Here is a 72,089-nt window from a genome sequence, read left to right on the forward strand (position 1 = left end):
GAAAGATGAATGGATAAAGAAGATGTGGTTTATGTATACAATGGAATATTACTCAGGTATTAGAAATGACAAATACCCACCATTTGCTTCAACGTGGATGGAACTGGAGGGTATTATGCTGAGTGAAGTAAGTCAGTCGGTGAAGGACAAACATTATATGTTTTCATTCATTTGGGGAATATAAATAATAGTGAAAGGGAATATAAGGGAAGGGAGAAGAAATGTGTGGGAAATATCAGAAAGGGAGACAGAAAGTAAAGACTGCTAACTCTGGGAAATGAACTAGGGGTGGTAGAAGGGGAGAAGGGCGGGGGGTGGGAGTGAATGGGTGATGGGCACTGGCGGTTATTTTGTATGTTAGTAAATTGAACACCAATAAAAAATAAATTAAAAAAATAAATAAATAAAAACTTATTATGAGAAGCTATATGACAATAAATTAGGCAATCTAGAAGAAATGGAAGCATTTCTGGAAAACCACAAACTACCAAAACTGGAACAGGAAGAAATAGAAAACCTGAACAGGCCATTAATCAGGGAGGAAATTGAAGCAATCAGCAAAAACCTCCCAAGACACAAAAGTCCATGGCCAGATGGCTTCTCAGGGGAATTCTATCAAACGTTTAAAGAAGACACAATACTTATTCTATTAAGGCTGCATGGGAAGATAGAAAGGTTTGGAACACTTTCAAACTCATTCTATGAGGCCAGTATCACCTTAATTCCAAAACAAGATGAAGACCCAGCAAAAGGTAGAATTATAAACCAATCTCCCTTATGAACACAGATGGAAAAATTCTCCACAGTATACTAGCCAATAGGATGCAACAGTACATTTAGAATATTATTCACCATGACCAAGTGGGATTTATCCCTGGGATGCAAGGCTGGTTCAACAGTTTTAAAACAATCAACCTGATAGACCTTATTAACAAGTGAAAAAACAAGAACCATGTGATCCTCTCAATAGATGTAGAGAAAGCATTTGGCAAAATACAGCATCCATTCCTGATCAAAACTCTTCATAGTGAAGGGATAGAGGGAACATTCCTCTGCATCTTAAAAGCCATCTATGAAAAGCTCACAGAAAATATCTTTCTCAATAGGGACACACTGGGAGCCTTTCCCCTAAGATTCAGGAACAGGACAGGGATGTCCACTCTCACCACTGCTATTCAGTGTACTACTAGAAGTCCTAGCCTCAGCAATCAGGCACCAAAAAGAATAAAATGCATTCGAATGGTCAAAGAGGTAGTGAAACTCTCAATATTTGAAGATGACATGAAATTGTACGTAGAAAAACAAAAAGGTTCCACCCCAAGTTTCCAAGAACTCATACAGCAATTAGGCAGTGTGGCAGGATACAAAATCAATGCCCAGAAGTCAGTGGCATTTCTGTACACTTACAATGAAACTGAAGAAAGAGAAATTAAGGAGTCAATCTTATTTACAATTGCACCCAAAAGACTAAGATACCTAGGACTAAACCTAACCAAAGAGGTACTATACCCTAAAACCTACAGAACACTTCTGATGAAATTGAGGAAGACAGAAAGTGATGGAAAAATATTCCATGCTCATGGATTGGAAGAATTAATATTGTGAATATGTCAATCCTACCCAGGGAAACTTTCACATTGAATGCAATCCCTATTAAAATACCATGGACTTTCTTCAGAGAGTTGGAACAAATCATCTTAAGATTTGTGTGGAATCAGAAAAGACCCTGAATAGCCAGGGGAATATTAAAAAAAAATCCACAGCTGGGGGCATCACAATGCCAGATTTCAGGTTGTACTACTAAGCTGTGATCCTCAAGACAATGTGGTACTGGCACAAAAACAGACACATAGGGCTGCCCGGGTGGCTCAGTGGTTTAGCGCCAACTTCAGCCCAGGGCGTGATCCTGGGGTCCCAGGATTGAGTCCCACACTGGGCTCCCTGCTTGGAGCCTGCTTCACCCTCTGCCTGTGTCTCTGCCTCTCTCTCTCTCTCTCTGTTTCTCTCAGGTTTGAATATATAAAATCTTAAAAAAAAAAACAGACACATAGATCAATGGAACAGAATAGAGAATCCAAAAATGGGCCTTCAACTCTATGGTCAACTAATATTCGACAAAGCAGGAAAGACTATCCCCTGGAAAAAGGACAGTGTCTTCAAGTAATGGTGCTGGGAAAATTGGACATCCACCTGAAGAAAAATGAAACTAGACCATTCTCTTGCACCATACACAACGATATACTCAAAATGGATGAAAGATCTAAAAGTGAGACAAGAATCCATCAAAATCCTAAAGAGGAACACAGGCAACACCCTTTTTGAACTTGGCCACAGCAACTTCTTGCAAGATGCATCCATGAAGGCAAGGGAAACAAAAGCAAAACTGAATTATTGGGACTTACTCAAGATAAAAGCCTCTGGACAGCAAAAGAAAGAGTCGACAAAACTAAAACACAACCTACAGAATGGGAAAAGATATTTGCAAATGACATTTCAGAAAAAGGGCTTGTATCTAAGATCTATAAAGAACTTATTAAACTCAATGCAAGGAAACAATCCAATTGTGAAATGGGCAAAAGATATGAACATAAATTTCACCAAAGAATACATAGACATAGCCAACAAGCACATGAGAAAATGCTCCACATCATTTGTATTTCCCATCAGGGAAATTTTGAAATACAAATCAAAATTACAATGAGATATGACCTCACACCAGTGAGAATGGTGAAAATTAACAAGACAGGAAACAACAAATGTTGAAGAAGATGTGTAGAAAGGGGAACTCTCTCGCACTATTGATGGGAATGTGAACTGGTACAGCCACTCAGGAAAACTGTGTGGAGTTTCCTCAAAGGTTAAAAATAGAGCTACCCTATGACCCAGCAATGCACTGCTGGGGATTTACCCCAAAGATACAGATGCAGTGAAATGGCAGGACACTGCACCTTAATTTTTATAGCAACAATGTTCACAATAGCCAAACTGTGGAAGGAGCCTCGGTGTCCATCGAAAGATGAATGGATAAAGAAGATGTGGTTTATGTATACAATGGAATATTACTCAGCCATTAGAAATGACAAATACCCACCATTTGCTTCAACGTGGATGGAACTGGAGGGTATTATGCTGAGTGAAATAAGTCAATCAGAGAAGGACAAACATTATATGGTCTCATTCATTTGGGGAATATAAATTATAGTGAAAGGGAATAGAGGGGAAATGAGAGAAAGTGAATGGGAATTATCAGTGAGGGTGACAGAACATGAGAGACACCTAACTCTGGGAAACGAACAAGGGGTGGTTTAAGGGTAGGTGGGCGGTGGGTTTGGGTGACTGGGTGGTGGGCACTGGGGGGCACTTGGTGGGATGATCACTGGCTGTTGTACTATATGTTGGCATATCAAACTCCAATTAAAAATATACAAAAAAAATAAAAATTTTAACATTCAAAAAAATAAAAATAAAATCAAATAGACCATAAAAAGAAGGGGACTATATCATAATAAAATGGACAAACAAAAAAGAAGATCTAACAACGAAATATTTATACACCCAACAGGAGAGCATCCTAATGCATAAAACTGTTAATAATCAATGTAACAGAAATAATCAATAGTAATACAATAATAGCAGGAGAATTTATTACCACACTTATATCAATACGCAGACATTCAATCAGAAAATCAACAAGGAATCTGTGGCTTCTGATGACACACTGGACTAAATGGACTTTACAGATTTATTCAGGACATTTTATCCTGCAACAGCAGAGTTAATATTCTTTTCAAGTGCATGTGGAACACTATCCAGAATATATCAAACATTAGACCACAAAACAAGTCTCAACAAACTAAAAAGGATCAAATTCATATTGTACTTATTTTCTGAACACAGTGCCATGTAACTAGAAATCAAACACTAGAAAAGAATAAAACAGAAATTAAATGAATTGAAGTGAAAATAATTTTTAAAAGATTTTATTTATTTATTTGAGAAAGTGAGAGATCACAAGCAGGACTGAGGAAGGAGAAGCAGACTCCCCACTGAGCAGAGAGCCCAATGTATGGCTCAATCCCAGGACCCCGGGATCATGCCCTGAGCTGAAGGCAGATACACAACAACTCAGCCACCCACGTGTCCCACATAATTGTATTCTTAATTCCATTCATCTAGTTCTTGCATCCCTCCACATACCTCAATTCTGGAAACTAACAGTTCGCTATAATTAAAAGTCTGTTTTTTGGTTTGTCTATTTAATTTTGTTTATTTCTTTTGTTTCTTAAATTTCACATATTAATGAAATCTCATGCTATTTGTCTTTCTCTTATTTCACTAAACCTTACATTTCTAGATCTATTCATTTGTTGCAAATAGCAAGAATTCTTTCCTTTTTATGGCTGAGTATTAGTCCATTCTGTATACATACAACATCTTCATTATCCACCCATCTAAAATTGTACACTTGGGCTTTTTTCAAAATTTGGATATTGCAAATAATGCTGCAAAAAAAATAGGGGTGAATATATGTTTTGAGTTGGCGTTCTTGAATTATTTTTTTTAGGATTTTATTTAATTATTCATGAGAGACAGAGAGAGAGGCAGAGACATAGACAGAGGGAGAGGCAGGCTCCTTGCAGCGAGCCTGATGCTGGACTCGATACCCAAACCTGGGATCACAACCTGACCCAAAGGCAGACACTCAACCACTAAGCTTCCCAGGCATCCCCATTATTTTTTCTTCTGTGTTGTTTGTGTGTATGTGTGTGTGCATTCTTTTTGGTAAATACACAGTAGTGGAATTACTGGATCCCATGATGATTCTATTTGTAACTTTTTGAGTAAGCTGCAAGTGTTTTCCAAAGCATGTATACTAGTTTCCCTTTCCACTAAAAGTGTACAAGAGTTCCTTTCTCTCCACATTATCACCAATGTTTATTGTTTCCTCCATTTTGTTTTGTTTTCCCAATTCTGACAGGTGTCAGGTTGTATTTCAGTGTAGTTTTGATTTGCATTCCACTGGTAATGATTGATGTTGAGTATCTTTTCATGTATCTGTTGGTCATCAGGACGTTTTCCTTGAGAAATGTCTTTTCATGTCTTCTACCAATTGTTAATTAGATTATCTATTTCTTTAGTGTTGAGCTGTACAGGTTCATTATATATGTTGATACTAACCCTTTATCAAATATACCATTCATAATTATCTTCTCCCGTTCAGTAGGTGGTCTTTTAGTATTGTTGGTTATTTCCTTTGCAGTGCAGAGGCTTTTATTTTGAAGCAGTTCCAGTAGTTTAATTTTTTCCTTCATCTTTGTATTTTTTTACATTTGTTTTTATTTAAGTTTGATTTACCAACATATAGTACAACATCCAGTGCTCATCCATTCAATTGCCCTCCTCAGTGATGGTCACCCAGTTATCCCATCCCACTGACCACCTCCCCTTCTGCAACCCTTTGTTTTTTTTCAGAGTTAGGAGTCTCTCATGGCTTGTCTTCCTCTTTAATTTTCCCACGTAGGTCCCCTCCTTTTCCTTATGATCCCTTTTACTATTTCTCATATTCCACATCTGGGTGAAACTATTTGATGATTGCCTTCTCCAATTGACTTATTTCACTCAGCATAATACCATCCAGTACCATCCATGTTGAAGCAAATGGTGGGTATTTGTCCTATCTGATGGCTAATATTCCATTGTATATATATACACCACATATTCATTATGCATTCATCTGTAGAAGGACATCATGGCTCCTTCCACAGTTTGGCTTTTGTGGACATTGCTGCTATGAAAATGAGATGCAGGTGTCCCAGCATTTCACTACATCTGTATCTTTGAGATAAACACCCAGTAGTGCAATTGCTGGGTTGTAGGGTAGCTCTATTTTTAACTTCTTGAAGAGCCTCCACAGTGTTTTCCAGAGTAACTAACAGTTTGCATTCCCACCAACAGTGCAAGAGGGTTCCACCTTCTCCACATCCTCTCTAACATTTGTTGTTTTCTGTATTGTTAATTTTCGCCATTCTCACTGGTGTGAGGAGGTATCTCATTGTGGTTTTGACTGTATTTCCCTGATGGCAAGTAATACGGAACATTTTCTCATGAACTTGTTGGCCATGTGTATATCTTCCTTGGATACATTTCTGCTCATGTCTTTTGCCCATTTCTTTGGATTTTTTGTTTCTTGGGGTGTTGAGTTTGATATTTTCTTTATAGATCTCGGATATTAGCCCTTTATCTGATAGGTCATTTGCAAATATCTTCTCCCTTTCAGTGGGTCGTGTTTTAGTTTTGTTGACTATTTCTTTTGCAGTGAAGCTTTTTATCTTGATTAAGTCCAAGTAATACATTTTGCTTTTGTTTCCCTTGACTTCATAAATGTATCTTGCAAGAAGTTGTGTGACCAAGCTCAAAAAGGGTGTTGCCTGTGTTCTCCACTAGGATTGTGATGCATTCTTGTCTCACATTTAGATCTTTCAATCATTTTGAGTTTATATTTGTGTATGGTATTAGATAATGGTCTAGATTGATTCTTCTGCACGTGGCTGACCAATTATTCCAGCACCATTTATTGAAGAGACTGTCCTTTTTCAGGGGATACTCTTTCCTGTTGTCGAAGATTAGTTGAACATAGCATTGAGTGCCTATTTCTGGGTTCTCTATTCTGTCCCATTGATCTATGTGTCTGTTACTATGCCAGTACCATACTGTTTTGATGATCACAGATTTGTAATACAGCTTAAATTCTGGCATTGTGATGACCCGGCATTGGTTCTCTTTTTCAATATTCCTCTGGCTATTCAGGGACTTTTCAGACTCCAAACAAATCGTAAGATTATTTTTTCCAACTCTGTGAAAAAGTCCAAGGTACTTTTTAAAAAACATATGGAGAAGCTTTTTTTAAAAAAGATTTTAGTTATCCACTCATGAGAGACAAAAAGAGAAAGGCAAACACATAGGCAGAGAGAAAAGCAGTCTCCCTTCAGGGAGCTTCGTGCAGGACTTGATCCCATGACCCTGGCACCACCACCTGAGCAGAAAGCAGACACTCAACCACTGAGGCACCCAGATGCCCACTAAAGTCCATGGTATTTGGATATTGAACGTTTACGTTGCCCTGGGTAGTATAGACATCTTCACAATATTAATTCTTCCAATCCATGAGCATGGAATGTTTTTCCATCTATTTGTATCTTCCCCAGTATCTTTCATAAGTGTTATGCAATTGTCAGGGTATAGATCCTTTACCTCTTTGGTTAGGTTTATTCCTAGGTATCTTATGCTTTAGGGTGCAATTGTCAATGGGATTGATTCCTTAATTTCTCTTTCTTCAGTCTCCTTGTTATTGTATAGAAATACCACTGATTTATGGGCATTGATTTTGTATCCTGCCACATTGCTGAATTGCTGTATGGGTTCTATCAATATTGAGATGGAGAGTTTTGGGTTTTCTATGTACAGTACCATGTCATCTGCAAAGAGGGAGAGTTTGACTACTTCTTTGCCAATTTGAATGTCTTTTACTTCTTTTTGTTATCTGATTGCTGAGGCTAGAACTTCTAGTACTATGTTGAATAGCAGTGGTGAGAGTGGACATCCCTGTCTTGTTCCTGATCTTAGAGGAAAGGCTCCCAGTGTTTTCCCATTGAGAATGATATTTGCTGTGGGCTTTTCATAAATGCCTCTTAAGATCTTTCGGAATGTTCCCTCTATCCCTTCACTCTGAAGACTTTTGATCAGGAACAGATGTTTTATTTTGTCAAATGCTTTCTCTGCATATATTGAGAGGATCATATGGTTCTTGTTTTTTCTCTTGTTGATGTGATCTAACTCATTGATTGTTTTACAAGGGCTAAACCAACTTTGCATCCCAAGGATAAATCCTACTTGATCATGGTGAAAAATCCTCTTCATGCACTGTTGGATCTTATTGGCTAGTATCTTGGTGAGAATTTTTGCATCTGTGTTCATCAGGGATATTGGTCTATAATTCTCCTTTTTGGTGCCATCTTTATCTGGTTTGTGAATCAAGGTAATGCTGGCCTCATAAAATGAGTTTGGAAGTATGCCTTCCATTTCTATCCTTCTAAACTGCTTTAGTAGAATGAGTACTATTTCCTTTTTAAAAGTGTGATAGAATTCTCCTGGGAAGCCATCTGGCCCTGGGGTTTTGTGTCTTGGCAGCTTTTTTATAACTGTGTCAATTTCCTCACTGGTTATTGGCCTGTTCAGGTATTCTATTTCTTCCTGTTCCAGGTTTGGTAATTTGTGGTTTTCCAGAAATATATCCATTTCTTTTATATTGCCTAATTTGTTGGCATATAGCTGCTCCTAATATGTTTTTTTTAATCGTTTGTATTTCCTTTGTATTGGTTATGTTCTCTTTTTCATTCGTGATTTTATTAATTTGAGTCTTTTCTCTTTTCCTTTTAATAAGGCTGGCTAATGGTTTATCTATCTTATTAATTCTTTCAAAGATCTAGCTACTGGTTTTGTTGATCTGTTCTACAGTTCATCTGGTCTCCATTTCATTGGGTTCTACTAAAATCTTTATTATCTCTTTTCTTCTGCTTGGTGTAGGTTTTGCTTGCTGTTCTTTCTCCTATTCCTTTAGGTGCAAGGTTAGCTGGTGTATTTGGGGTTTTCCAATTTTCTAAAAGATTTTGTTTATTTATTTATTCACAAGACAAAAAGAGAGAGACAGACAGACAGACATAGGCAGAGGGAGAAGCAGGCTCCATGCAGAAAGCCCAATGTGAGACTCAATCCTAGGACCTTGGGACCATGCCCAGAGCCAAAGGCAGATGCCCAAATGCTGAGCCACACAGGTGTCCCAAGTTTTTTCCAATTTCTTGAGGGATGATGTCTTGTGATGTATTTCCCTCTCGTGCCATGTCCCAAATATTTTAAACAGTTGTATCTTCATTTTCATTAGTTTCCATGAATCTCTTTAATTCTTCTCTAGTTCCTGGTTGACCATTCATCTTTTAGTAGGATGCTCTTTAACTTCCATGTGTCTGAGTTTCTTCCAAATTTCTTCTTGTGATTGAGTTCTAGTTTCAAAGCATTGTGGTCTCAAAATATGCAGGGGACAATCCTAATTTTTTGGAATCGGTTGAGTCTTGATTTGTGACCCAGTATGTGGTCTATTCTGGAGAAAGTTCCATGTGCACTTGAGAAGAATGTGTATTCAGTTGCTTTCAGATGCAAAGTTCTGTAAATATCTGTGAAATCCATCTGGTCCAGTGTATCATTTAAAGCTCTTGTTTCTTTGGAGATGTTGTGCTTAGAAGACCTGCCATTTACAGAAAATGCCATGTTGAAGTCTCCCAGTATAAGTGTATTGTTATCTAAGTATGTCTTTACTTTGGTTATTAATTGATTGATATCCTTGGCAGCTCCCACATTCGGGGCATAAATATTGATGATTGTTAGGTCCTCTTGTCAGATAGATCCTTTAAGTATGATATAGTGTCCCTCTCCATGTCTTACGACAATCTTTGGGATAAACTTTAATTTATCTGATATGAGGATTGCTACCCCTGCTTTCTTTTGAGGGCCATTTGGATGATAAATGCTTCTCCAACCTTTCATTTTCAGCCTGGAGGTGTCCTTAGGTCTATAATGGGTCTCTTGTAGACAGCAAATAGATGGGTCTTGCTTTTTTATCCAGTCTGAAGCCCTGCGTCTTTTGATAGGATTATTTAGCACATTCACATTCAGAGTTATTATTGAAGGATATGAATTTAATGCCATCATATTACCTATCCAGTCCCTGTTTATGTTGATTATTTCTTTGGGCTTCCTCTTTCTTTTACAGTGTCCCCCTTAATATTTTTCACAGAGCTGGTTTGGTGGTCACATATTCTTTCAGTTTCTGCCTATCCTGGAAGATCTTTTTTCTTCTATTCTGAATGACAGACTTTCTGGATAAAGAATTATTGGATGCATATTCTTCTTATTAAGTACCCTCTATATGTCATGCCAGCCCTTTTTGGCCTGCCAGGTCTCTATGGAGAGGTCTGCTGTTAATCTGACATTTCTTCCCATATAAGTTACGTATTTCTTGTCCTGCACTTTAAGAATTTTCTCTTTATCTTTGAAATTTTCACTATTATATGTCATGGTGTTGAATGGTTTTTCTTGATTTTTTTGGGGGGCGGGGGCTCTCTATCTCTTGGATCTGAATGCTTGTTCCTTCTCCCAGCTTTGGGAATTTCTCTAATATACTTTTTGGTCCTCTCTCTTTCTTAGCCTTTCCTCAATGGCTCTTAATTGCTTTCCCTTTTTCTTCCTCAACTTCCTTCCTTACCATCAACTTGTCTTCTATATCACTCATTCTCTCTTCCACCTCATTAATCCCAGGAATTAGAGCATCCAGTTTGTATTGTATCTCATTTAGCCAATTTTTAATTTCGTCCTGATTAGATCTAAATTCTGTATTAACGAAGTCTCTAGATTCCGTTACACTTTTTTTCCAGAGCCACCAGTAGCTTCATAATTGTACTTCTGAATTGAGTTTCTGGCATTATATTGAAATCCAAGTTCTGTAACCCTGTGGCAGAGAGTATTCTTTCCAGTTCTTTCTTTTGGGGTGATTTATTCCTTCTAGTCGTTTTGTCCAGTGCACAGTGGCTGGTTATGAGTGGGCTGAGTCAAAAATATCAACCCTGACCTATGTAAAATATACCCTAGATGATTCTGAAGATGTCAGAGACCAGAAAAATCAAAGAAAAAGAAGAACAGTATAAAATGAAACGCAAGGAGTACTAAAGTGAAAATAAAATTTAAAACAAAGTAGTAAAAATAAAAAGCCACAAACCAAAAACAAAGAAAAGAAAGAAAAAGTAAAGAAAAGGAAAGAAAAAGAAACCTGGGTGATGGTGGTGGTGAGAATGTGGTAGTGGAGAGAGAACGTAGTCTACCTGAAGGGTCCTAGAGAGTGATCTTGTTTCTGAGTGTATTTTGTTCTGCATGTTAGAAGATGCTCAATCCCAAATTTATATAAACCAATAATACTTATATAAAGCCCCCAAACTGACCACCAAAACATAAGTAAAAGAGGGAGGCAGAATGGGAAGGATGAGAGAATATAATCTCACGAATGAACCAATACTTTGTTCCACTTTGTTCTAGGTGTCTTTTCATCGTGTGCTAGAAGATAGTCACTTCCAACTTGTAAACCAAATGAGGCAGAGAAAATTTAAAAAATAAAAGAAAACAAAAAATCATATCTCATATATCTACCAAAATGAAATTGAAAGCATTGAAGGGAATCCAGAAGTGGCAAAATATATCTAAGACATGTAATTATAGAAATATGAAAGTCAAAAAAGGATAAAACTTAAAAATTTAGAGTTGGTAAAATATTGTAGTTAAGGTGGGAAAAGAGAAAATTATTGGAAATTTTTAGTCTATTATAAAAATGAGTTGTAACGGAAAAAGAAAAGAGATAAAAAGGACCCTCTAGTTCCATATATTATTTTCCTAAGTCTTGTAGCTTTCCAGTGCTGCTTGTTCAGTAAACTTGCTTTTCCATTGTACTTCCAGCAGTTCTTCTGGGGGAGAAGTCTGTTGTGCTGATTCTCATGTGCTTGTGCCTGGTCAGTGATGCCTTCCCCCTTTCCAGGTGCTGGATTCAGTATGAGCCATTTATCCTGTGAGGCCTTTGTTCCATAGAGGCCCCACTTTTCCCAGGCACAAAGTGAAGCAAAGAGAAAACAAAATGACAGCGGCCAGATTTCCAGCTCTGGGAGTGGAGCTCCCTGCAAGTAACTAGAGTAACCACAGTCCTCCAGTACACTCTAGCCTAGATGCTACTGGAGGCAGGTGCAGGTGTACTGATCTTCACAGCTTGTAGGGTGCCCATTGGTGGAAAAGTTCTCACTTTCCTGAACCCTAACCACTTCCACCTGTCTCAAGGGGAACAGAGTGTCACAGGCTTTGTCTGTTTCGGCACCCTGGGATCCAGGGCTCTTTGCTGCTAGACCCGTGCTCCCAGGGACCACCTCTACTGAAGGGAATGGATTACAGCCACCTACTTCCATTGCCAGGTTCTAGTGTAAAGGCCACTCCAGAGCTGCTTGCCTAACCAAATGCTTTCCCAAATGCCCCAGAGGGCAGCAGCGTTCCAGCCCTTTATTGATATAGGACCTCACTTTGTGATCAGCTTTCCCCCGGGTGCCCCTCCTCTTATAGTGACTCCAGGAATCTTGAGGCTTCACTGCCCCTACTGTGATTCTGCCCAATTTCCCTGCTAAGCACTTTTCCATCAGGGAAAACTCCTGCATGGATTTCTAAATGTCCCATTTCTCCAGGGCTGGGCTTTCCTGCCCTGGAGGCTTTTACCACTTTCGCTTTAGCTCTGCTATTCTCAGTTCCCCTCCCCCACTTTATTCTTTTTATTTTTTTTACCTTCCAACCTTGTTAGAAGTGAAAACTTTTCTCTCTGTAGCATTCTAGCTGTTTTCCTGCTTTCCTTCCTTTTCCCTTTTTTGGAATAGTTTTAGAAGAAAAGGTATTAACTCTTCCTTAAATATTTGGTAGAATTCACCTGAAAGACATCTGACCCTGGACTTTTGTTTCTTGGGATATTTTATATTTCTGATTTGAGATCTTTGCCAGTTCTTTGTCTGTTACAGTTTTCTATTTTCCCTGTTTCAGTTTTGGTAATTTATATGTCTGTAGGAATTTATCCATTTCTCACAGTTTGTCCAATTTGTTGGCATATAGTTTTTCATAGTATTTTTTAAAGATTTTTATTTATCAGAGAGAGAGAGAGAGAGAGAACAAGCAAGGGGAGCAGCAGGCAGAGGGAGAGGGAGGAGACTCCACGCTGAGCAGGAAGCCTGACATGAGGCTTAATACTAGGACCCTGGGATCATGACCTGAGCCAAAGGCAAGTATTTAACCAACTGAGTCACTCAGGCGCCCCTATAGTATTCTCTTATATTTGTATTTCTGTAGTGTTGGTTATTATTTCTCCTCTCATTTGTGATTTTATTTATATGGATCCTTGCTCTTTTCTTTTTGATGCATCTGCCTACAGGTTGATTAATTTAATTAACTTTTTTCAGGGAACCAGCTCTGGCTTTCATTCATTATTTCTTCTTCCTCCTCCTCCTCCTCCTCCTCCTCCTCCTCCTCCTCCTCCTCCTCCTCCTCCTTCTTCTTCTTCTTCTTCTTCTTCATCTTCTTCTTCTTCTATTATTATTAATTATTATTATTATTATTATTATTATTATTATTATTTCTATACCATTTATTTCTGTTCTAATCTTTATTATTTCCTTGTTTTGCTGGGTTTAGGCTTTATTTTTTCTTCTTTTTTCTTGCTGCTTTAGGTGTAAATTTAGGTTTTATATTCAACATTTGTGTGTGTGTGTGTGTGTGTGTGTGTGTGTGTGTGTGTGTGTGCTTTTTGAGGTAAGCCTATAATGCTGTATAGCCTTCCCTCTTAGCAGTACTTTTGCTACATCCCAAAGTTTTGGACCATTGTGTTTTTATTTTCATTTGTTTCCATGTATGTTTTTAATTTCTTCTCTGATTTCCTGGTTGACCCATTCAATGCTTAGTAGCATGTTATTTAACATAAATATAGTTGTGATCTTTCCATTTTTTTCCCTGTGGATGATTTTTGTTTTTTTTTAGGATTCTTGTCAGAAAAGATACATGGTATGATCTCAAATTTTTATTTATTGAAGCCTGTTTTGTGAAATATGTGAACTGTTATAGAGAAAGCCCCATGCACACTTGAAAAGAATATATATTCTGATGTTTTAGGATGGAATGTTCTGAATTTATCTGTTAAGTCAATCTGGTCCACTGTGTCATTCAAAGCCATTGTTTCCATGTTGGTTTTCTGTTTAGATGATCTATCCACCGGTGCAAGTGGAGTGTTAACATACCCTACTATTATTGAATTATTATCAATTAGTTCCTTTATGTTTGTTATTATATCACATATTTGAGTCCACCCATGTTGAGGGCATAAATATTTGTAATTGTTAATCATCTCATTTGCCCTCTTTTATTATGATATAGTGTCCTTTTTCATCTCTTTGAATTAGCTTGGTTTAAAGTCTAGTTTGTCTGATACAAGTATCACTACTCCAGCCTTATTTTGATATCCATTTGCATGGTAGATGCTTCTCCATTCTCTCATTTTCAATCTGCAGGTGTGTTTTTAGGTCTAAAATGATTCCCTTGGACACCTGAGTGACTCAGCGGTTGAGCATCTGTCTTTGGCTCAAGATGTGATCCCACAGTCCCAGGATCGAGTCCCATATCAGGCTCCCTGCATGAAGCCTGCTTTTCCCTCTGCCTCTGTCTCTACCTCTCTGTGTGTCTGTCATGAATAAACAAGTAAATACAAATCTTTCAAAAAAATTTTAAAAATTAAAAAATATAAAATGATTTCCTTGTAAGCAACATAAATATGGGTCTTGTTTCCTGATTCATTCTGACATCTTGTCTTTTAACTGGAGTGTTTAGTCACTTTATCTTCAAAGTAATTATTAGTAGTTGTGTATTTAGTGCCATTTATTACCTGACTTGTTCTTTCTGAATATTGTTCTGTGTTACTTTCTTGTCTTTGTTAATTTTGGTATTTCCTTTCCATTCAAATAGTCTACTTTCATATTGTTTTCAGTGCTGTTTTAGTGGTCATAATGTTCCTTAGTTTTTGTCTGGGAAATTCTTATTTCTCCTTTAATTCTGAATGATAGCCTTAATGGATAGAGTATTCTTGGCTGCATATTTTGCCCATTCATCACATTGAGTATTGCACGCCACTTTCTTCTGGCTTTCCAACTTTCTGCTGAGAAATCTCTAATTAAGCTTATGGGTCTTCCCTTGTAAGTTAGGGGCTTCTTTTGTCCTATTGCTTTTAAGATTTTTTAAATCATTATAATCTTCAAATTTAATTACAATATATTTTGGTGTTGGCCTAGGTTTTGTTTAAATTTTTTAAAAAGATTTTATTTATTTATTCATGAGAGACACAGAGAGAGGCAGAGACACAGGCAGAAGGAGAAGCAGACTCCATAAAGGGAGCCTAATGTGGGACTCGATCCCAGGACTCTGGGATCATGCCCTGAGCCAAAGGCAGACACTCAACTGCTGAGCCACCCAGGCTTCCCATTTTTTTTTTTTAATTTTGAATGGGAGTTCTCTGTGCCTCCTGGATACAGATGTCTCCTTTTTTTTTTTTTTTCATTTTTTTCTCAATCCCAATGAGTATCCTTATGATTGTTGTTTTAAATTCTCCATTAGTCATGTTACTTGTATCTTTACACTTACATCTCTGGTTGTGGTCTTCTCTTGGTACTTTATTTAGGAGTAATTCTTCTGTCTTGACATTTTTTTACTAGATCTGTGCCTTCTGTTTGTTAGATAAGCCAGTTATGTTTCCTGCTCCGGAAAGTAATGATTTATGAAAAAGAGTTCATGAAGTGTCTAGGGCCTGGTGCTTCATGGAGTATCTCAAGTGTATAATGTGTATGCTCTACACATTGGCTGCTCTTTCCTTCAGTACAGTCCTCTGCAGAGCCCTTCTTTGCCTGCAGTAGGCAGCGTTTGGTCCTTGGCCAGAATGTGGCAAGTTTCAACTAGGTGTGATATTGTCTGTTTGTTAAATTGGACCTGATACCACTTCCACTGGAAATAAAGCCCTGCTGACTCTGTGGTTGGGAGTCATCGTGTGAGCAGGGGTTTGTACTTGTTCTCTGGGAGAAGAGCTCACTTGGTTGGGACTGAGGCAAGCTTGACTGAGAAGGGAAATCCTATCAGAACACAGTAGTGTGGGACTAGGTGTACATAACTTAAGTAGCCAGTGTCTGTACTAATCTGCTTTCTGCAGCTTGTTTTTTTGTTTAGACTGAAGGGAAATAGAGGGAAATTTTGCTGGTTAGCTGCTTTGTCCTCAGAGAGGTGTCTCTATGGATGTTGTGTTTTAGGAATATGCTCCAAGAAGATGGAATAATCCCACTGTGTGCCTCAGGTAGTCTTCAAATCACTGTGTCAATGCAGTCTTCCCCCAGGTTATTTGCCTACCTTCTCTCAAGGAACAAGGCTTTATCCCAGCCAAGCCCACTGACCTTTAAAACTCCAAGTTTTAAGCTCTGCTATTTGTATGAACTCATGGAAATCAGCCCCTCTTGTTTTCCAAGTTAATGGCTTGGGAAAATATTTTATTTGTGCATTCTCCTATGCGCTGTACTCTCTTGCATCCTTCTCTGTAACCAAGACTATCCCCTTTGCAGTGCTCGCAGTTTGTTTCTCCTCTAAAACTTATCTCTGCACTTAACTTCTTCAATGTGACCTCTTCTTTCCCCTTAGTTGTGGAATCTGTCACTTGATTTATTCTACTTTGTATTTTCTATCTCTTTGTTGTACTTCTCACTGAGCTCATCCACTCTCCTCTCAAGTCTGGTGACTGTCTTTATGACCATTACTTTTCAACTATTAATCAAATACATTGCTTATCTCCATTTTTTTTAGTTATACTTCTGATGTTTTGTCTTTGTCATTTGTTTGGAACGAATTCCTCTATTTCCTCATTTTGGTTGATTTTCTGTGTTTGTTTCTATGAATTTGGCCAAAGAGCTACTTCTCCTAGCCTTGAAGAAATGGCCTTGTCCTAGAATGTCCTCTGTGTAGTTTTCATATGCCTGGTAGTTTTGACTGATTGTATCCTTAGTGGGTGTGAGCTGGATGTACCAGAGCAGTCTTCATCAGGGCTTCCCTTGTGGGATATTTGAAGTTAAAGCAGGCATAGACCAGGAGTTCCTGGGTTGCTTTACACAAGAGTCACTCTTGTGAAATGGCTGAAATCAAAACAGCCTTCAGCCAGTGATTCTGGGACCCCATTTGCAGGTCCCACGCTAGTAGGATAGCCTGAACTGAAGTGGCATGGTCCAATTGTACCCAGGGAACTTTGTGCAAGGACATCACTGTAGGATTGCTGGAGCAGAAGTGAGCATGAGCCAGAGCCTCTTTATGCACTCTGTATAAGGGCATCACTGGTGGGTTGGCAGGAGTTGAAGCAGGCATAGGCCAGGCTATCCCAATGTGATCTGTACAGGAAACACCCTAGCATGCATGATGCCTGCATTTGAAGAGGGTGTAAGCCAGGAACCTCAGGGCTCTACACAGGGGAGGCCTTGGCATCATAGCTGCAGTGGGTGTGAGTGGGTGTGATTTGGGATATCCTGGAGTGTTCCACACATTGGGTGCCCTTGGAGATCATCTAGAGCTACAGTGTGTGCAATTATTTTTCTTCCTGGTTTGCTTGAAGCTTGGCCACCATCATAAACAACACAGTAACTATCTGGACCATGAAATTCATGATCAACTGACAACTTCAGTGGAAACAAATAGTCATTGATTTTCTTCACCCCCGAAAGATAACAATACAGAATACAGAATATGGGGGAAACTAGCCAAAATGTACAAGACTACACCAGATGTCATTGATGTATTTGGATTTGAAACCCATTTTGGTGGTGGCAATATGACTGTCTTTGGCATGATTCATAATTACTTAGATTATGCAAAGAAAATGAATGCAAACATAGACTTGCAAGACATGGCCTCTATGAGAAGAAAAAGACCTCAAGAAAACAGTGAAAGGAATGCAAGAATGAAAAAATTCAGGGAGACTGCAAAAAAAAAAAAAAACAATGTTGATACTGGCAAATAGTGACCTGGAGTTGGGCAACAGAAGAAGTAAAGATTCTGAAGTGATTTTATCTGCTGTGATTTGTGCAGATTTTTCCAGAGAGAATTAATAAATGAAAAAAATTTATATGAAAAAGGTAAAAGAAAAAAATAAAATACTTGCATGTGGAGAGTGTTTTAAAGTTTTTCATGCTGTGTCAATTTGGTAAGATGGCTGGAGTTGTAATGAGTTTGTCTGGCTGTTTTCTGGTATGCACCACAATGGGGTAGCCTCAGTTGGATGGGTAAAGCTTAGACAAGTGCAGGTGGGGAGTGGGTCTCCTTGAGGGGATTGTTGAGGCTGACATGAGCTATGGGCCTAAGACTCACTATGGCAGCTACATGGCTCAGACACCCATACCCTGCTCCTACCTGTGCCATCAAGGTGGAAGGGAATATAAATAATGGTGATTACCATCTTCTCTGATCTGGACAAAATGCCAGCAGTTCCCCTGATTTTTGGAAGATGCTGCCGTGCTTTTTCCTTTATAATTTAGTTGTTCCTTTAAACCATTTCTTTTTCTTCTGTGCCCCAGGTTTGCTAGGGCTTGTATGGCTTAGGGGTCCTGGGTTCACTGAAACAGTAGGCTGGATAAGGATGTAAACAATGTTTTTTTTTTTTTTTTTTTTTTCAGCCATTCCAATCACCATGAGCATTCCCACAGGATTCCTGCCATTTTGTAGAGGAGTTAGTTCCTTTAAATTATAGTCCCTCTTTTGAAACATGCCTTTTTTTCTGTGCTTCAGGGTGAAGGAATTTGTTCTCAGTCTCTCAATACTCTGCCTTCTCATTACAGTTTGCAGCCTTGGGGTGTGGTTCCCATGATAATCATATCTCTGTCTCTCCTGCCATTTTCTAAGTGTCCCCTTTATTCTTTGTTGTGCACAAACTGTTCTGTCAGCCATTGGTTCTTCTTCTGAAGGAGTTCTTCTATATGTAGGAGTAGATTTTGTGTTTCTCTTGATGAGGTGAGTTCAAAGTCTTCCTACATCTTCCTTTTGAGAACTTCTCTCCTCTCAGATTCACATTTTTTTAACCAATTAATTCTTAGATGGATACTTAAGTTTCTTTCATATCTTGGTTATTGTAATAATGCTGCAATTAACATGAGGATGAAAGTATCCTTCTGAGTTAGTAATTTCTTATACTTTGCAATTGGTGTACTATTTGGTAGTTTTATTTTCAGGAAATTTCATACCATTGTCCAAAGTGGCTGCACTAATTAGCATTCCCACCAACAGTGTATAAGTGTTGTCTTTTCTCCATATCTTTGCCTACCATTGTCATCCCTTGTCTTTAATAATAGCCATTGTTAATAGGTGTGAGGATATCTCATTGTGTTTCTGATTTACATTTTCAGGATAAATAGTAGTTTTGAGCATCATTTTTAATGTATCTGCGGGCTATCTGCATTTCTTCTTTGGAAAAACACCTATTCAGTTCCTCCATCTATTATTTAATTGGATTGTTTGAGTTTTTGCTGTTGAGTTTTTTTTTTTATTTTTTTATTTTTTTGCTGTTGAGTTTTAATATAAGAATTGCAAGTACTTTCTACCATTTGGTAAGTTGACTTTTCCCTTGGTTGATTGTTTCCTTTGCTGTATAAAACTTTTTAGTTTGATGTAGTCCCAGTTGTTGATTTTTGCTTTCATGGCCTTCACTTTTGGTATAAAATCCAAAATATCATCACCAAGACTGATGTCAAAGGGCTTACCACATATGTTTTCTTCTAGAAAGTTTGTGGTTTCAGGCCTTATATTTAAGCCTTTTATCCATTTTAAGTAAATATCTGTGTATGTTGTAAGATAGTTACCCTGTTTTATTCTTTTCCATGTGGCTATTCAGTTTATTAAAATACTGTTCTTTCCCCATTGTGTTTTCTTTGCTCCTTTGCTCCTTTATTTTAAATTGACTGGTCATATATGTGTGGGTTTATTTCTGGGCCATCTATTATTTTCCATTAAATCTATATGTCTTTTTTTTTTTAGGCCAGTGCCACACTGTTTTTATTACTATAGATTTGTAATATTGTTTATTATCAGGGAGCTTGTTTTGTTCTTTCTGTATATTTATTTTATTATTTGAGGTCTTTTGTGGTTCCACACAAATTTTGGGATTGTCCATTCTATTTCTGTGAACAAATCCATTGGATTTTCTTAGCAAATATATTGAATCTGTAGATGGCTTTGTGTGTAGCATGGGCACAATAAGGATAGTATCTATTTTAGTCCATGACCATGAAGTTCATTCCATTTATTTGTATCTTCTTCATTTTTTTCATCAGTGTCTTATAGTTTTCTGTATAAAGATCTTTCACCTCCTTGGTTAAATTTATTTCTAGATATGCTGTCATTTTTAATATAAATTATAAATGAGATTATTTTCTTAATCTCTCTTTGTGATATTTGTTGTTAATATACATAAGCACAACTGAATTTTTGTAAATTAATTATGCACCCTTCAACTTTATTGAATTTATTCGATCTAACAGATTTTGGTGGAGTATTTAGGGTTTTCTATATATAATACATTTTTTGCAAATGCTGATAATTTTATTTCTTCAGTTCCAATTTGTAAGCCTTTTATATCTGTCTTGCATAATTGCTCCGGCTAGGACTTCCAATATTAAGTTGAATAAAAGTGGGGAGAGTGGGCATCCTTGTCTTGTTCCTGATCTTAGAGGAAGATTTTTCAGAGATTCATCATTGAGTATGATGTTGGTACAAAATTGTCATATATAGTCTTTATTACATTGAAATACATTTTATCTATACAAATTTTTTTGTGTTTTAATCATAAATGGATGTTGAATTTTATCAAGTACTTTTACTACATTTATTGAGATAATTATATGATTTTTACTTAGTTCATGTGGTACATCACACTGATTGATATGCTGTTGCTGAGCCATCCTTAAACCCCTGAATATACCCACTTGATCATGATATATGATCTTTTTAGTGTATAATTGAGTTTGATTTGCTAATATTTGATTACTGATTTTTGCTTCTGTGTTCATCAGACATATGGCTTATAATTTTTTTTTCTTCTGATATCCTTCTCTTGTTTTGATATCATGTTAGAGCTGGAGTTTATAGTTTAGAAGTGATCTCTCTCTTGATTTTTTTTCAAAGATTTTGAGGATTAGTATTAATTCTTCTTTAAATGTGTGGCAGAGGGGCATCTGGTTGGTGTAGTCAGTTAAGCATCCAACTCTGAGTTTAGGCTCATGTGATTATCTCACAGGGTCATGAGATCAAGCCCTGCATTCAAGCTCCAAGCTCAGTGTGAAGTCTACTTAAACGATTCTCTCCATGGATTCCTGGGTGGCTCAGCTGTCTAGCACTGGCCTTCAGCCTGGAGTCCCAGGATTGAGTCCCACATCCGACTCCCTGCATGGAGCCTGCTTCTCCCTCTGCCTGTGTCTCTGCCTCTCTCCCTCTGTGTGTCTCTCATAAATAAATAAATAACATCTTTTAAAAAAAGAGAGATTCTCTCCTCCTCTCTCTCTACCCCTCTTGCTCATGAGTGCACTCTCTCTCTCTCTCTTTTTCAAATAATCTTTAAATAAGTAAGTAAGTAAATAAATAAATAAATAAATAAGTGATAGAATTCACCAGTGAAAGCCATCTTGTCTTTAAATATATTTTGTTGTTGTTGGGAGCCTTTTGGTTATTAATTCCATCTTTTTACTAGTAATTGGTCTGTCCAAATTTTCTATTTATTCATGATTTAGTCATTAGATTATAGGTATCTAGGAATGTATCCATTTCTTCTGGCATGTAATTGTTCATAGCAGTCTCATATGATCTTTTGTATTTCTATGGTATCAGTTACAATGTCTCCCCTTTCATTATTTTATTTGTTTAAATTTTTTTCCAACTTGGTTATATTTTCAAAAAACAATTTTTTTCATTTTATTGATCTTTTTTCTTATCTTTTAAGCTGTGATTTCTTTCTTTGTCTTTCTTTCTTTCTTTCTTTCTTTCTTCTTTCTTCTTTCTTCTTTCTTTCTTTTTTGAAAGAGAGAGAAAACATGAGTAGGGGGAGGGGAAGAGGGAGAGAGAGAATCTTAAGCAGCCTCCATGCTCAGCATAAAGCCTTATGCAGGGCTAGATCTCACAACCCTGAGATCATGACCTGAGGTGAAATCAAGAGATGGACACCCTACTGACTGAGCCACCCAGGTGCCCCTGATTCATTTATTTCAGATCTTTGTTATTCCCTTCTTTCTACTAATTCTGGGCTTAGTTTGTTCTTTTTCTAGTTCCTTGAGGCATAACACTATTTTTTTATAGAAATATTTCTTTTTTCTTAACGTAGGCATTTATCAGTATGAACTTTTGTCTTAGAACGTCCTTTGCTATATTCCACAACTTTTGGCATGGTGTGTTTCCATTTTCATTTATCTCAAGGTATATTTTTAATTTCTCTTTTGACTTTTTGTTTGAATTATTGGTAATTCAATAGCATGTTGCTTAATCTACAAAATTTTTTTTAATTTTTCAATTTTCTTCTCATAATTGATTTCTAGATCAACACTGCTATGATCAGAAGAGATATTTGTATGATTTTAGTGTTCTTAAATGTATTGATATGTGGCTTTATGTATGATATCTCTTGGAGAATGTTCCATGTTCACTTGAGAAGAATGTGGGTTTTTTTGTTTTTGTTTTTTGTTTTTTGTTTTTTGCTTTAGTATGGAATGTTGTGTGTATGTCTATTAAGTTATCTGGTCTAAATGTTGTTTAGAGCCAATGTTTTTATTGATTTTCTGTCTGAATGATCTATGTGTTGATAAAAGTGGGATATTCACATTCCCTATTATTATTGTATTGCCATATTTCTTTTCTCTTTTTAGGTCTGTTAATATTTGATTTCTATATTTAGGTGCTCCTACTGGGTGTGTAAATATTTGAAAATGTTATAGCCTCTTGATAGATTGATTCCATGCTCAGTATGTACTGATATTTTTTTGTCTAGTATTACATTCTTTGTTTTAAAGTTTATTTTGTCTGACAGAATTATAAGCTACCTCAGCTTACATTTAAATTCTTTTTTTAAAGTTATTTTGGTTTTATCTACTACTAAATTTTCTCTTATTTTTTCACTATGTTTTGGTATTTTATGATCAAGACTTAAAACAAACTACAAGAGCCCACAGTTCTTTTTAAGATGTGTATTTATTAATTCTATTATGTGGGAGATTATGGTACTTTGCAAGAAGAATGAGATATAGATGCTCCCAAAAAATGTTTGTAGCAGGTGGATCTTATGAATGGAGGATTTTGCATTTTTTTTCACTTTTGCAAGTCTTTAATATATAATTTTTAAAATAACATTTTATTTACTTATTAATGACAGACACAGAGAGAGAGACAGAGAGACAGAGAGAGACAGAGACAGAGAGGCAGAGACACAGACAGAGGGAGAAGCAGGCTCTATGCACGGAGCCCAACGTGGGACTCGATCCTGGGTCTCCAGGATCAGGCCCTGGTCTGAAGGCAGCACTAAACCGTTGAGCCACCTGGGCTGCCCTATATATAAACTTTAATCTATTTATATTTAGACATAGTTTATTAATTCGATTTGTTTAATACAAATTGGGCCTTCAATGCCTTTTACTGAAATCTACTTACTGAACCTTTTTATCTCCAAAAAATGTTGAGCACTCCAGGCAATCCTACAGTTTAAAAATTCAAATTCTTGGTTTTCAATAACGATAGCATTGCCCCTTTGTGACCTCATCCCCTGCCTTCTTTTTTTTTTCTGCCTGCTTCTTCTGATGCTTCCATTCACCCTCCCAGTCACAAGGAGTACTTGAGCATTTGCACCTAAATGCTTCTTTACTATATATGCAATCAGAACTAAATAGAACTGAAAGGAAAATAACAAATGGACAGCTGTGAGAACATTTTGGTGTGAAATATATATGTTAAGATGTGTCTATTCATGGGGACATACAAGACCTATTTTCTGTAAATTAGGAGATTCTTTCTTTTCTCCAAAAAGAGAAAATAACTCTTTATTGCTATTCTTACACTCTTGGAGTATCTCATGTCACAACAACCTTACAGGTTAAGTTTAGTTTGGAGAAGTATTTGGTATAAAGGGTTAGAAATACAGACAAACTATCATTGGCATGAAAGCAAAATATTTTTATTCTTTAAAACCCTTTCCCCTTAATAACTAATATCACAAATGCTTTAAATTATTGTGTATTTAATTGTATTGTACAATTATAATATATTAAATGCTTTACAAGACATATATTAGGGATACCTGAGTGGCTCAGTGTTTGAGCGTCTGCCTTCTGCTCAGAGAGTGATCATGAGGTCCGGGGATCTGGTCCCGCATTGGGCTGTCTGTGGGGAGCCAGCTTCTGTGTTTCTCTACCAATCTCTCTTTGTCTCTCATGAATAAAAAAATAAATAAATAAATAAAATAAATTATTTCATTCAATCCTAACTAAAGGTTACTAGCATCTCAGGAAAACTCTGGAAGATAGGAAAATGAAAGACCCATAACTCTCTCCTGAATATAGACACAAAACACCTAAACAAATGGTTAGCAAATGAAATTAAACGGGGCAGAAAAAAGCAAGCTTCAGTGGTTGCTGGGTTTATTGCTGGAAGGCAAGACTGTTTTCCTCCTGGAACATACATTAGCATTGTGGAGGCCGAGAAAATTAAGGCCATTCCACCTTAAGTTCAGAGTTAGCACAAATACAGCCATCTCAGGCCCCTGTGAATAAGAGCTGAAATTTACCTTGCTTCAGTTACAGGACAAAACAGCTTACAGTTTAACACCCTAGAAAGCCCCTTATTAGAATGAGAACAGAGCTCAAGCCAGTGGCAGGAAGCCCCATATTAGATGAGATCAGGCGCGTTCACGGTGGTATAGCCGTAGACAAGCCCCATATTAGAATGAGAACAGAGCTTAATGCCCTTGAGAGCCCCATATCAGAATGTAAACAGAACTTGAGAAATTCCTCCACCCCTTCTGGTGGTCCCCTAGACCAGCCCATAAAACTAAGCTGGAACCCACCTCGGGGTCCAAGTCCCTGCTCCACTGTGTTGGGTATACTTGGATCCAAGCTCAAGCTTGTAAATAAACCCTCGTGTGTTTGCATCCGCATCGGCTCCTTGGTGGTTTATCGAATACGTAGTCTTGGGTACAAAAAGCACAATGTAATACACGAACAGCAAAAACCAGGGTAAGTCACAGGGCCATTGTAATAATTGGGTTGAAGTTGGTAACTATTCATGGTAAACCATATCAGCAAATTCAGTTAAGAGGAACCTTCTGTAACTTCATAAAGGGTATCTGCCAAAAACAAAAACAACCAAACAAAACAAAAATGAACACAGTGTTGTATTTATGATGATGTAAACAGCCCTTTATTTTCAACAGTTTAAATTAAGACAAGGGTCTCCACTCTGTATTCAAGAACATACTGGAGGGCCTGAAAAATGACAGTAAATATAATAAATATAAATTTTGCTTAGACAAAAGTGACATTGTCATTGTTCATAGTTGACATGATTTCTGACAGAATATCCATAATGATGTAAAATATTGAGAACTCATAAGTGTATAATAGTCAAGTTACTGGACATTAGAGAAGAATCAAATCACCTATAGTTAGGTGTAATAACAAATCAATTAGAAAAAGTGATTTTTAAAAAAGAAAAATATATTTAAAATACCATAAGAATAGTGTCAAGAGTATCAAGGGTGCCTGGCTGGCTCAGTTGGTGGATGACTGTTGATCTTGTGGTTGTGAGTTCAAGTCTCAAGTTGGATGTAGAGATTATTTAAACATAAAAAATCTTTAGAAAAAAAAAGAACATGAAAACCCATTGAGTAAACCTAACAATAGGTATGCTATTGATTTTATTTTATTTTATTTTAGGTACTACACATAAAACTTAAACCTTACTGTTGGAAGTCAAAGGATGCACTATTTGGAGAGAAATACATTTCTTTTGGATTGGAAGACTCATTATTAAGACATTATTGTAAGTTGCCAGAATAATTATTGCATCACTTAAATCTAAGTAATTTTTTTATTTAATTAAAAAAAAACCTGTTACTTTTGGGGGAAATTCAGACACTGATAATAAATAGCACGGGATACCAAAAATAAATAAATACATAAATAACAATTTAATAAAAATGAAATTGTACTATTACATAGACTCAGTAAAAAAATATTTTAAAAGTTGGTTCCAATATTTCTCCCAAAGATAGAACTGTGTTTACTTAGGAAAATTCCTTGACAGGTTTAGTGGTAGAAAGCTAAACCCTAAAAATAAGTAGAAAAAACAAGCATTTTTTTCTTAAAAAATTACCAGTATTTTGAGGACAGGGCACAAGAGAGGAAAAGAGTTAGTGAAGAGAGACTTGAGATTAGGCAATAAAATCAGAGTCTGACGCTGGGTGACAAGTAAAATGTCCAATGAGGAAATTTTGTGACAGGAATAATAACAAATTTGGTAGAGAATGAAAATATTTTCAATTCACTTTTAAGTTGTTTGCTACACTTCAGTAAATATTCTCCTCTTTTACGTTAAAAAGCATAGGAATTTCAGTACAGACTAGCAGGGGGCCACATTGTGGAGAGAAGTGACAACATATTTCAAAAAGTGAGATGATCTGAAAATTGAACAAATCCAGTTGAAGGAATGCAGAAGAAGGACTAAGACAAATGTAAGAAACATGAGAGTACCTGGAATATGTAGAAAAAATGACTGAGGGACGCCTGGGTGGCTCAGCGGTTGAGTGTCTGCCTAGGCTCAGGGTGTGATCCCAGAGTCCCAGGATCGAGTCCCACATCCGGCTTCCTGCAAGGAGCCTGCTTCTCCCTCTTCCTGTCTCTGCCTCTGTGTGTATGTGTGTATCTCTCATGGATAAATAAATAAAATCTTTTTAAAAAGGAATAAAAGATGGAATCCCTGAATGAAGATTTGAATCAATGTCATTTAAATTCAGTGGAAATATTGACCACAGCTGTTACAAATACATATGAGAAAATTTACACTTAGTTTAATCTAATGCCCTTGAACCAATCCACTATATCTTTGTGTTTTCAGTCATATTTTTGTGGCTTTAATCTCCGTGCTTCTCTTTTTCTTGTCCTCTGACAGTTTGCTTTTATTCCTCTTCAATTTTCTGATAATCCTTTAGGTCTCTTTTGGGAGCTAATTTTAGGGTGACTATGATATCTATAATTTCTTTCAGCTTTTGATGAATTGTTTGTTAAGATTATCACACTTTTTGAGTGATTTCTCTTACAGTGCATGGTCTCCTTTGCTTTTATTTTCTTATGCTTCTTTCCTCCAGTGCCTTTGCAGTTTAATATCACTGACCCTTGGCTTCCTCATCTGTTCAATAATAATATCTACCTCTCAGTTTCACTATGAATGAGATAATTTATAAGAAAATATTTAAGGGATATTTAAAAGATTTTAGCCACAGGTACACAATGTTAGTTTCCTTCTTCTGGGAAGCTTGTTCTAGCTTTTTTTTATTACTTTTTTAAACTTAATTACAAATCATTTTGTTGTGTCAAAATATATATAACATAACATTTATCACTTGAACCATTTGTAAGTGTATAATTCAGTCAGTAGCACTCAATATATTTCACAGTGTTGTACAACAATCTCTACCATCTATATTCAAAAGTTTTCATCACTTTAATAAAAATATTATATTCATAAAAAATAATTCCCTCTTCCCTGATCCTCCCAGGCTCCTGAATCCTCTATTTGACTTTATCATTCTATGAATTTTCCATTTTAGAAACCTCAATTAAGTGGAATTACACAATATAATTTTTTTCTGTGTCTGGAATATTTAACAAAGCACAATGTTTTCAAGGATTATCCATGTTATAGCATGTATCAAAATGTTATTCCTTTATAAAACTGAATATTATTCCATTATATATATATGTAATATATATATATTATATATATATAATATTTTGTTCATCCATTTATTTATCTGTTAATGGGTACTTGGGTTGTTTCGATCTTTTGGTTATTGTGAATAATGCTGCTATTATTAACATAGGTGTGCACATGTCTGTTTGAGTTCTTGTTTTATACCCCTTTGAATTTACATACCTAGGACTATAATTGCCTGGCCATATGGTTGTTTTATGTTTAATCTTTTGTCAAACTGCCTTCCACAGTGGCAGCATAATTTTACATTTTACACTTTACATTTCCAAAGCAATGCACAAGTTTTCCAATTTCTCCACATCTTAAATACTTTATTATTATCATTATTATTTTTATAGATGTACTATTAGATATGAAGTGGTACTGCTCTATGGTTTTGGCTTGCTTTTTCTGATGACTAATGGTGTTGGGCAACCTTTCCTATGTTTGCTGGTCATTGTATCTTTCCTGTCGATAAATGTTTATTCAGATATTTTGCCTATTTTTAATAGGACTAATTTCTGTTGAGTTTTAGTAGGATTCTGTTTTTTTTAAGATTTTATTTATTCATGAGAGACACAGAGAGAGAGAGAGAGAGAAGCAGAGGCACAGACAGAGGGAGAAGCAGGCTGTATGCAGGGAGCCTGATGTGGGACTTGATCCCGGGTCTCCAGGATCAGACCCTGGGCTGAAGGTGGTGCTAAACTGCTGAACCACCTGGGCTCCCTGAGTTTTAGTAGTTTTAAAATATTTAGGATATTAATCCCTTATTAAATGTATATTTGCCAATACATTCTTAAACTGTGTAAGTTGGCTTTATGCTTTCCTTTTTATGGATTAACTTTATTTATTTACATTTTTATTTCAATACCAGTTAATTAACATGCAGTGTAATATTAGTTTAAGGTGTACAATATAGTGATTCAACACTTCCATACATCAGCCAATGTTCATCACAAAAAGTACGCTCCTTAATCCCTGTATCTTATTTAACCCATCCCCACATCTATCTCTCCTCTGGTAACCATCAATTTCTTCTTTTCAAGAGACTATCTTGATTTGCCTCACTCTCTCTTTTTTCTCCTTTGCTCATTTGTTTTGTTTCTTAATTTCCACATATGAGTGAAATTGTATGTTATTTGTCTTTCTCTGACTAACATATTTCACTTAGCTTTTGTTTTTAGATTTTATTTATTTATTCATGAGAGACATACACAGAGGGGCGGGGGCAGATACAAAGGCAGAGGGAAAAGCAGGCTCCACACAGGGAGCCCAATGTGGGACTTGATCCCAGGACTCCAGGATCATGCCTTGGGTCCAAAGCAGGCACTAAACCACTGAGCCACCCAGGGGTCCACTTCACTTAGCTTTATACTAACTAGCTGTATCCAAGTCATTACGAATGGAAAGATTTCATTCATTTTTTGGCTGAATAATATTCTATTATATGTGTACATTAAATCTTCTTGTAAAGATTTTATTTATTTATGAGAGAGAGAGAGAGAGAGAGGCAGAGACATTGGCAGAGGGAGAAGCAGGCTCCATGCAGGAAGCCTGATGTAGGAATGTAGGATTCGATCCTTTGGACTCTGAGGTCACACCCTGAGCCAAAGGCAGATGCTCAACCGCTGAGCCACCCAGGAGTCTCTGTACATCAAATCTTTATGCACTCAACTGTTGATGGACACTTGGGCTGCTTAAATATCTTGGCTGTAGTAAATAATGCTGGAATAAACATAGGGGATCATGGATCCCTTTGAATTAATATTTTTGTATTCTTTGGGTAAATATCCAAGTAGGACAACTGCTAGATCATAGGGTAGTTTTATTTTTAACTTTTTGAGGAATCTCCAAATTGTTGTCCAGAGTGGCTGCACCAGTTTTCATTCCCACCAAAAGTGCATGAAGGTTCCTTTTCCACCACATCTTCACTAACAATTCTTAGTTTTTGTATTGTTGACTGTAGCCATTCTGACAGGTATGAGGTGATATCTCATTGTAGTTCTGATTTGCATTTCCCTAATAGTAAGTGATGTTTAGCATCACTTCCTGTGTTTTTTGGCCATCTGTATGACTTTGGAGAAATGTCTGTTCATGTGTTCTGCTGATTTTTAAATATTGGATATTGAGTTTTATAAGTTCTTTTTTGAGTTTTATAAGTTCATTATATACACTATATTTATTAACACTATATCACATATATCATTTGAAAATATCTTCTCCCATCTTGTAAGATGCCTTTTAGTTTTCTTGTTGGTTTCCTTAGCTATACAGAAATTTTTATTTTTATATACTCCCAATAATATATATTTTGCTTTTCTTTCCCTACCTCAGAGGAGCTATCTAGAAAAAAAGTTGCTATGGCCAGTGTCAAAGAGGTTACTGCCAAAAAATAAATAAATATAAATATAAATAAATAAATAAAGAGGTTACTGCCTTGTGTGCTTAAGAGTTTTAATGGATTGATGTCTCATTTTAGATTTTTAAAACATTTTGAATTTGTTTTGGTGTATGGTATAAGAAAATGGTCCAGTATCATTCTCCTGCATGTTACTGTCCAGTTTTCCCAACACCATATGTTGAAGAGACTGTCCTTTTCCCACTGGACATTGTTTCTTCTTTGTCAAAGATTAATTGACCATATATTTGTGGATTCATTTCTGGTTGTTTATTCTTTTCTATTGATCCATGTGTCTATTTTTTGTGACAGTACCATATTTGCCTTTCCAGCGGTGATGACCTCCCTACAAGAACATGCCCCTTGCGAAGGATCTCCTGCGCCTGCCCCTGGAAGAGGAGAAGAGGAAGCACAAGAAGAAACACCTGGTGCAGAGCCCCAACTCCTACTTCATCAACGTGAAATGCCCAGGATGCTACAAAATCACCACCGTCTTCAGCCATGCACAGATAGTAGTTCTGTGTGTCAGCTGCTCTACCATCCTCTGCCAGCCCACGGGAGGAAAAGCAAGGCTTACAGAAGGATGCTCTTCAGGTGGAAGCAGCACTAAAAGCTCCCTGAATCAAGATGAGTGGGACACTATCCCAATAAACAGATTTTGGATAAAAAAAATAAAAATAATGAAAAAATAAATTCCAGATTTGTGATACCTCCGGCTTTGCTTTTCTTTTTCAAGACTGCTTTGGCAATTCAGGGTCTCCTGTGATTCCATATAAATTTGAGTATTGTTTGATTTAGCTCTGTGAAAAATGCTGGGGGTGATTTGAAAGGGATTGCATTAAATGTGTAGATTGCTCTGGGTAGTATAGACATTTTAAAAATATTTGTTCTTCTAATCCATAAGCATGGATTGTATTTCCATTTCTTTGTGTCCAGTTCAATATCATGCATCACTCTTACATATTTTCAGACTATAGGTCTTTTACCTTTTTGGTAAGGTTCATTCCTAGGTATCTTATTATTTTTGCTACAATTATAAGTGAGATTGTATTCTTAATTTCTCTTTCTGTTGCTTCATTATGGGTTTATAGAAATGTAACAGATTTCTGTACATTGATTTTGTATCCTGTGCATTTACTGAATTCATTTATCAGCTCTAGCAGTTTTTAGGTGGATCTTTCAGGCTTTCTATATAGAGTATCATGTAATCCGCAAATATGGAAAGTTTTACTTCTTCCTTACTGATTTTAATGTTTTGTTAAAATTTCTTTTTATTGTTTGATTGCTGTAGCTAGGACTTCCAGTACTAATTGAATAAAAGTAGTTAGAGTGGACGTTCTTGTCTTGTTCCTGACCTTAGGGGAAATCTCTGTTTTTGCTCACTGAGGATGATGTTAGCTGTGGGTTTTTCATATATGACCTTTATTAAGTTGAGTCATGTTTTCTCTGTCCTTACTTTATTGAGCGTTTTTCAATGAATGGATATTGTATTTTGTCAAATGCAAAATACATTGACATTTGGCAATGTATTTGAACAGACACAAACTCTTTGTTGAAATGATCATATGGTTCTTATCCTTAAATATACTGATGTAATATATTACATCAGATGATTTGTGAGTACTGAACCACACTTGCAATCCAGAAGTAAATATCACTTGATCATGGTGAATGAATTTTCAATGTATTGTTGAATTAAGTTTGCTATTATTTTGCTGAAAAATTTTGCATCCATGTTCATCGGGGTTATTAGCCTTTAAGTCTTTTTTTTAGTTTTGTCTTTATCTGGTTTTGATATCAGAGTAATCCTGGACTTTTAGAATGAATTTTGGAAGTTTTTCTTCCTTTTATATTTTATAGACTAGTATGAGAAGATTAGGCTTTAATTTTTCTTTAAATGTTAAAGAAATATAGAATTCACCTGTGAATCTATCAGGCCCTGGACTTTTGTTTGTCGGGAGCTTTTTGACTGCTGATTCAGTTTCTTGAAGGCTATGTGCCCATTAAAATAATCCTTTGGAGGGCAGGCCGGGTGGTTCAGTAGTTTAGCGCCTGCCTTTGGCCCAGGGTGTGATCCTGGGGTCCCGGGATCGAGTCCCACATTGAGCTTCCTGCATGGAGCCTGCTCCTCCCTCTGCCTGTGTCTCTGCCTCTGTCTCTCTCTCTCTGTCTCTCAAGAATAAATAAATAAAATCTTTAAAAAATAAATAATCCATTGGATTAACTGAAAAAATTGCTTCACATAGTTTGACATCATAGTAGCAGATCCTCCCTACATTTCTAAGGAGTGTCTCAGAAAAACATCAGAAACCATCAAGTATCTGACTCAGGGAAAGATTCTGCTGTGCATAGGTGCTGTCATGGAAGAAAAGACAGCAAAACTTCTTGGCGTGAAGATGTGCAAGTTTATTCCAAAACACACCTGGGATACTTGGGAAATAAGTTTTTCTGTTATATGAATTATGATTCTGGGCTAGACTGGGAAATCTAAATGCAGTAATACAAACGGCATTTCCAGAGCTCTGGGTGCTTTTGCCAACTTGAACCCATGGAATTAGAGTGAGAAGTCTTTGAACCCACTAAAATCTGCTCTCCTCACCTAAGAATAGGTAGAAAAAACTGAAGTACAAACAGTTTAGTGCTTGGCCAAGACTTGAATTAGGACCTAGGAAAATGCCTCAGGCCATTTGTCCCCTTGAACCTGGCCTGAATTTACCCAGTGGACTGCTGATTCTTCACAGGAAGACTTGTAAGAGGCCCTCATCTGCTCCAGCCCCTCAAGGAGAAACGACTTGCCAACATGGAAGTTGCTAGTCCTTGGAACCGTATCTGAAAGCATCCTGGATTTTTCCTCCTCACCCTGGTTCTTGGAGGAATGACAGGAACGCAGTCCAGGTACCCTCTTTGTGGGCACAGCCCCTCCCCCCTAAGCCAAAGCCTCCTTAAATGCTCCAAGCTGCCAGAGAAACTGACTGTGCCATCTGCAAACCAAACACTATAGCAAAAAAAAAAAAAAAAAAAGAGGTGAGAAGCACACTAGACAAAGTTCCTCATTACTCAGCCACATCACAGAACACTTCCTCCTTAGCTGTCCCAAGTAATTACTGAGAGCTGCAACTTGGATGGATTTCAAGGGCCTAGTGCTGAGTGAAAAAAGCCTGTCCCCAAAGGTTACATACTATGTTCCCATTTATGTAACATTCTTGAATGGAGAGCAGATTGGTGGTTGGCAGAGGTTAAGATGGGGATGGAGGGACCAAAAAAGGGAGATCTTGGTGGAACTGGAACTATTCTGTATCTTGATTGTGCAGCGGTGCCACAAAACTCCAAAATGGCATTAGGTGGCACATGTGCAAGCATGTAATGCTGTGAGCTTTGAGTGGGGCCTATGGCACCAGTGTCCATTTCCTGGGTGTGATTCTTTGATTAAGACCGCTCCATAGTATTTTTGCAATTTCTGGTGAATCTAGAATCATTTCAAAATAAAAACTTTAAAAACAGGAAGGAGGAGGTATAACACTTCCCCACCCAATAGGACTTGCTTTGCTAATAAAACCTGATCAGAAGTGATGCATGTCACTACCAAGCAGAGCTTTCTTTTTTCTCAAACTGGGCTAGCAACTCTGTTCACATCCTTAAGAAGTACACCAGAGCTGGTGGGCATAGAGGCAGGAACCTGGACCATTGAAAATCAGGGACTGTGCAGTTGCTCCTCAAGGCAGCGGAAGCCCAGCCTGAGCTGCAGAGCCTGCTGCCCTGGCACAGTGCTCAGGAGGTGTGGAGGATCTCATCTGTTGTTTCTCAGTACCTGATTGTCCTACTTTGGATAATTTTTAATATACTTTAAAAATCACTTGGTATTTTGATGAGATATTTAGATTTTTATCAGTATATCAGCACCTGGTACATGTGAAGTATTCAATAAATGTTCTTTAAAAAATTAAAAAATATATATTTCTTCCTTTTTCAGTTTTGGTAGTTTATGTTTCTAAGAGTTTGTCTATTTCTTTTAGGTTTATCAATTTGTTGGCATATAGTTTTTCATAATAATCTCATACTTATTTGTATTTCTGTCGTGTTGGTTATTTCTATTTAATCATGCTAATGATTAAAACATCATTTTAAAAAATCACTAGTTTTTTTATTATTTAGTTCCTTTCTTTTTTTTCTTGATAAGCCTGGTGAATAGTTCATCAATTTTATTGAATTTATTCAAAAAAGCAGCTCCTGGTTGTATTGACCTGCTCTATTGGTTTGTAGTTTCAATATTGTTTAACTCTACTCTAAATTTTATTATTCCCTTCCATTTACTGGTTTTAGGTTTTATTTGTTGCTCCTTTTCTAACTGCTTTTTCTTTATGCTTTCTGATATTATTATTTGATGTCTATAAGTTCTTAATTAAAGAAGTTTAATTTAAAATCAATTTTGTACTTTTTAAAAATTGTATTTAATTTCAATTAAATAGGGCAGCCCGTGTGGCTCAGCAGTTTAGCGCCGCCTTCAGCCCAGGGCATGATCCTGGAGATCCAGGATTGGGTCCCTGCCTGCTTCTCCCTCTGTCTGTGTCTCTGCCTCTCTCTCTCCTCTCTGTGTATTCTCATGCATAAATAAATAAAATCTTTTAAAAATAATTTCAATTAAATAACATATAATTTATTATTGTTTTCAAAGGTATAGATTGGTGAAACATCAGTTTTGTATAAGACCCAGTGCTTATTATATCACATGGCCTTCTTAATTTCCATCTTCCAGTTACCCAACCCTCACTTGCCTCTCCTCCAGTGATCTTCAGTTTGTTTCCTATGATTAAGAGTCTCTTACGGTTTATCTCTCTGATTTCATCTTGTTTTATTTTTTCCTCTCTTCCTCCATGATCCTCTGTTTTGTTTCTTAAATTCCACATGTGAGATTATATGATAATCATCTTTCTCTGATAGGCTTGTTTTGCTTAGCATTATATCCTATAGTTCCATTCTCACCATTGCAAATGGCAAGAGTTCATTTTTTTGATGCCTGTGTGTGTGTGTGTGTGTGTGTGTGTATAATTTTCTTTATCCATTGATCTATTGGTGGACATAAAGTCTCTTTCCATAGTTTGGCGATTGTGGATATTGTTGCTATAAATATTGGGGTGCAGGTGCCCCTTCATATCACTACATTTGTATCTTTCAGGTAAATATACAGTAGGACAATTGCTGGGTAGCTCTATTTTCAACTTTTTGAGTAACTTCCAAACTGTTTTCCACACAATGGTTGTACCAGCTTGCATTCCCACCAAGAGTGTCAGAGAGGTCCCCTTTCTCCACATCCTTGCCAACATCTGTTATTTTCTGACTGATTAATTTTAGCCATATGACTGGTATAAGGTGGTATCTCATTGTGTTTTTTATTTGTATTTCCCTGATGCCGAGTGATGTTGGACATTTTTTCATGTATCATTGGCTATTTGTATGTCTTCTTTGGAGAAATATCTGTTCATCTTTTCTGCCCATTACTTATTTTTAAAGATTTTTTTACTTATTTATTCATGAGAGACACAGAGAGAGAGAGGCAGAGACACAGGCAGAGGGAGAAGCAGGCTCCATGCAGGGAGCCCGACGTGGGACTCAATCCTGGGTCTCCAGGATCAGGCCCTGGGCTGAAGGTGGCGCTAAACCTCTGAGCCGCCCGGGCTGCCCCTTTGCCCATTTCTTGATTGGATTATTTGTTCTTTAGGTATTGAGTTTGAAAAAATTCTTTATAGATTTTGGAGACTAGCCCTTTATCTGCTAAGACATTTGCAGATATCCTCTCCATTCTGTTGGCTGTGTTTTGGTTTTGATGACTGTTTCTTAAGCTTTGCAAAAGCTTTTTCTTAAAAAAAAAAAGTAAAATATTTTATTTAAATTCAATTTGCCAACATATAGTATAACACCCAGTGCTCATTCCATCAAATGCCCTCCTTAGTGTCTGTCACCCAGGTAACTCATTCTCCTCCCCTTCTACCACCCTTTGTTTCCCAAAGTTAGGAGTCTCTCATGGTTTGTCTTCCTTTCTAATTTTTCCCCACACGGTTTTTATCTTGAGGAAGTCCCAATAGTTAATTTTTGCCTTTTTTCTCTTGCTTTTTGGAGATGTGTCCAATAAGCAGTTGCTGCAGCCAAGGTCACAATAGTTGCTGCCTGTGTTCTCCTCTCAGATTTTGATAGATTCCTGTCTCACATTGAGGTCTTTCATCCAATTTAGGTCTATATTTTTAGTATGGAATGAAGAAATGGTCTAGTTTCATTCTTCTGCATGTGGCTGTCCAATTTTTCCAACATCATTTGTTGAAGAGACTGTCTTTTTTCCATTGGACGTTCTTTCTTGCTTTGTTGAAGATTAGTTGACCATAAAGTTGAGGGTCCATTTCTGGGTTCTCTATTCTGTTCCACTGATCTGTTTTTGTGCCAGTACCATACTGTCTTGATGATTACAGCTTTGTAATAGACCTCTAAGTCAGAAATTGTGATGCGACCAGTTTTGGTTTTCTTTTTTCAACATTTCTTTGGCTATTCAGGGTCTTTTCTCATTCCATACAAATTTTAGGATTATCTTTTTTTCAACTCTCTTAAATAAGTTGATGGGATTTTAACAGGGATTGTGCATTGATGTGTAGATTGCTCTAGGTAGTATGGCCATTTCAACAATATTTGTTATTCCAATCCATGAGCATGGAATGTTTTTCCATTTCTGTGTGTCTTCCTCAATTTCTTTCATGAGTATTTTATAGTCTTCTCAGTACATATCCTTTGCCTCTTTGATTTGGATATCTTATAGTTTTGGGTGCAATTGTAAATGAGATTGACCCCTTAATTTCTCTTTCTTCAGTCTCATTATTAGTGTATAGAAATGTAATTTTTGTGCATTGATTTTATTTTTGTGCATTGATTTTATATCCTGCCACTTTGCTGAGTATGAGTTCTAGCAATTTTGGGTGGTGTCTGTTGGATTTCCCATATAGAATATCATGTCATTTGCAAGGAATGAGAGTTTGAATTCTTCCTTGCCAATTCAGGCACCTTGAATTTCTTTTTGTTGTCTAATTATTGAGATTAGGACTTCTAGTACTATATTGAACTGTAGTGGTGATAGTAGACATCCCTATCATGTTTCTGTCCTTAGGGGAAAATTTTTCAGTTTTTCCCCATTGAGAATGATATTCGCTTTGGACTTTTTGTATATGGCTTTTATGTGTTTGAGGTATCCTCCCTCAATCCCTACTCTGTGAGGAGTTTTAATCAAGAAAGGATACTGTACTTTGTCAAAAGCATTTTCTCCACCTATTGAGAGGTTGGTATGTTTCTTGTCCTTTCTTTTATTAATGTAATATATCACATTGATTGGTTTGCAGATATTGAACCACCCTTGCAGCCCAAGAAAAAATCCCACTTGCTCATGGTAAATAATCCTATTGGCTAGTATTTTGGTGAGAATTTTTGCATTCATGTTCATTAAGGATATTGATGTCTAATTTTCCTTTGTATTTCTTTAATTTTGTTATCAATTGGCTTATATAATTGGTTGTTCCAAAGTTAGGGGCATACATATTTATACATTTTAGCTGTTTTGTTGGATAAACACTTTAATTATTATGTACTATTGTCCTTCCTCATCTCTTATTTACAGTCTTCCGTTTAAAATCTAATCTGTCTGATATAATTTTTGCCCACTGAGATTTCTTTTGAAGTCCACTAGCATAATAAATAGTTTTTAATCCTCTCACTTTAAATCCGGAAGTGTCTATGGGTCTAAAATGAGTCTCTTGCAGACAGAATATTGATGGGTCTTGCTTTTTAATCAGTCTGATAACCTGTGTCTTTTGATTGGGTCATTTATCCCTTTTACATTCAGAGTAACTATTGAAAGATCTGAATTTAGTGCCATTCTATTACCTGTAAAGTCACTATTTCTGTAGATTGTCTCTGATCCTGTCTGGTCTATGGTATTTGGGGGCTCTCTCTTCAGTTAAAGGATCTTTTTTTTAAAATTTTTATTTATTTATGATAGTCACACAGAGAGAGAGAGAGAGAAAGAGGCAGAGACATAGGCAGAGGGAGAAGCAGGCTCCATGCACCGGGAGCCCGATGTGGGATTCGATCCCAGGTCTCCAGGATCGCGCCCTGGGCTAAAGGCAGGCACTAAACTGCTGTGCCACCCGGGGTTCCCTAAAGGATCCTTTTTAATATTCTTGTAGGGCTGATTTGATGGTCACAAATTCTTTTAGTTTCTCTTTGTCCTGGAAGGTTTTTATTTCCTCTTCTGTTTTTAGTGACATCCAAGCTGGATAAAGTATACTTGGCTGCATATTTTTCTCATTTAGCACCATGAACATATCCTGCCAACTGTTTATAGCCTTTTATTTCTGCGATTTCTCTGTGAATAGGTCTGCTGCCAGTCTAACGTTTCTACCTTGAGGTTAAGCACATCTTGACACAAGCTGCCCTCAGGATTTTCTCTTTGTCTCTGAGATTTGCAAGTTTCAGTATTATATGTCAGTCTGTTGACTTATTTTTATTGATTTTGAGAGTGGTTCACTGTGTGTCCTGGACTTAGATGTCTGTGTTCTTCCTCATATTAGGGAAGTTCTCTGCTATAATTTGTTCCAATATACCTTCGGCCCCTCTCTCTCTTTCCTCTTTTTCTGGGGTCTCAATAATTCTAATAATGTTTTGCTGTATGGTATAGCATATCTCTCATAGTCTCTCATCTTGATCCAGTAACTATTTATCTCTCTTTTTCTCATCTTCTTTATTCTCCATAATTTTGCCTTCTATATTACCAATTCTCTCTTCTGCCTCATTTATTCTAGCAGTTAGAGCCTCCATTTGTGCTGCATCTCATTAATAGCCTTTGTGATTTTGGCTTAATGAGATTTTAGTTCTCTTATTTCTCCAGAAAAGGATAATGTAGTGTCTTCATATGCTTTTTTCAAGCCCAGCTAGAATCATTATAATAATTATTATGAACTCTAGTTTCAAAATCATACTTATGTCCATAGTAATTAGGTCCCTGGCAAATAGTACCACCTCTTGTTCTCTTTTTGAGGTAAGTTTTTGTATCTCTTCATTCTGTCCAGAGAAGAATAGACACATAAGAGAACAAAATACTAAAATGGCAACAACAACCCCAGAGAAATATACACTATACAAATCAGAAGAGACCCAAAACCAGAAGAAAAAAATAAAGTAAAAAAGAATATAATAAGAGGTGGGGCAAGATGTAATAAGAGTAGGTAGGATTCCCCAAGTCACCTGTCCCCACCAACTTACCTAGATAACTTTCAAATCATCAAAAAAACCTAAGAATTCAGCCAGAGATCTAAAAAGAGAACAGCTGGAATGCAACAGTGAGAAGAGCTCCCGATTCTATCAAGGTAGGAAGACTGAAAAAAATAAAGCAATAAAAAAGCATCCAAGGGGGAGGGACCCCCGCAAGGAGCCGAGCTAAGGCCAGATGGCAAGTGCCTCCAGGGCAGGAAGGACCAGTCCCAAAGAAGCACAAACTTTACCTATCTTCCTGGACAGAAAGGTGCTCGCAGGGAACTCGGGCAGGAACCCAGGAGGGGCAGTGGAGCCCCCAAGTCCCTGGGGTCACTAACAGAGGAAGTGCACCCCAGAGGAGAGCTTCCCACACACTGTGGGCCGAGCTCCCAAAAGGGCTGGAGCATGCGCCAGGCAGAGCCTCAGGAGCAGCCCAGGTGGCAACCCAGGCAGCAGCTCCACCTGAAGGGGGCTGCGTGGCCTCGGGAGAGCGATTCCAGCCGCGCAGGCCCGGGAGCACAAGGCGCGAGGGGACACAGCCCAGGATCCAGCACTCCCCTTGGGACAGGTGGAGGCTGGGAGGACGCAGGACAGCGAGGACTCTCCTGCCACCAGGCAGCCCAGTGGTGCGCAGATCAGCGCCCCCTGCCCTCGGAGCATCCAGGTCCCTGCTCACCCGGAGATTGCAGGAGTTGCTGCTGGAGCTGACTCCAAGGCTGTAGAGCTGGTTGCCACCAGGGTTGTTCCTTCTGGTGTCACCTTGTGCCTGGGACTGAGTGGGGCCACCAGGGAACAGGGGCCACACAGGATAAACAGCTGCCACTGAGCCGTGCACCTTGCAGGGGGCAAGGCACCTCCCACAGGTGTACACACCTGACAATCAGCACAGCAGGTCCCTCCCCCAGAAGACCAGTTGGAAGGACAGGGGAAAAGCAAGTTCTTTTTTTTTTAATTAATTTATTTTTTAAATAATAAATTTATTTTTATTGGTGTTCAATTTGCCAACATACAGAATAACACTCAGTGCTCATCACCTCAAGTGCCCCCTCAGTGCCCGCCACCCAGTCACCACCCCCCCCCGCCCTCCTCCCACCCCTAGTTTGTTTCCCAGAGGGAAGAGCAACTTCTTAACCAAGCAGCGCTGGAAAGTTCCAGAGGAAGTAAAAGGACTTATACGATATAGAATTAGAAGATACCCTTCTTTGTTTTTTGTTTTTGCTTGTTTGTTCCCTCCCTTTTTTCTTCCTTTTTCCTTCCTTTTTCCAGTACAACTTGTTTTTAGCCACTCTGAACTGAGCAAAATGACTAGAAGAAAGAACTTGTCACAAAAGAAAGAATCAGACAATACTTTCTCCCACAGAATTACAGAATTGGGATTACAAGTAAATGTCAGAAAGCCAATGCAGAAGTACAATTATAAAGCTACTGGTGACTCTATAAAAAAGCATAAGGGCCTCAAGAGACTTCATGATTCCAGAATTTAGATCTAATCAAGCCAAAATTAAAAATCAATTAAATGAGATGCAATCCAAACTGGAGGTCCTAACGATGAGGGTTAACGAGGGAGAACAAGTGACTGACATAGAGGACAAGTTGATTCTAGGGAAGAAAGCTGAGGAAAAAAGAGGAAAACAATTAGAAGATAGTGAGAAAAGGTTAAGGGAAATAAATGACAGCTTCAGAAGGAAAAATCTACGTTTAATTGGGGGTCCTGAGGGTGCCGAAAGGGACAGAGGTCCAGAAAGTGTATTTGAACAAATCTTAGCCGAGAGCTTCCCAAATTTGGGGAAGGAAACAGGCATTCAGATCCAGGAGATAGACAGATTCCCCCCCCCCCAAATCAATAAACACCATTCAACACCTCCACATTTAATAGTGAAACTTGCAAACTCCAAAGATAAAGAGAAGATACTTAAAGCAGCAAGAGACAAGAAATCCCTAAACTTTATAGGGAGAAGTCTTAGGTTAACAGCAGAACTCTCCAAAGAGACATGGCAGGCCAGAAAGGACTGGCAGGTAATATTCAGAGTCCTAAATGAGAAGAAGATGCAGCAAAGAATATCCAGTAAGGCTGTCATTCAGAATAGAAAGAGAGATAAAGAGCTTCCAAGATAGGCAGAAACTGAAAGAATATGTGACCACCAAATGAGCTCTGCAAGAAATATTAAGGGGGACTATGTAAAAGAAAGAGGAAGTCCAAGGGAACATTTCACAAAAAAACAAGGAGTGACTAGGTATTATAATGACACTAAATTCATCTTTCAATAGTAACTCTGAATGTGAATGGGTTTAACAATGCCATCAAAAGGTGTGGGGTTTCAGACAGGATAAAAAAGCGATACCCATCTAGCTGTGGTCTATAAGAGAGTCATTTTAGACCTAAGGAGAATTCCAGCCTGAAAATAAAAGGTTAAAGAACCATTTACCATTCAAATGGTCCTCAAAAGAAAGCAGGGGTAGCCATCCTCATATCAAATAATTTAAAGTTTATCCCAAAGACTGTAATAAGAGATGAAGAGGGACACTATATCATACTTAAAGGATCTATCCAACAAGAGGACCTAATAATCATGAATATTTATGCCCCTAATGTGGGAGCGGCCACGTATATTAATCAATTAATAATCGAAGTAAAGACATACTTAGATAATAATACACTAATACTGGGAGATTTCAACACGGCACTTTCTGCAATTGATAGATTTTCTAAGCACAACATCGCCAAAGAAATAAGACCTTTAAATGATACACTGGACCAGATGGATTTCACAGACATTTACAGAGGTTTAAATCCAAACTCAACTGAATACACATTCTTCTCAAGTACACATGAAACTTTCTCCAGAATAGACCACATATTGGGTCACAAATCAGGTCTGAACCGATACCAAAAGATTGGGAACATCTGCTGCATATTCTCAGACCATAAGGCCTTGATTAGAACTAAATCACAAGAAGTTTGGAAGGATTTCAAACACGTGGAGTACTTAAGGACCATCCTGCTCAAAGATGAAAGGGTCAACCAGGAAATTAAGGAAGAATTAAAAAGATTCATGGAAACTAATGAGAATGAAGATACAACCATTCAAAATCTTTGAGATACAGCAAAAGCAGTCCTGAGGGCGAAATACATTGAAATACAAGCATTCATCCAAAACCTGGAAAGAACTCAAATACAAAAGCTAACCTTACAACTAAAGGAGCTGGAGGAAAGACAGCAAGCAGAACCTATACCCAGCAGAAGAGAGTTAATAAAGATTCGAGCAGAACTCAATGAAATCGAGACCAGAATAACTGTGGAACTGATCAACAAAACCAGGAGTTGGTTATTTGAAAGAATTAATAAGATAAATAAACCATTAGCCAACCTTATTAAAAAGAAGAGAGAGAAGACTCAATTTAATAAAATCATGAATGAGAAAGGAGAGATCACTACCAACACCAAGGAAATATGAACGATTTTAAAAACATATTATGAACATATATGCCAATAAACGAGGCAATCTAGAAGAAATGGACGCATTTCTGGAAAGCCACAAACTACCAAAACTGGAACTGGAAGAAATAGAAAACCTGAACAGGCCAATAACCAAGGAGAAAATTGAAGCAGTCATCAAAAACCTCCCAAGACACAAAAGTCCAGGGCCAGATGGCTTCCCAGGGGAATTCTATCAAATGTTTAAGAAGAAACCATACGTATTATACTAAAGCTGTTCGGAAAGATAGAAAGAGATGGAGTACTTCCAAACTGGTTCTATGAGGCCAGCATCACCTTAATTCCAAGACTGCACAAAGACCCCACCAAAAAGGAAAATTATAGACCAAAATCCCTGATGAACATAGATGTAAAAATTATCAACAAGATACTAGCCAATAGGATACAACAATACTCTAAGAAGATTATTCACCACTACCAAGTAGGATTTATCCCCAGGATGCAAGGCTGGTTCAAAACTCGTAAAAAAAATCAATGGGATTCATCATATCAGCAAGAGAAAAAAGAAGAACCATATGATCCTCTCAATAGATGCAGAGAAAGCATTTGACAAAATACAGCAACCATTCCTGATCAAAACTATTCAGAATGTAGGGATGGAGGAAATATTCCTCAACATCTTAAAAGCCATCTACGAAAAGCCCCTGCAAATATCATTCTCAATGGGGATGCATTGGGAGCCTTTCCCCTAAGATCAGAAACAAGACAGGGATGTCCACTCTCACCACTGCTATTCAACATAGTACTGGAAGTCCTAGCCTCAGCAATCAGACAACAACAACAACAAAAAAAAATAAAAGGCATTCAAATGGCAAAGAAGTCAAACTCTCCCTCCTCCCCCATGACATGATACTCTATATAGAAAACCCAAAAGACTCCACCCCAAGATTGCTAGAACTGATAGAGCAGTTTGGCAATGTAGCAGGATACAAAATCAATGCCCAGAAGTCAGTGGCATTTCTATCCAATAATAATGAGACTGAAGAAAGAGAAACTAAGGAGTCAATCCCATTGACAATTGCACCCAAAAGCATAAGATACCTAGGAATAAACCTAACCATAGAGGTAAAGGATCTATACTCTAAAAACTAGGGAATACTTCGGAAAGAAATTGAGGAAGACACAAAGACATGGAAAAATCCTCCATGCTCATGAATTGAAAGAATTAATATAGTGAAAATGTCAATGTTACCCAGGGCAATTTACACATTTAATGCAATCCCTATCAAAATAACATGGACTTTCTTCAGAGAGTTGGAACAAATCATCTTAAGATTTGTGTGGAATCAGAAAAGACCCCGAATAGCCAGGGGAATATTAAAAAAGAAAACCATATCTGGGGGCATCACAATGCCAGATTTCAGGTTGTACTACAAAGCTGTGGTCATCAAGACAGTGTGGTACTGGCACAAAAACAGACACATAGATCAATGGAACAGAACAGAGAATCCAGAAGTGGACCCTCAACTTTAAGGTCAATTAATATTCGACAAGGAGGAAAGACTACCCTGGAAAAAAGACAGTCTCTTCAATAAATCGCGCTGGGAAAATTTGATATCCACAAGCTGAAGAATGAAACTAGACCATTCTCTTGCACCATAACAATGATAAACACAAAATGGATGAAAGATCTAAATGTGAGACAAGATTCCATCAAAATCCTAGAGGAGAACACAGGCAACACCTTTTTTGAACTTGGCCACAGTAACTTCTTGCATGATTCATCCATGAAGGCAAGAGAAACAAAAGCAAAAATGAACTATTGGGACTTCATCAAGATAAGAAGATTTGCAAAGGAAAACATACCTTCAACAAAACTCAAAGACAACCTACAGAATGGGAGAAGTTATTTGCAAATGACATATCATATAAAGGGCTATTTTCCAAGGTCTATAAAGAACATATGAAACTCAACAGCAAAGAAACAAACAATCGAATCAAAAATGGGTAAAAGACATGAACAGAAATCTCACAGAGGAAGACATAGACATGGCCAACACATACATGAGGAAATGCTCCGCTTCACTTGCCATCAGGGAAATACAAATCAAAACCACAATGAGATCCCACCTCACACCCATAAGAATGGGGAAAATTAACAAGGCAGGAAACCACAAGTTGGAGAGGATGCAGAGAAAAGGGAACTCTCTTACACTGTTGGTGGGAATGTGAACTGGTGCAGCCACTCTAAAAAGCTGTGTGGAGGTTCCTCAAAGAGTGAAAAATAGACCTGCCCTCCGACCCAGCAATTGCACTGTTGGGGATTTAACCCCAAGATACAGGTGCAGTGAAATGCCGGGACACCTGCACCCCGATGATTCTAGCAGCAATGGCCACGATAGCCAAACTGTGGAAGGAGCCTCGGTGTCCATCGGAAGATGAATGGATAAAGAAGATGTGGTTTATGTATACAATGGAATATTACTCAGCGATTAGAAATGACAAATACCCACCATTTGCTTCAACGTGGATGGAACTGGAGGGTATTATGTTGAGTGAAATGAGTCAATCGGAGAAGGATAAACATTATATGTTCTCATTCATTTGGGGAATATAAATAATAGTGAAAGGGAATAGAGGGGAAGGGAGAAGAAATGGGTAGGAAATATCAGAAAGGTAGACAGAACATAAAGATTCCTTACTCTGGGAAAAAAACTAGGGGTGGCGGAAGGGGAGAAGGGTGGGCGGTGGGGGTGAATTGGTGACGGGCACTTGACGGGATGAGCACTGGGTGTTATTCTGTATGTTGGCAAATTGAAAACCAATAAAAAATAAATTTACCATAAAAAATAAAAAATAAAAATAAAATAAGAATATATTTAGACAATGAAGACAATACAGTAATACACTGAATCATGTGTGTGTTTTGGTCTGTTTGTTCAAATACTAGATTCCAAAATTGTAATGAAATAAAATGTATGTATTTTAAAAAATTAAACATAATGAAAGGATAGAATGTAACCATAAAAATCAGAATTAGAGAACAAAAATATTAAGATTTAGGAATATAAACAGACTTTTGAACAGAACAGAGCAATATCCTTTTGTTAGAAGAAACTGCATCTCAAAATTGTAAAAAATATATATATACATATATATACAAAATAAAATTTAATACATTGAAATGATAGAATTTAACTGTAAAGATAAAAATTTAAAAAGGACTTTAAGGGATCCCTGGGTGGCGCAGCGGTTTGGCGCCTGCCTTTGGCCCAGGGCGCGATCCTGGAGACCCGGTATCGAATCCCACATCGGGCTCCCGGTGCATGGAGCCTGCTTCTCCCTCTGCCTATGTCTCTGCCTCTCTCTCTCTCTCTCTGTGACTATCATAAATAAATAAAAAAAAAAATTTAAAAAAAATAAAAAAATAAAAAAAATAAAAAAATAAAAAGGACTTTAAGAAAACAGATAAAACAAAAGAAGGCAAAAAATATGAATATGATCACACAGGTGAAGAGAACAGAGCTATACATAAGATTCTGGGTGTATTTTTGTCTTTTAGGAGAACTGCATCCCACAATTATAAAGAATGAAATGCTTTTACATATAAATGAAATTGAATTAAATATAATGAAAGGATAGAAAGTAACTGGAAGAATAATTTTAAAAGACTTTTAAATGAAGTCAATAAAATAATAAATTGTTAAAAAATAAAGAAAAACATTAAAATTGAAAGACAATAATCACGGAATAAAAAACCCATGAATTCTATTCTCCCCTAGTGCTGGAGTTTTGCAGTTCTCGATTGGTAAACTTGGTATTGGCTGGATATTCTTCCTGATCTTCTTGGTGAGGGGACTGTTGCATTGATTCTCAAGTGTCTTTGCCCTAGGAGGAATTGCACTATCCTTGCCAGAGGGCTAGACTAAATAATATCCTCGGGATTGTTCTATGTGGCTTTTGTTTCCTGAAGGCTCTCCTTGAAGTTTTAGAGGATGAGAGTGAAAACGGTGGCCTCCCAAAATCCAGCCCTGGGGCCAAAAGCTCAGGGCCCCACTCCTCAGTGTGCCCACTCCTGTCTCCCTGGTGTCCATCCATATTCCATGCTCACCCAGATTGTGAATGAGCATTTCTATTTCAGGGACACACCCTATTTGAAATCTGCAATACCTGCAGATTTCTGTGGCCCATTCATGTGCCAATCCTTCCAGGGGAAGAAGGGTGCTCTGGTGAGTTCTGTCTTTTGTTGTGCTCCTGCTCAGAGAGCAGTCACGCTGACCTTGCCATGATTTGCTGTTTATTGTAACCTGGAGCTGGGAGCCCACTCCTGGGCTCATTGACTGCAGCTGGTTTCCCCACTCCAATGCCTGGGAATTATGCCACACTCAAGCACCCCTGTTCTTCCTTTGACCCTGATGATCCTGAGACCACACTGTCCTACCTAGGATTCAGCCACTTTTTCACTGCCTGAGCACCTTTCAGGCAGGGACATCCTTCACCAAAGCAGAATTCTAAAAGTTCTGGTTTTGTGCCCTGCTGTTATTTCACTTTCCAGTAGCCAGGTTACAAAGGCCCCAGACCCTACCCCCGGCAGTTTATCTTCCCATATATCACCTCAGATTCACTTCTCTGCACCCCCACCTTGCAGAAAGTGGTCACTTTTCTATTTGTAGAGTTGCAGCTATTCTCTTAGAGCTCCAGTTGAAATCACAGGTGTTCAGAATGATTTAACAGCTATCTAGTTGAATTCCTGAGACCAGATGAAACTAAGGTTTCCTATTCCTCTGCCATCTTGGACTTCAGTAATTTAAAATCAATTAACATGTAGTGTATTATTAGTTTCAGAAGTAATGATTAGTGATTCATCAGTTGCATATAACACCTAGAGCTCATTACATCAAATGCTCTCCTTAATGTCTATCCAGTTACCCCGTCTTCCCACCCATCTCCTTTTAAGCAACCCTCAGTTTGTTTCCATATATCTATTCTTTTGTTTTCTATACTTTTTTTGGTATATCAATATCATTGCCAAATCCAGTATCATAAAGATTTTTCCTCAATGTTTTCTTCCAAAACTTATATAGGTTTAGTTTTTAAATTCATATCTTTGATGAAAATTTGGTTAATGTTCAAATATGGTATAAAATTCCAACTTCATTCTCTTGATGTGTTTATCCAGTTTTTCCAGCACCATTTGTTGAGAAGACTCTCCTTTTCACACTGGATGGTCTTGGCACTCTTCTCAAAAATCTATTGATCCTATATGTGAGGGTTTATATCTGTGCTGTCTATTATGTTTCATATATCTGTGTCTGTTCTCATACGACTATCATAAACTTTAAATTACTATAGATCTATGGTAAGCTTCAATATTGGCAAGTTGAGTTCTCTTTATTTCTTCTTTTTCAGAATTGTTTTCACTCTTTATAGACCCTTGTAACTCCATATAAATTAGAGGAAAAGACTTTTAATTTCTGGGAAAAACGCTGTTGTAGTTTTGGTAGGAGTTGTACTAAATCTCTAGATCACTTGGAGTAATACTGATAGTTTAATAAAGTTACATCTTTCAATCCATGAACATGGAATGTCTTTCCATTTAGTCTTTTCAAATTCTTTCAGCAATGTTTCTTTGTTTTCAGTATACAAAACATTCACCTCCTTGGTTGTATTTATTTCCAATTTTTTTATAATATTGTAAATGAGATTGCTCTTTTAATTTTATTTTGGATTGTTTATTGCTGATGAATACACCTATAACTGATTTTCATGTGTTTATCTTGAATCCTGAAACTTTGCTGAATTTGTTTATCAACTTTGTAGTCTTCGTGTGTATTCTTTGAGGGTTTATATATATGGACAATGTTGCATATAAATGGAGATAATTTTATCTCTTCCTCTGTAATTTGTAAGCCTTTTAATTATTTAGTCCTATACCTCTACCTAGGCTTCCAGTACTCTGTTGATTGGCAGTGCAAAAGGAGTCACCCTTATCTTCTGTTTGATCTTAGAGGGAAAGCTTTTAGTTTTATTATTGAGTTTAATGTTATCGTAGCATTTTGTTAATATTCTTTTTCAAATTGAAGGATTTCTCCTGTATCCTTAAGTTTCTGAGAATTTTTTAATATGAAATGATCTTGGATTTTATCAAATATGTTTCTACATCAATTGAGATGATCATGCACATTTTATCTTTGTTCTATTAATGTTACATGTTACAGTAATTGATTCTTGTATGTTGATCCACCCTTACATTTTGGGATAAGTTCCATTTGGCTACAGCTATAAGGCTTTTAGTATTATGTGCATTGTATTTGCTAATGTTTAATTGAGATTTTTCAGATTATATTCATAAAGGATATCGGTGATCAATTTTCTTTATCTGGATTTGGCATCAGTGAAATGCTGACTTAATGAAATCAGTTAGGATGTTTTCCCCCTTCTTCAATAATTTCATCCAGTTTGAGAAAGGTTAGTGTTAATTATTTTTAAATGTCTGGTAGAATTTACTGGAGAAGACATTTTGTCCCAGACTTTACATTGTTGGACAAAAAGGAGAATAAGAGGGCTGCAGAGTAGGAGAACCCTAAGCTTGCCTCATCCAGTGAACATAGCTAGATAACTCTCAAATAATCCAAAATACCCAGGAATTTGACCTGAAGACTTACAGACAAAACTCAACAACTAAAGTGAGAGAAGAGGCCACATCAAAGAAAATAAGAAGTGTAGAGACAATGGTTTAGGGGAGAAGCAGATTGAGGGTGCTGTGAAGTAGAGGAAGCCATGATTGTAGAGAAGACCAAGAGAGAGTGGAGCATACAGGTGGATGCACACGAATTTCTACAGAAGGCCATTGGCTTGGAAAACAAGGGGTAGTGGAAAGGAAGGTGGGTGGGGGGTTGGGGTGACTGGGTGACGGGCACTGAGGGTGGCACTTGATGGGTTGAGCACTGGGTGTTATGCTATATGTTGGCAAATTGAACTCCAATAAAAAGAAATTTTAAAAAAGAAAAAGAAAACAAGAGGGGTTAAATTTCATGAGTTCTTGCAACCTGCAGGGCTTAAAACCTGGAGTTTTAAATGTCAATAGGCTTTTCTAGGTTAGAGCCTGGAGGGCACTGTGCTGCTCCCGAAGAGAAGACAGGCAAACAACCTGTGACAGACAGTGAGAAACCCACTATCTACAGAATGCCTGGGGGCACAGTGGGGAGATTATTCACTTTTCTCTGAACACAACATTGAGAAACATCATTAACGAAAAAGCCTCTGCTGGAACAAAGGAGTTGGATGGCACCATTTACATTCCTAGACCATCAGTATAAATACAGAATCAGCTGTGGGAAGCAACACAGCACTGACACTAGCTGCCTAACTTTCTTATACCAGGTCCCATTCCCCTGCACCCTGGCAGGACTACTCTTTTCAGTTAAGACTGCCTCAGTTGCAGTGCAGTGGGCCAATCCCCCAGAATATCAGCACAAAACTGTCCATATCATGTCTCCCAACCAGAGGGTTCTGCAGGGCTCAGTTCTGGGGGAGGTGCTGTCAGTTGCCATTGCTCAAGCTGACCAAAGCATACCTAGTTATCTTTTAAAAGATTTTATTTATTTATTCATGAGAGACTGAGAGAGAGAGAGAGAGGCAGAGGGAGAAGCAGTCTTCATGCAAAGAGCCTGATGTAGGTAGGACTCGATCCTGGAACTCCAGGATCATGCCCTGAGCCAAAGGCAGAGGCTTAACCGCTGAGCCACCCAGGCATCCCATGAGCATGCCTAGTTAAAACTCAACACATTCAGGCCAAGGACCAAACAGTGTCCACGGCAGGTCAAGGAGAGCCTATGTAGGCAACTGATCTGAAGGATAGAGCAGGAAATTTAGAGCTAACATACCTCAATATAACAAAGGCCATGTATGAAAAACCCATAGCTAATACCATCCTCAATGGGTAAAACATGAGAGCATTACCTCTATGGTCAAGTACAAAACAGGGATGTCTCTCTCTCACCACTGTTTTTTAATATAGTACTATAAGTCCTAGCCATAGCAATCAGAAAACAAAGAGAAATAAAAGATATACAAATGGGCAAGGAAAAAGTGAAACTTTGGTATTTGCAGATCACATGATATTTTATATAGAAAACCCAAAAGATTTCACTAAAAAACTGCCAGAACTGATAAAATAATGTTGCAAGATACAAAATCAATGTCCAAACTCTGTTGCATTTTTATATACCTATAATGAAGTAGCAGAAAGAGAAATTAGTGAATCAATTCCATTTACAACAGCACCAAAACCATAAGATACCTAGGAATAAAGCTGACCAAAGAGGTAAAAGTTCTGTACTCTGAAATCTATAAAACACTGATGAAAGAAATTGAAAACATTACATATAAATGGAAAGATATTCCATACTCATGAGTTGGAAGAACAAATATTTTTAAAATGTCTATACTACCCAAAGCTATCTATACATTTAATATAATTCCTATCAAAATATCAACAAAGTTTTCACAGAACAAGAACAAGCAATCCTAAAATTTGTATGAAACCACAAAATACCCCAAATAGTCAAAGTAACCTTAAAATTAAAAAAAGCAAACCTGAAGGCATCACAATTATGGACTTCAAGTTATATTACAAAACTCTCCCAATCAAAACAGGATGATACTACTGCAAAAATAGATCAATGGAACCAAGAAAAAAACAGAAATTAACCCACAATTATATGGCAAACTAATTTTCAACACAGCAGGAAAGAATATCCAAGGGGAAAAAGAATGTCTCTTCAACAAATGTTGATGTGACTAGACAGCAACATGCAAAAAAAATGAAACCAGCCTATTTCTTTTGCATCATACATAGATATAAATTTAAAATGGATTAGACTTAAATGTGAGACCTGAAACCATACAAATCCTAGAAGAGAATACAGGAAGAATCTCTTTGACATGGGCAATAGCAACTACTGTCTAGAATATTTTTTGCATCCTTCCTTTTCAACTTATTTATGTCTTTTGATCTAAAGTGTGTCAGTTGTATCACCATAAATGGTATCGAGTTTTCTTAATTCCTTTTGTCAATCTATATCTTTAATTTGATAGTGTAGATATTGATATTTGAAGAAATTAATGGTCAGCAAGGACTTCTGCCATTTTACTACTTGTTTTCTTTATACTTTATAGGTTTTGTCTCTCATTTCCTCCATTACTACCTTCTTTTATGTTTAGTTTTCATTTTGGGTGTTAAATGTTTTTATTTTCTTCCCATTTCCTTTTAATAGATATTTTCTCTGTGGTTACCAAAGAGATTATGTTTAATATCCTGAGGATATAACTATAAAATTTGAATTTATACCAATTTGTCTTCAAAAGCATATAAAAACCATGTCTGTATACAACATTTATTCCTTTTCTGTTTAATATCACAGATTACATCTTTATATATTACGTATAAGTAATTATTTATTATTCATTTGTAAGTACTATATAAAATGAGAATTGGACTTGCAAACTAAAATTACAGTAAGAGTAATTAATAATTACCCTTGTACTTACCTTTACTGGGATCTTTATTTCTTCATATGACTTGAAATTATTATCTAGCATCCATTCATTTATTCTAAAGGATGCCATTAGCATTTCTTACAGGGAAGATATAGTGTTAATAAAGATTCAGATTTTTTTTAATTGAATGTCTTTATTTTTCCCTCATTTTTGAGGAGTGGTTTTGACAGATATAGAATTCTTAATTGGCAGTATTTTTTCTCAATACTTTGAATATATCAACACTGTCTTTGTGCCTCCAAGTTTTCTGGTGACAGATCTGTTCATAATTTTATCTGAAGTTTATTCAGCTTCTTTGATTTGTAGATTCAAGCATACAACAAATTTACTTTTTTACCCATTATTTTTTCAAGTATTACTTCTACTCCTTTATCTCTCCTGGTATTTTCACAATGTGTACATTGGTCCATTTGATAGTGTGCCACTGGTTACTTAGGCTCTGTTTACTTTGTATTATTATTTTTAAAATTTGTATCTCAGACTCAGTGATTTCAATTGAGCTATCTTCAAGTTCACGGATTCTTTTTTCTGCTTCTTTAAATGTCTCTTTGTGCCCCTATAGGGTAATTTTGATTTTAGTTACTTTACTTTTCAGCTCCAGAATTTCTTTATATTTTTATAATGCCTATATATCCAGTGATTTTTTTTTTTGTTGTTAAAAACTGGTCATTTGAATCTTTTTTTTTTTTTAAGATTTTATTTATTTATTCATGATAGTCACAGAGAGAGAGAGAGAGAGAGAGAGGCAGAGACACAGGCAGAGGGAGAAGCAGGCTCCGTGCACCGGAAGCCTGACGTGGGATTCAATCCCGGGTCTCCAGGATCGCACCCGGGGCCAAAGGCAGGCGCCAAACCGCTGCGCCACCCAGGGATCCCCGGTCATTTGAATCTTATAATATATTTTTACCTTGGGAATCAGATTCTCCCCTTTCCCCAGGGTTTTTATTATTATTATTATTATTATTATTATTATTATTATTATTAATTTTACTGTTTTTGTTTTTTCTGCTGTTGTTGTTTAGTGTGTCACTGTATCGAGGAACAGCCTGATATGAAAATATAACATCATCTCATGTCTTTTGTGAGCCTGTGTCTTTCCCAAAGTATGGGTGGTGATTTTCTAAACCCACCCCATCACATATGCAGTTGTTTTTAAATATCAAAAAAAAAAAAAAAAAAGACAGCTTCTTTAAATCCCTTGAAAGGTATTTTAGTCAGTTGAGGTTTAAATAATGGCAACCAGCTTCTGTGCCCGCAACTCATTGATCAGAATTAATAACCACTAATCAGAACACATCCCCAATATTTGGTGGGCAGAGTCCTTACTGCCTACACTGCCTCTGCCAAAGCACATCAGACCTCTGTGTCACTATCATCAGAGCTGCTTGTCAAAAGCCTAAGTGGGGAAATGGGCAATCCTTATCATAATGAGGGGTAACAATGACCATTATTATTATTTTTAAAAATATTTTTTTTATTTATTCATGAGAGACACAGAGAGAGAGAGTGAGAGAGAGAGAGAGAGAGAGGCAGAGACACAGGCAGAGAGAGAGAGAGAGAGAGAGAGAGAGAGGCAGAGACACAGGCAGAGGGCAAAGCAGGCTCCATGCAGGTAGCCTGACTGGGACTCAATCCAGAGTTCCAAAATAGTAGTTTTAGACAAATTGTGCCAGTGCCATTTTTGTCTCAATGGAAAGACCAATTTCTGTTGCTTTCTACTCTGCCATCTTCTATAACATCACCCCTTGTCACTGCTTGTCTTATTTCTGTCTTGCTGTCTTATTTCAACTAAAGAAAGACAATGCAGGCAGCAGCTCAACTATAGGCAGAGCTTCCTATAGTTACTGTCATGTACTTCTGTTCCAGATCAGCCCAAATATCACATGATGATGGTCTTGTGTTTTATTAAGCTTTTTTACATGGCCCATAGTTCTCAGATTACATTTATTCTACATATACTAAAACTTCTGTTCCACAAGGAGGAAACTGAAACTCAGATAATTTAATGATTTGTTCAATATCACATAATCAGCAAAAGTACAAAGCAGGCTAGAGGGAATATCAGTTTTTGTTCATCCAAAGTCTTGACAAGTTGGGACACCTTGGGTGGCTCAGTGGTTTAGTGCCTTTGGCCCAGGGCAAATTAAAAAATGTTTATTTTTAAATTTCATATTTATTTTAATTTCATATTCATATTTATTTATGAATAAATAAATAAAATCTTTTTATTTTTATTTTTTTAAAGACTTCATTCATGAGAGACAGAGAGAGAGAGAGAGAGAGGCAGAGACACAAGCAGAGGGAGAAGCAGGCTCCATGCAGGGAGCCCGACGTGGGACTCGATCCCGGGACTCCAGGATCATGCCCTGGACCAAAGGCAGGCACGCCAAGCCGCTGAGCCACCCAGGGCTCCCAATAAAATCTTTTTAAAAAAAGTCTTGACAAGTGAAAAAGAGTGCAAACTTAATCTATTGGATCGCAATACATAGAGCTAGGAAGGCTATGCGAAGTTGAAGATTTATTAGGTATCAACAGACGTCCCTAGACAGACTATCTTTTTCCAGACCACTTCTGGTTCTATATGTAGATTAACAGAATTAACTTACCTATTTTATTTACTTACAAAATTTCTACCATCCTTCAAGAATCATATCATCCACTTTATAAAGAAGTCTTTCTTAAATCCTCAGCAGGTTGCCCTCTTCTCTATATTCCTCACTGTGATTTTTATGCAATTCTACTACACAGTAAACTCCTTGAAAAGATAACTACGTCTTACTCATCTTTTCTTCTTCAGTGCTTATTATTGTTTTTGGTACATAATCTATAATGAAGAATTATTTCTGTGCTTCAGTTTCCTAATCTGTAAAACATGGATAAAAAATTATATGTACCTCCTATGGCTATTGTGAGGAATAAATAAAATGGTATATTATGAAGTGCTTAGAACAGTGCCTAGAATAAATACTAATAAATATTAGTCATTGTTATTATTATCACCATCACCATGGTTACTAAATTCAGGTTAAATTATATTGGAAAAGTAAGGACAAGAACCCAGTTTTTAAAGTCTGGTGTGTATTCTAGTACCCCAACCTTCTTGGCTATCTTTTGCTGCCCATGGCAATACTCCATTGTAATGCTTCAATTGAGTTCAATCTCTAGGCATTGCATCATGTTCAAAATATGTTATAATTTATTTTTCTATTAATTGAGCCATGCTTCATCTATTATTCTGAGTTTTCCTTTCTATTAACAAAGTATATAAAAAAAGACAAAGGTGTGTCTATAAGATTTGATTAACTAAAAATAAATTATTCTGCAGTTATTATTATACTTTTTTGATCATCTGCAATATGTAAAATGACATGATACCTTGAACCAGATAAAAAGTTCAATGCCTCCCGATGGTCCATTTCAATGAAATATCAAATAGAAAATTATGGAATATTTAAAAAACTAAATTATCCCAGTCTTCCAGTTCAGGAACTTAGAATTTTTTTAATATGACTCACATTAACAAAATTTTTATTTTATTTTATTTTATTTGAGCGAGAGAAAAAGAGAGAGAGAGAGAATGAGCAGGGGAAGGGACAGAGGGAGAAGGAGAAGCAGACTCCCAGCAGGCAGGGAGCCTGATGTGGGGCTTGATCTTAGGACCCTGGAATAATTACCTAAGCCAAAGGCAACTGCTTAACCAACTGAGCCACCAAGGTGCCCCAAAAATATGTTTTAAACCACTATGTCAAAATGCAGACAAATATAAAAAATAAACAAATCCACTATACAATATACACATGCATAGATGGGTTAAAAATGGAAATTTCAAATTTGTGTAATCTTAATATATACTGTAAAACTTTCTATTGTATTGTATATCATTAAGAAATGCCAGTCATACATTCATAAATTGGCTTTATGACCCATTATTGTGCAACTATTTGATTTTCAAAAACATTGTTCTTATTCAACCATGTCAATCTCTGTTGTACGGATGATAAAACTGAGTCTAAGGAGATTTGTTTATTGTTGAACAATCCATAGTGGAATCATGTCACAATACTGGAACAGTAAATTCTGACCACTTCCCCAAGATCTGAGAACCCTTCTATTTGAATAACTTCTAGTGGTGCTTCAATGTCTAATATAGAGACACTCAATAAGTATTTGTTGAATAAGATTTTTGAATCAATGAACACTATGTAGTTAGGAAATTTTCAATACTACTAACAGAATGAGATATACAGGGAACAACTGGAAAGGGAGTCCCTGGAAATTTACTAAAATAACAATTATTAGATGTATGATTGGAAATCAATGTGGTGGACCCCAAGTTAAATAGAAGATAAATTCAGTATGCAAAATCTGGAAGTCATAAAAAAGAGCTTTGTTAAATCCTGGGAATTAGGATACAGAAATATAGAGCATTAATGGGATGTTGAAATGTTATACAGTTTTGGAGGAATTTAAAGTACCTCAGGACCACTGCCTAAAAGTCACCTTCACTGTTGGTGGCTACATCACAAATGATTATTCATTTTCAATATTGCATTCACTTCTTCTGCCATAAGAGTGCTTTCTCTGCTTTTATGCCATTTTTACCACAATGAATTATCCCAGGGTCCAGCAACTTAGAACACCGTTTAAGTGTTTTGATAGTTAAAATAGAAGAATAATAGTGATGGAGAGGTAAGGATTTATTTTGTTAATTTGTGCTTTTCAATTTTGTTTTATGGATTTGACTGGTTTATTCTATTCATGTTGAAAATGTAACATTTCTAATGAGCAGTGTAGTGGGTTCAAATAAGCAATTATTTGCAAGATATAACAGAGTATTTATTGCATTGTTTTCCATTGAAAATCAACATGTGGATGCCTGTAACAAAAATTAATACAGATCAAATTATATTACTTTTTAACACACTTAGAATATTGATTTCTTTTCAAAGAAATGTGGCATTCAACAAATTCACAAGGGGATGAGTTTATTAAAAAAAAATAATAAGCCATCAGAAAGGATGAATACTTACCATTTGCTTCCACGTGGATGGAACTAGAGGGTATTATGCTGAGTGAAATAAGTCAGTTGGAGAAAGACAATCATGATATGGTTTCACTCATATGTGGAATATAAGAAATAATGAAAGGGACTATAAGGGGAATGAGAGAAATTGAGTGGGGAAAAATTAGAGAGGAAGACAAACCATGAGACACTCCTAAATCTAGGGAAAAAACAAAGGGTTACTGAAGGGGATGAAGATGGGGGGATGGGGTGACTGGGTGACAGGCACTAAGGAGGGCACTTGATGGGATGAGCACTGGGTGTTATAGTATATGATGGCAAATTGAATTTAAATTAAAAAATAAAATAATAAATGACGGGATGTCTGAGTGGCTCATTTCAGTTAAGTATACAACTCTTGATTTTGGCTCAGGTCACAATCAGAGTACTGGGGTTAAGCCCAGGTTGGTCTCCATCCTCAGTGGAGAGTCTGCTTCTCTCCTTTTCATATTGTGTGGTATTTGCTGTCATTTTAACAAAATTTCTTTACAAATTAATCTACAATTATCTGGTTTCAGACTGTTAAGGTGGATAACTATGTCTTAATTATAGAACAGGCAAGGTTTGTAAACATAATATTAGCTTTCACATGTAAGATTAACACTAATTTTACATTTTAAAACATATGATAGAAATCACTAATTAAATACTCCAGAATCAAGAATGGAACGAAAGTTATCAATTCAGAAGAAATATCAATGATGCAAAACAGAAATAGAAAACACTAAAATCATTGACTCTTATTTTGTGGGTTTCACATTATATGAGCAGGGATAACCACAAATGAAGCTAATAAGTAAAAAATAAATATGATTATAGGACCTAACCTAAGTTTTCAGCCTCTCTTTTCCTTCTAAATATGATCTGCATAACATCTAGGGTGGAAATTATTCTTTCTCCCTATAGATTAGCAATTTTACCATTTCAGTAGTTATTCCCTTCACTGAAATAAATAGCTGAAACTATGTCCCAATTTCCATCAAAGATAAGTGTTATTTAAAGAACAGATATTTTTAATGGCATATATCAAAGGAAATATAAATAGCATCTTCAAAGGAAGGGTTTAAGTTTAGTAACACAGCACCAGGAAAAAGAGTATAACTGTTGTTTTTTAACTATTGGCTAACTAGGATGACTAAGCTGAGAAAATATATAAACATTTATATTGGAAGTGAAAACTATTAACAAAGGTATTTTATTGTGAAGCCCAAACACAAACGTGGCTTTATATGCTGTTCTAGGCAACTCAGCTTCTATCCTGAAGGATATCTTACCCTTATGTACTTTGGCAGATCTCCAAGATCCCCTGGGAGATAGCAATATCTCTATTTACATATCAAAGCAAGTGAAAGATCTAACTCCATTAAAACTCAAAGAGGATGTGAAAATACTCTGAATTCAAAGTCCCAAAAATTTTCCTTCCAAAAATGAGGCTACCTCCTTTGTCACACAATGCTTAGCACAATGTAATATCCCACAGAAAAGCAACCCATATAAGCCTAAGAAAGAGTTAAAGATGCTGTGCTAATATTTTTTGAATTAGTTTAAATAACTGTTTTGAGTTAAGATATAGGGAAAGGAGTACTAAGTACAAGGTTCTTGGCCCATTCTAAGGGTTTTACTGTTTGGGACATATAAAGAATTACACAGAGACGTGGCTAACTGCAGTTCTGCACTTCATGAAAAAGGATGAATGCCCCATAACCAAAAGGTACTTAACTTGAATTTTACTGACGATTGAAGAATATTTTTAATGACCAACTCAACTTTTGAATATTTAATAGAATGCAGTTTTCATTTTTTAGTATTTCTTACTTTACCATTTTCTGTACAGGCTGGGGTATACAGTACAGTATGCAAAAACAAAAGTTAAGCTAGTGGGTTTCAAAATCCAACCTGCTCTAAATGTTTTCAGCAGGTACTCTTGCTCATATGGCACTGAATACTTTCTGTGAATACATGAAAAATAGAGGTTAAAATATGAATTAAATAATCATAGTTTTCAACAACTATGTAGAACATTCATTGAAGATTGATGTCTTTCTTTAGCTATTTGTATGATATAGTGTCCCTCTTCATCTCTTACTACAGTCTTCGGGATAAACTTTAATTTATCTGATATAAGGATGGCTACCCCTGCTTTCTTTTGAGGAACATTTGAATGGTAAATGTTTCTCCAACCTTTTATTTTCAGGCTGTAGGTGTCCTTATGTCTAAAATGAGTCTCAGAACGTAAAGACTGCTAACTCTGGGAAACGAACTAGGGGTGGTAGAAGGGGAGGAGGGCGGGGGGTGGGAGTGAATGGGTGACGGCACTGGGGGTTATTCTGTATGTTAGTAAATTGAACACCAATAAAAAATAAATTAAAAAAAATAAAATAAAATGAGTCTCTTGTAGACAGCAAATAGATGGGTCTTGCTTTTTTATCCAGTCTGAAACCCTGTGCCTTTTGATGGGGTCACTAAGCCCATTCATGTTCAGAGTTGCTATTGAAAGATATGAATTTCACGTCATCATGCTACCTATTCAGTCCCTGTTTTTGTGGATTATTCCCTTGGACTTCCTCTTTCTATTACAGAATCCCCCTTAGTATTTCTTGCAGAGCTGGCTTGGTGGTCACTTATTCTTTCAGTTTCTGTCTTTCTTGGAAGCTCTTTATTTCTCCTATTCTGAATGAGAGCATTGCTGAATAAAGTATTCTTGGCTGCATGTTTTTCTCATTTAGGACCCTGAATATATCCTGCCAGCCCTTTCTGGCCTGCCAGGTCTCTGTGGAGAGGTCTGCTGTTAATCTAATATTTCTCCCCAAAATGTTAGAGATTTCTTGTCTCTTGCTGCTTTAAGGATCTTCTCTTTATCTTTGGAATTTGCAAGTTTCACTATTAAATGTCAAAGTGTTGAGCGGCTTTTATTGATTATGGGGGGGATCTCTCTATTACCTGGATCTGAATGCCTGTTCCCCTCCCCAGATTAGGAAAGTTCTCAGCTATGATTTGTTCAAAGACATAATATGGACCTCTGTCCCTTTCAGCGCCCTGGGGAACCCCAATTAAACGTAGATTTTTCCTCCTGAGGCTGCCATTTATTTCCCTTAATCTATCCTCATGGTCTTTTAATTGTTTTTCTCTTTTTTCCTCAGTTTCCCTTCTTGCCATCAACTTGTCTTCTATGTCACTCACTGGTTCTTCTACCTCGTTAACCCTCGTCGTTAGGACCTCTAGTTTGGATTGCATCTCATTTAATTGATTTTTAATTTTTGCCTGAATAGATCTAAATTCTGTAGTTATGAAGTCTCTTGAGGTCTTTATGCTTTTTTCTAGAGCTACCAGTAGCTTTATAATTGTGCTTCTGAATTGGCTTTCTGACATTGAGTTGTAATCCAAATTCTGTAACTCTGTGGGAGAGAGGACTGTTTCTGATTCTTTCTTTTGAGGTGAGGTTTTCCTTCTAGTCATTTTGCTCAGTGCAGAGTGGCAGAAAACAAGCTGTACTGGGAAAAAGAGAAAAAGAGAGAAGAGAAACAAGAAAAAAAAAGAAGAAGAAAAAAGAAAAAGAAGAAAGGGGGGTAAGCAAACAGAAAACAAAATACAAGGGGGAGTATCCTCTGATTGTATATACTGTAAATCCCTCGACTTCCCCTGAACTTTTCAGTGCTGCTCGGTCAATAACTTGCTTTTCCCCTATCCTTCTAGCTGGTCTTCTGGGGGACAGGCCTGCTGTGCTGATTCTCAGGTGTGTGCTCCTGGGGGAGCTGCTCAGCTCCCTGCCTGGTGCAGGGCTCAGTGGGAGTTGTTTATCCTGTTAGGCCCCAGGAGGAACAACAAAGGGGCGGCAGCCAGCACTCCAGCCCTGGAGTCATCTGCGGTAGTAACTACCACTGCTCCCAGTCTGCAGGGGCCTGGATGCTCCGGGCCAGGGGCCACCGCTCTGCACAGCTCCAGGCGCCCAGCAGCAGGAGCCTCCTTTCTGTCCTGTGTCCTCCCAGCCTCTGTCTGTCCTGGGGGCAGCACCGGATCTTGGGCTGTGTCCCCGGTGCCCTGGCCTCCAGGGCCTGCACCACTGGAATCACGCTCCCAGGGCCATGCAGCCCCCTCCACAGCGAAGCTACAGTCAGAGCCCCCACCGAGCTGCTCCCGACCCCTTGGGGTGCGCTGCAGCCCTTTAGGGAGCTCGTCCACTGTGTGTGGGGCCACTCTCCCCCGGGGGGCAGGTCCCCTGTTAGTGCCCCTGGGAGCCTGAGGGCATCCCTGCCCCTCCTGGGATCCTGCTCCAACACCCTGCGAGGGCCTATTTGTCCGGGAAGATTGGTGAAGCTCCTGCTTCTCCAGGACGGGGCTTTCCTGTCCTGGGGGCACTCACCACGTGGCCTAAGCCTGGCTCCTCGTGGGGGGCCCTTCCCCTTGGATGTTTTTTTGTCTCTTAATTTTTTTTCATCTTCCTACCTTGATAGAAGCCGAACTCTTCTCACTGTAGCATTCCAGGTGTTCTCTCTTTAAATCTCAGACTGAATTCATAGGTTTTCAGGATGATTTGAAAGTTATCTAGGTAATTTGGTGGGGACAGGTGACTTGGGGACCCAACTCTTCCGCCATCTTGCCCCCTCCCCTTTAGCTATTTGTTTAAAGGGTTTTCACAAGTGCTCAAATATCACCTTTTACAATCAAATTGTATCATTATTCAAGCATTCTAAAACTACATTTTTCCTTCATTGCCTCTAATTAACCAGAAACAAGGTTTTTAAAATTTTCATTTTCAATTCAAAACCTCTTCTTCAATAAAATGACATTCATAATAGTAATTACAATAATTCCTCATATTTATGAAGTGCTTATATTTTCTCTTAAAATTCCTTCAAGGAAGATGTTGAAGGACTAATAGTGGTCACCCCAGACCAGAGTGAGATTGAACTCTTGTTTTTCATTCCATCAAATATACTTTTCCTCTTTCTCCTCCTTCTTCTCTTCCTCTCTCCACTCCTTCCCTCCCCCAAAACATTTATTGAATACCATATATATTTAAGGTATTGTGGGTTTTTTTTAAGATTTTATTTATTTATTAATGAGAGACACAAAGAGGGAGAGGCAGAGACATAGGCAGAGGGAGAAGCAGTCTCCAGGCCGGGAGCCCAAATGTGGGACTCCATCCTAGGACTCGGGGATTAAGCCCTGAGGAAAAGGCAGAGGCTCAACTGCTGTCCCAATTCAGGTATTGTTTTAAAAACACTTTCCAGACCTTATCTCCCTACAGTTTCACAACCTTGTACCGCAGTGATGCAGCAGAATGTAAGAGCCTTCTTGGGAATCTTTGTTCATAGTTTCTTATTTGTCTCATAATTGCAAACATTTCTTGAGTATAGAGGGATAAGTGCTATTTAAAATTCCTTCTAACTTCTTTTTTCTCCTTGCAACTTTAGGTATGTGGATAACACATTAAATATCAGTATGTTCTGTTGTTTATACACTCCTACATTTTGGTGACACCGTGAAGCCTAGAATACAATTCAAAGGTCCCAAACGCTCTTAAACCTATCCTTGAAGTCGTTGAGAATAGTCGTTGCATATTCTTTTAATGAATGTTTATTAAAAACCTATGATGTGCCAAGCATTGTGATATATGATGGAGATATAAATGAAGCAGAATAAAATCCCTGATCTCAAAAAATCAGTCTTAGTGAAGAAAAAGATAAGAAAACTGATTAATATAAATCAATGATAAGTCTGATAATAAAGGGATAGCAGGGTGTTATGGGAGAGACAGGAAGGAGCACACAATTTTTTGTGGATGATGAGTCTTAAAAAGATTCAGAAAAGATGAGTTTTAAGGATGAAGGACTTTTTCAGGTGGACAATAAAATAACAACAACAACAATAACCATCTTTTGTTGAGCCTCTATTAGGTCTTAGACACTAGACTGGGTATAATGATTATTATCTTTTTTATGATTACTTTTTCATGAAGTACTGAACTGCAATTATCCATGTCTCTGTAATTCTGTAGATGTATCATTCTCTTTTCCTTATATCTTTACTCAAAACAGTTATTTGAACTAATTAAATAACATTCACATGGTTTAACTTTTTGTTAGGCTTATTTTGGTTACCTTTCTGTGTGATATTACATTGTGCTAAGCATAAGGTAGCTGAGGTTCAGGAGGCAAGTAGTTTCTCCATGGTCACACAGCCAGTAAGTAGCAGAGGCAAAATCCAAACCCTGCGGTATCTTACTTGATCAACATCATGCTACCATAGTTTACCATTATTTTATAGTGCTTCTTCTAATATGGTATTGTGATATGTTATTTTTTAACACATGATTACCTTTCCCAAATTTTGCTTTAATAAAAGCAAATATATATAAATATATTTAGGCTTTTTATTCTAAGTTTGCTCAATCAAAAAAATAAGGTTTTTTATCTTTTAATATATATAAATTATGTTCAACAAATATAATGATTGTACCCTTGCCTATCTCACAGTATTCTTGTGAGGGTCAAATGATACACAATTTTAGAAAAGCCTTTGAAAATTTGACAAACTGAAAAAGCACAAGTTATTTTTTTATAATAGAAATTTTCAGCTCCAAAATATAACTTAGTTAAGTTTTGCTTTCACTCTAATGATTTCCTTGTGTCTGTTGATTTCATTTTTGTATCTGTTGATCTTTCTATGTTATTTCTTTGAAATTATATTTAATTGATTTATAGTTACTATTTTGACTTGGCAATAATAAACTGATCACCTGTGGATAGTATCAGCCTAGTTAATCATTTATTAACTGGCTGCTCTTGGTTACTTTCATTTCCCACTCTTGTATAATTTGTAGATGCATGCATCTATGTATATAACTATATAATATATTACACCAGTACTAAAGTTGAATTTAACCAACTTAAGCCTTATTTCGGGTTACTAACATATGCATTCAATATACTTTAGTTCTTTGACATTCCCTGAATTTTTTTCGTGTTTGCAGCACCAGCAATTTCTTTCCATTTTTTCTTGTTTTGAATGACAAATTTTTAATAAATGGTTATTTTGGGGGGTATTTTTCAATGAAATTATCTAAGAATTAATCATGTTTTTGTGAGTTACTCATTTCTGGAAGTTCATATACTTCCATTGATTTTTATATTGAACTATTTATTTCCTCATTATTAACCAGTATCTTGTTCTCAGTATCCCAACATCTAGATTCTAAGATATTTGAGCTACTTCATTTGATTAAAAAATCATAAATAATTAGTGGTATCTTGAATAGTGAGGAACTTATCATATTATATATTTTATATTAACCTCAAAAAGTACATAAGGTCTATTAGCTCCAAAGATCAGGGGGGTTAAAAAAAATCTTAGTTTTACTATCCATTTCTATTTTCCACTGCATTTTTTTTACTTTCTGTTTTTAGATATTTTAAAATTTATTTATTCATGAGAGATACAGAGAGGCAGAGACATAGGCAGAGAGAGAAACAGGCTCATGGAAGGGAGCCCGATATGGGATTTGATCCCAGAATTCCGGGATCATGCCCTGAGCTGAAGTAGACACTCAACCACTGAGCCACCCAGGTGTCCCTCCACTGCATTTTCATACTAGATCTTAAAATTTTAGAATTTCAGGGTATTGTAGACATATCCTTTATTGATTCTGCCTGATAACAAGATGATGACCATAATATACTCAGGGTAAGAATGAAGTGATCCATAATTTCCATATTATATACTAATTTCCATTAAGTTAATTATTTCTGAAATCCTTTCATATATTGGATATAATTGTTAATTTGTGTGAATACACCTTTTCTTTAGTCCAAAAACACTACTCTGATTTAGTATTCCCATTGTATTTCTTGAGTTGGGATATTTTTCAAATTAATAAAATAATTAAAATGGGTAATATAAGTTGTTATCTTTTTTCTCCATGAATGTTTTCAGTTTGATAATGGCATATTCTAAGTTTTAGCAATAAAATGTAAGTGAGAGAAATCAAGTGAAAGTTTAGAATACTTTAATAGGCTGTGTACAGTCAGGTGTATAAAGACCCAAAGAATATAAAAACACTAATTCAAGAGGATATATGCATCCCTATGTTTATTGCAGCATTATTTACAATAGCCAAATTATAGAAATACCCCAGGTGACCATCGATAGGTGAATGGACAAAGAAAAGGTGGTGCGCATATAATTAAATATATATATATATATTTATGAACATTTATACATATATATGTATAAAGAAGATGTGAGGCATATGCACGCGTGCGCACACACACACACACACACACACACACACTGGAATATTACTCAGCCATAGAAAAAGAATAGAATCCTTCTACATGTGAAAACATGGATGGACCTAGAGAGTATAAGGCTAAGAAAAAAAAGTCAGAGAAATACCAATGCCATATGATTTTACTCATATGTGGAATTTAAGAAATAAAACAAATGAAGAAAAAAGAGACAAACAGATTCTGCTCTATTAGTTTCAAGTGTACAATATAGTGATTCAATAATTCTGTACATTACCCAGTCCTTTTCAGAAGTGTACTCCTTAATCCCCGTTATCTATTTAACCTTTCCCCCAACCCACCCCCCTTTGGATAAACCATCAATTTGTTCTCGATAGTTACTAATAGAACACTCTATGTTAACTATACTGGAAAAAGAAAAAAAGAAAGAAAGAGGAAAGAAAGAAAGAAAAAGAAAGAAAGGAAAGAAAGAAGAAAGAAAGAAAGAAAGAAAGAAAGAAAGAAAGAAAGAAAGAAAGAAAGGAAAGAAAGAAAGAAAGAAAGAAAAAGAAAGAAAGAAAGAAAGAAAGAAAGAAAGAAAGAAAGAAAGAAAAGAAAAGAAAGAAAGAAAGGAATGGAGGGAGGAATGGAGGGAGGAAGTGAGGAAGAGTCTTGACATATAAGGTTCTTTCTTGCCCTGAGATCTTTAAAATAGAGGTGAGAATGTAAAAAACAGGAGTGCATTCCCATTTGTGGAATACAAAAATAATAAAAAGGGGAAAACAACTCTGTCAAGTATTTTTCAAGTGATCCCACATTCCCTCCACCACATCCTGGCAGTTTTCTTTGTATTAACTAGCTCCAAACACAGTTAAGGGGATATGCCACAATAATTTGTATTTTTACCTTCATGATGGATTTCCAATTCTTAAATTGTGAGAACTCACTCCATCACTATTTGCTATAGAACTGAATTTACTAAGTTACATCCACATTAGATATGCCCCAAAGGAGCATACAGCATACTTATTAAAATATCTGAAATTCCTCATCATATGATAGTCTAGTTTACAAATATACATCATAGAGCCTGCAGACTAGTTTAGAAGAAAGGTACAGCAGACAGCCTACTATCTGGTATTTGCACTCCTAGGAAGGTTTTGATATATTACTCCTATTTTAACCTAAGAATTATATAGATTAGAACTAATATGTAGTTGAAAGAAAGAGTAACTGTGTTAGGTAAAATTGAGCACAAACAATTAATGACAATGATAATCAGGTCTTTGATTTGTTTATACCCATTAAGCATTTTCCTAAATTTCCAGGAGAAAATAAAAAGACAAAGTTTCTCTGAAGAGATTTTTACCTTGTTGTTCATAATCAACACATAATATATTGTCACATCATTTCCCCATATATTAAATTTGAGTTTAAATGCAGAAATATGTATTACAAGCTTTCCAGCGTCCACACTTCTTGGTAATGTCTGGATGAGTAAATGGTAAAATAGTCTCTGGCAATTAAACATTGGACTTTGCATCCATATTATTGCTGAGAAGAAATTGAAAAGTTATCACAAAATAAGACCCTTTATTATGTTGAGGTATGTTCCCTCTAAACTCACTTTGTTTTTTTTTTGTTGTTGTTGTTATTTGTTTTTAAGATTTTATTTATTCATTAGAGATAGAGGCAGAGACATAGGCAGAGGGAGAAGCAGGCTCCACGCAGGGAGCACAATGTGGGACTCGATCCCGGGACTCCAGGATCACGTCCTGTGCCGAAGGCAGATGCTTAACTCCTGAGTCACCCAGGAATCCCTAAGCTTACTTTGTTAAGAGTTTTTAATCATGAACGGATGCTGAAGGTTGTCAAAAGTTTTTTTTTACATCTATTGAGATGATGATATGATTTTGTTATCAGCTAAAATGTTAGATTATAAAAAACCTGAACAATTAAACAATCTTTACATCTGACAATATGAAATTTATTCCACATCTATTTAACACAGATTTACTAAGTGAACACCACAGGCATGGTCCTGATCCATGGTCTCCTGTGCTATCGGGCACAAATAATCATATAATATAAACCTTGTCCTTTAAGTACTTAAACCAAATGTGAAAAGACAAAATAAATATGCATTAATAGGTACTGAACAATTCCTGAATCAGTGTAAGCCAACAGCACAAAGCATGAGGTTATGTTAAAAAAACAAAGTCAAGGCTTATATTATTAGCGTTATGGGTGTTCAAAAAGAAGAGAGTAATGTAAGCTAAAGTAATCAGGGAAAGTATCCTGGAAGAGATGGGACTTGAGCTGAACCATGAAGTGTATCTAGATGGTAAGGAACTGTGTAGGTAACAGTAAGGAGTGGGGGTTATTAGATTTTTTGGATAAAAAAAAGAATAGTAAAGTTTTAAAAGCTGTAATTAATGGTTGAAGGCTCAATTTTGGAAAGAAGTATTAGCAAAGAACAATAGACTAGTATCTATAGACCCCTAGGTTAAGTCAAATGCTACACTGGCTTAACCAAGGATTAGTCCTATTGTCTTAATTCCTGTGTTCTCAAATTACTTTGCTGGGGCGATTTTATTATTTCCTACTCTCAAATCATCGTAAGTCAATTGCTTACCATGTGGCATATTTTACAAATAAACCAAAGCATTACTGCTGAGCATATATAATATGGCACAGAGGACTTTCATCTTTTGTTTGTGAAATAACTAGCCCTATTTATTTAGAAGGATCACCCACAGATGTTCCACAGAAGGAGAAGGGAAAGAGAGAAAGAAATCCACCCACTGAGAATATATTTAATTATTCTTACCAGGGCATCTGTGTGAGTGATGCAAGCTGTTCAAAAATATTAATTTTAAATGTGGCATATTCTCTACAAGTATATAAAAAGAAAATTACAGGCAAGCTGATAAACTTACCAGATATATTGGAAGTTATTAGTCAACTTAGTAGTTTCAAAGTATATCTGCCTGGGTTATGGGTTGTTGGTGAGGCCAATTTTATACTGCTTTCAAGAGCAGGGATGACTTTTTTTCTGATATTATGGAGTAGAAGGGACTTATATTTCCAAAAGTCCTGCAAGCTCAAATAATTGATCTGAGAGTAGTTTCTTGTCTCTTGCTGTTTATAATAAGCGTTAAATGGAGGAAAGAAGAAATGTTTCAAATACTCATTTCCCAAGATTAGAAAAAAAGATTAATCAGATATTCTTCCTCTGAGCCCACTGTCTAGCTTCCCCTCTAGCAGAGAAAGCTATTGTTTCTGATTTTTTTTAAAGGTGGGTTTAGTTTTGAATGCTGCCTGGATTGGAATGTCCTTGACATATCCCAGGCTAGCAAAAAAGGAAGGAATTTGCATCTTGAGAAGATAGGTCTGAGTCAATTCAAGGTTGTTTACTCAAAATATGTATTTTACAGCTGCTGGAAAGTGAATAGGAAACACGTAGAGAAAAAATATGCATTTTGGTCTTCCAAATATTGCCTTGGGTTTCATTTTGTAACTCTTTAAATTTTAGATCATAAGCTTCTGAATTTTTGTTCCATCAAAGTAGTTAAATAATCATTAATAATAAAGTAAAATAAAATTTTACTTCCTAATTTTAAAAGTTTACTTCCTAATTTTAGTGACCTTGGGAGAAAAAATATATTGAAAATTTGCTATATAGCAGCTTCATTTTAGATATTTTTACTTATCTCATTGAATCCTTAAGACATCTATGGGACTCAGACATGGTATTTATTAACCTTTAACCATACCAGTTAACCATAACCATACCATACCAGTTAAAATTAATTCCATGAGCACATTATGAACAACACTATTTGTTTACAAAGTGGACTCACCCAGAAGCACTCTACATTGTTCACCTTTCCAGAATTCAGGAAAATGCAAAAGTGAACTGCCTTCCAAAAAACTAAATTTTGTTGGAATTTTCCCAGTATACACAGGAGATGTCATCACACTCAGCCTATTTGATTTATAGATGACTGTTGTTTCAGTTCAGGTATATAGGTAGTACTTTAAGAAGAGTATTTATTTATTTATTTATTTACCAATAGTGATGTTAAAGCTTTTTGTTTTATAAACTTATTTTGTACTCTTTGTAAAGAGTTACAAAATGAAAGCCAAGGCAATATTCGGCTATTTGTATAATATTTGTAAAGGACATTCAATTTCATTTTCAATTTACTGATGAGGAGATGTTTTGGAATCTTTTGCCTCTGGAGTCAGATCAGAACTTTTTGGCTACCACATAAGAGAGACACTATTCTCTGAGTATAGTAGTCATATAAATAATACGTTAACCAGTATAATATATCATATCATTTTTATTAATGTTATACACACACACACACACACACACACACCTTCTAATCCAAATCCCTAATCCTCTCCAAGTGTAATGCAAGCAATTTTCTGAATCTAATTTCATTAATACAGAAACTGAATGGGGTAAATTTTAGGTTCAGTTTGCAAAATTATGCCTTCTGTACTTGTGTTCTTCAAATAAATCAACAGAAAATTCAGAAAATCTGTGGATTATCTGCGTTTTTCCTTATTTCTCTGGTGCTTGTCTAATGAGTCAAAGAAAACATATAATGTATTATGTATCCAAGACGATTTTTTTTAAGATTTTTTTTAAGATTTTATTTATTTACTCATGAGAGACCCACAGAGAGGGAGAGAGAGAGAGGCAGAGACACAGGCAGAGGTAGAAGCAGGCTCCATGCAGGGAGCCTGATGTGGGACTTGATCCCAGGTCCCCAGGATCAGGCCCTGGGCTGAAGGCAAGCTAAACTGCTGAGCCACCCGAGCTGCCCCAAGACGGTGTTTGTGAGAATATTTTTTTACCAGCCTCAACTACAGGAAGACTGTTTTGCTCATTATTATTTGTATGAACTACCACGGCACACTCATATGGCCTGAACATAGTTGAAACTTAGGTCATTGGCTTTCTTGTTTCTTTGCATGAAACAAGTAATTTTTTTCTGAACATTATATACATTGATTTTATGTGTGGTTTATCTCAAAAACAAGGGAATGAATGGGAAAAGGTGGATGTATCAATGATAAAATGGTCTTAATGCACACATACATGCCAGTAGCTCATGAATTCAGACTTGCTTAAGATACACAATCAGATGCAGCAGATTGGTCTCAGGCTTTGTTGATTTTACATTTGGCTTATTGAATATTATTTTCCACCATAGCACCCAGAGATGGGGAATATCCAAAAGCAAGAGTGAAGATTAATCAGATTAATTGTAGCGTATCCTCCACATTGTACAAACCCTCTTTTTACCTGGTATTATATTATTCCCATACTCATTTTTTACATGTAAGTTCCGTGCCCAGCATGAAGCCCAATGTGGGGCTTGAACTCATAATCCTGAGATCAAGACCTGAGTTGAGATTGAGTCCAATGCTCAACTAACCAAGACATTCAGGTGCCCCCCTCCCCCTGCCAATCATTTTAGATGATGATGCTAGAGAAACCTTCAGCTGCTTTTCCATGAGCACTAATTCTGCTCTTCACCGATGACATGATACTGTACATAGAAAACCCAAGAGACTCCATCCCAAGATTGCTAGAACTTATACAGCAATTCAGCAGTGTGGCAGGATACAAAATCAATGCCCAGAAGTCAGTGGCATTTCTATACACTAACAATGAGACTGAAGAAAGAGAAATTAAGGAGTCAATCACATTTACAATTACATTCAAAAAGCATAAGATACCTAGGAATAAACCTAACCAAAGGGGTAAAGGATCTATACCCTAAAAACTACAGAACACTTCTGAAAGAAATTGAGGAAGACACAAAGAGATGGAAAAATATTCCATGCTCATGGATTGGCAGAATTAATATTGTGAAAATGTCAATGCTACCCAGGGCAATTTACACATTTAATGCGATCCCTAGCAAAATACCATGGACTTTCTTCAGAGAGTTGGAACAAATCATCTTAAGATATGTGTGGAATCAGAAAAGACCCCGAATAGCCAGGGGAATATTAAAAAAGAAATCCATACCTGGGGGCATCACAATGCCAGATTTCAGGTTGTACTACAAAGCTGTGGTCATCAAGACAGTGTGGTACTGGCACAAAAACAGACACATAGATCAATGGAACACAATAGAGAATCCAGAAGTGGACCCTCAACTTTATGGTCAACTAATATTCGACAAAGCAAGAAAGACTATCCACTGGAAAAAAGACAGTATCTTCAATAAATGGTGCTGGGAAAATTGGACATCCACATGCAGAAGAATGAAACTGGACCATTATCTTACACCATACACAAAGATAAGCTCAAAATTGGTGAAAGATCTAACTGTGAGACAAGATTCCATCAAAATCCTAGAGAACACAGGCAACGCCCTTTTTGAACTTGGCCACAGTAACTTTCTGCTATTTTGAGTCTTAAAG

The 72,089-nt window shown here is 36.8% G+C and overlaps 1 protein-coding gene across 1 annotated transcript; it reads left to right on the plus strand.

The window, feature by feature from the left end:
• The first annotated feature begins 25,611 nt into the window (after positions 1–25,611).
• Positions 25,612–30,762, plus strand: LOC140628482 (small ribosomal subunit protein eS27-like). The gene is made up of 2 exons (XM_072817814.1): positions 25,612–25,743; positions 30,383–30,762. The coding sequence occupies exon 2, from the start codon at positions 30,427–30,429 to the stop codon at positions 30,760–30,762; it is 336 nt and encodes a 111-aa protein (XP_072673915.1). The 5' UTR covers positions 25,612–25,743; positions 30,383–30,426.
• The last annotated feature ends 41,327 nt before the right edge of the window (positions 30,763–72,089 follow it).

Source organism: Canis lupus, chromosome X (assembly GCF_048164855.1).
Source record: "Canis lupus baileyi chromosome X, mCanLup2.hap1, whole genome shotgun sequence".
NCBI classification, from domain to species: domain Eukaryota; kingdom Metazoa; phylum Chordata; class Mammalia; order Carnivora; family Canidae; genus Canis; species Canis lupus.

Excerpts from the sequence above, each read along its gene's own strand:
- LOC140628482 (XM_072817814.1), top strand. The coding sequence starts at position 30,427 with ATGCCCCTTGCGAAGGATCTCCTGCGCCTGCCCCTGGAAGAGGAGAAG.